Source organism: Jaculus jaculus, chromosome X, assembly GCF_020740685.1.
Source record: "Jaculus jaculus isolate mJacJac1 chromosome X, mJacJac1.mat.Y.cur, whole genome shotgun sequence".
In the NCBI taxonomy this organism is placed as follows: domain Eukaryota; kingdom Metazoa; phylum Chordata; class Mammalia; order Rodentia; family Dipodidae; genus Jaculus; species Jaculus jaculus.
Genome location: NC_059125.1, coordinates 136441814 through 136510460, shown reverse-complemented (window position 1 = coordinate 136510460; position 68647 = coordinate 136441814). Strand labels below are relative to the sequence as shown.

The following is a 68647-nucleotide window of genomic DNA, read 5'->3' as shown; positions in this document are numbered from 1 at the left end:
GAGAGTGTCTTATAAAATAACATATCTCCCAGCCGTCCCTTCTGTTTTTTTTGGCTTGCTTGTCTGCTTTCTTAGTTCATTTTGAATTTTGTAGTGACATTGTATTGAGATCACTATGACCTGAAAATTCGAGTGAACCTCCTGTTTGTGACTAGGACCCTGAAATGTTTGAAATTATTATCAGGGTACAATGGTAGTCTATTTGTGAAATATATTTTTGTTGGGGAGATTTTTGATAACTGCTTGGATCTCCATACTGGTTATAGGTCTATTTAAGTGATTAATCTCAACTTTATTTAGTTTAGGTAGGCCATAGCAATCAAGGAAATCATCTATTTTTTCAGATTTTCATATTTAGTTCAGTATATGTTTTCATAGTGTGTCCCTATGATTTTTTGAATATCTCTGGTATCTGTTGTGATTTTGCCTTTTACATCTCTAATTTTATTAATTTGTGTCTTTTCTCTATTTCTTTTGGTCAGATTTGCTAAGGGTTTATCTATCTTGTTTATCCTTTCAAAGAACCAACTCTTTGTTTCTTTGATTCTTTGGATTGTTTTTTTTTTTTTGTTTGTTTGTTTGTTTTGTTTTGTTTTGTTTTGTTTTTTTGGTTTCTATTTCATTAATTTTGGCTCTTATCTTTATTATTTCTTCCTGTCTACTGATTTTTGGTTTGCCTTGTTCTTCTTTTTCCAAGGCTTTAAGGTGAAGCATTAGGTACTTTACTTGAGACGTTTCAAACTTCTTAATATAGGCACTTAAAGCTACAAATTTACCTCTTAGGACTGCCTTCATCGTGTCCCAGAGATTTTGGTATGTTGTGTTCTCATTATTGCTTGGCTCTATGAATTTTTTTATTTCATTCTTGATTTCTTCATTGACCAATTCATCATTTAGTATTGTATTGTTTAGTTTCCATGATTTTGTGTATGCTCTATAGCTTTTCTTGCTATTGATTTGTAGTTTGATTCCATTGTGGTCAGATAGAAAGCAAGGGACCATTTCAATTTTCCTGTATTTAAGATTTGACTTGTGTCCTAATATATGGTCTATTTTAGAGAATGTTCCATGGGCTGCTGAAAAGAATGTATATTCTGCAGAATTTTGATGAAATGTCCTGTATATATCTCTTAGGTCCATTCCTTCTATGACCTCACTTAGTCCAGATGCTTCTCTGTTTATTTTTTCCTGGGATGACCTGCCCATTGATGAGAGTGGGGTGTTGAAGTCACCCACTACAACTGTGTTTGTTGTTATTGGTGACCTTAGTTCTAATAGTGTTTGTTTGATAAATTTGGGAGGCCCCATGTTAGGTGCATATATGTTTAGGATTATAATGTCCTCCTGTAGGAGTGTACCTTTAATCAATATGAAGTGGCCTCCCTTATCTTTCCTAACTAATGTTGGATTGAAGTCTACCTTATCAAATATTAGGATAGCAACCCCTGCTGTTTTCTATGCCCATTTGCATGAAACACCATTCCACAACCTTTCACCACAAGATACTGTCCATCCTTTGTATAAAGGTGGGTTTCATGGAGGCAATAAATTGAAGGATCCTGATTTTTAACCAAATCTACAAATCTATGTATTCTGGTTGGAGCATTGAAGCCATTGATATTAAGAGATATTATTGAAAGGTGTGTATTTATTTTTGCCATTTTTTGTAGTTCTTGCAGTTTTACCTTTGCTCTATTGTGTTAAGCAGTATTTGAGTACTGTTTGTTTTTTCCAGGTTCCTTATATTTGTGCTTTTCTTTCTCTGGAAGCTTTTCCACTAAAATAAGGAACAAGAAATGGGTGTCCACTGTCACCACTTTTATTTAATATAGTACTGGAAATCTTAGCCATAGCAATAAGGCAAGAGACACACATAAAAGGGATACAAATTAGAAAGGAAGAGGTCAATTTATCATTATTTTAGATGACATGATTCTGTATATAAAGGACCTTAAATACTGTTGGAACTCACAAGCACCTACAGCCATGTAGCAGGATACAAAATAAACATACAGAAATCAGTAGCCTTCTTACATGCTAACAAAAACACACAGAGGATATAATCAGAGAAGCACTCCCATTCACAATTGCATCAAAAACAAAAAAGGCCTTGGAATAAACCTATTTAAGTTAGTAAAGGATCTCTACAAAGAAAACTTTAAAACACTCAAGGAAGAAATTGCAGAAGACACTAGGAAATGGAAAAACATCCCTTGGTCTTGGATCAGAAGGATCAATACCATGAAATGGCAATATTACCGAAAGCAATTTACACTTTTAATGCAATCCCCATCAAAATGCCAATGGTATTCTTCATGGAAACACAAATAACAATCCAAAAATTCATTTGGAATCACAAAATATTCGAATATCTAAAATAATACTTAGCAACAAAAATAAGGCTGGTGGTATCAGCATACCTGATTTTAACCAATACTAGAGAGCCATAGTAACAAGAACAGCATGGTACTGGCACAAAAGCAGGCATGTAGATCAATGGAACAGAACACAGGTAAGTCCAGAAGTAAGTCCAGGTAGCTATAGCCACCTGATATTTGTTGAAATGCCAAAAATACTCATTGGCTCATTGGAGAAAAGGTAGCCTCTTCAGCAAATGGTGCTGGGAAAACTGGATATTTATCTGTAGAAGGATGAAATAGATTCTTCTTTCTCTCCATGCACAAGAATTAAGTCCAAATGGATTGAAGACATAAACATCAGACCTGAAACTCTTAAACTGATACAGGAAAAAGTAGGGGAAACCCTTCAACATATTGGTCTTGGCAAAGACTTTCTGAATATAATCCCAATTGCTCAGGCAATAAAACCACAGATTAACTGCTGAGACCTCATGAAATTACAATGATTCGGTATGGCAAAGGACACTGAATAAAGCAAAGAGGCAACCTACAGAATGGGAAAAAATATTTAGAATGTACGAAGAACACAAAAAAATAAATAATAAGAAATCAAACAAGCCAATTAAAAATGGGCCATTTTACATGTAGTTCAATGGGATAAAGAGATACCACCAGTGAAGATACTCAACAGTGGACACTGAAAGCCTTAAAATTGGCCAGCCAGGCCTAATAAGCCAACATGTGTAATAGTGGCACGGCTGTCATGGTGGAAACCAACTGCCCTCCAACCGGACTGGAGGCCCACTCCATGGGGGGAATACATCCCTGATACTGAAAACTTAATATAGGGGTAGTCATGAGCCCTAGGGATGTAAAATATGCTGATGTCTGGATAAGTATGTATACTGTTCTTATCAAACTGCCCAGTAAGCACTTCTTTTAATATTTATACCCTTATATTAACTCTACTCTCACTTTGGGTAGAGAATCTTCTCTTTTCAGATGGCAGTGACCTTGGGATGACTCAGAAGTATCATAGTGCTGGGAAGAAGTGACTGCAGTACTGAGTAACATCTCGATAACAACTTCCAAGGCTCAGGGTCTAATATGGAAGAGGTGGCAGAAAGAATGTAAGAGCCAAAGGAAGGGTAGGACTCCTTACAACATGCTCCTCCAGACATAAAATGGCCTGCATATCCATGACCTCACAGTTCCTGACACTACCTACACAAGACCATCATAAGAGGAGGGAAAGATCATGACATCAAAATAAAAGAGAGACTGATTGAGAAAGGGAGGGGATATGATGGAGAATGGAATTTCAAAGGGGAAAGTGTGGGGGAGGGAGGCTATTACCATGGGATATTTTTGAAAACCATGGAAAATATTAATAAAAATTGAGAAAAAATGGGCTATAGAACTAAATAGAGGGTTCTCAAAAAAAGAAATAAGGATGGCATATAAGAATCTGAAAAAATGTTCTACATCTCTAGTCATCAGATGAATGTAAATTAAAACTACGATTAGATTCCATTTCACTGCTATCAAATTGGCTACCATCATGAAAACTAATGACCATAAATGCTGTTGAAGATGTGGAAAAAGAGAAATCCTCTACAATGTTGGTATGAATGCAATCTGGTCCAGTTATTGTAGAAATATGTTTGGAGGTTCCCAAGACAACTAAATATTGATCTACCATATGACCCAACTATAGTAATCCTAGGCATACATCCCTTAAGAACTCATCTCATTACCTTAGAATTACTTGCTCAACCCTGTTGATTGCCGTTCACAGTAGTTGGGAAATGGAACCAGCCTAGATGTCCTTCAACTGATGAGTGGATAATGAAGATATTGCACATTTATATAGTTCTACTCAGCGGTAAAGAAAAATGAATTTAAGAAATTTGCAGGAAAATGGATATATCTGGAAAGGATTATATTAAGTGAGGTAACCCAGGCCCAGAAAGCCATGCTTTCTCATATGTGGATCCTAGCTACAGATTATTGGGCTTCTGTGTGAGAAGGAAAAAACTCAGTAGCAGAGGCCAGTGACCTATAAAAGAGATATAAAGGGAAGAGAAAGGAAGGCAAGGGGGTACTTAATAGGATGGTACTTTATATATGTAAGTAGATGAATATATTGATGGGGGTGAATAGGCCCAAGTTGAGGTCAGGGGAAGAGATCAAGTAAAGGATAGGTGGAGGGAGGGCTAATCAAAATCTAAGAGGATATAAATAAACCATATGTAATCCTAATTTTTTGGACAATGGAACACTCAGGAGCCATAGATTGTTAGAAAATTTTCAGTGCCTGCAATGGGATACCTTCCACTGAGTTGTTGGCCAGGGTGGGCACTGATACCCCCAAAACATTACAGGCCATTGCTGAGGCCCTTGGTTTCCCACCAGGAATAGATGGTAAGACCCTATTGCAGAAGACTCCACATACTTGGGTTGCAAGGCCACTGAGAAATCTTGCTGTAACTGAGCTGATAACCTCTTCCATGTAGACCAGCTGAGAGAAAGCTGAAAGAAGCCATTCTGCATGTAGTTCAATGGGATAAAGAGAAATCACAAGTTAAGATACTCAACAGTGGACACTACAAGCCTTATATTTGGCCAACCAGGCAAAGTGAGCCAACAGGTGCAATAGTGGCACATCTATCATGGTAGAAACCAACTGCACCCTAATTGAACTAAAGGCCCGCTCCATGGGGGAAAACACATCCCTGATACTGAAAACTTAAAACAGAGGTAGTCATGAGACCTAGGGGTGTAACATCTGCTGCTGTCTGGCAAAATGTATATACTATGCTTATCAAACCACCCAGTAATGTTGATGTCCATACCCTCATATTAATGCTATTCTCACTTTTGGTAGAGAATCTTACTTTTTCAGATTGCAGTTACCTTGGGATGACTCAGAAGGTATCATGGTGCTGGAAAGAAATGACCACAGTCTTTAATATCTCTATCACAATTTCAAGGCTCAGGGTCTAATGCTGAAGAGGTGGAGGAAAAATGTAAGAACAAAATGAAGGGTAGGTCTCCTTACAATGTGCTCCCTCCAGACATAAAATGTCCTGGATATCCATGACCTCACAGTGCCTGACACTACCTACACAAGACCATCATAAGAGGAGGAAAAGATCATGGCATCAAAATAAAAGAGAGAGTGATTGAGAAGGGGAGGGGATATGATGGAGAATGGATTTTCAAAGGGGAAAGTGGAGGGAGGGTATTTCCATGGGATATTTTTTATAATCATGGAAGTTATTAATAAAAATTTGAAAAAAATATAAAACATGGAAAAAATATTTTGAAATGTATTTTAGTGTATCATGTATTTTGATTTTTTTAAATGGCCAACTTCCTAATTCCTGGAAAAAAACAAATTAGTTCTCTAAACTTCTTACATATATATATATATATGTATATATATATATATATATATATATATATATCCATCACACATTGTAAATTAAAGTCAGTTTAATTTCAAAGGTCCCCACAGTATTGAGCAACTTAAGATAGTGATTTCTGTAAAATCAAAATCTTTAAATACTTTCAACATATAAAGGCACAGAATAAACATTTTCAACTGGTATAAGACATAACAATGATTGACTAAAACAATGCAAACTCAACAATTAAAGAAACATCAAACTTCTGCAGTTCAAGTGCAATACAACCAGGGATTTTCCAGATTTTCCAATTCTGCCCCTCCAGTTGTGTAGAGTAGTCAGGGAACACTTCCATCCCAGGCAAACAGTGAGCTCTATGGTAGCCATTGCATAGTCCTCGTATAACCAAAACATTTTCAGGTCTTCATGCAAATTACATTCCATCTTCCAAAGACTCTTTCAGCCTATCAGGGCATCAGATACTGCCTCATTACACATCTCAGTAGTGTCACCTGGAACTGTGTGCAATTCTGACCACTCCTTTCATTTTTTATGCTTCTGAAACCAATACCAGGTGTGCAGGACACAGCCATATTCTTAATTTAGGGACAAAATAAATCGTAACCTTGAAAAGCAGGTTCTTCCTTCAGTCAACTCTTTCCAAAAGAGTTTTCATTTCTATGATAACCTTACCTCAGGCATCCTCTCCATTGTTTTAATGTAATGCAGTTTTGCCATCTTCCTTAAGACTGTTAATGTGTTGACAATAGCAGCTCCAATAACCTAAAACCAGTCTCCGTGCCTGTATTTTTAACTTTCTTGAAGTTTTCCAACTTCAGATATTAAATCCTTAAGTCAAATTTCTTTAGCCAAAACATCAGTCCATTACAAAATTAACTTTAATCCAACTCTCAGGGCCTGGGCAACTGTATGCAGCCAGCCATAATGCCATTAGGCCAGTAACAACAAAGTCCTCTGCAGTCTTCCCTTCCCCTTAGGAAGCTCATAACCCTTGCTTCTAGGTTCAATACTGCTTGCACTTAGCATTCTCATACTCTCATCAAAATAGTCCATAAAACTTGGCTTACCCCTCCAGAAAGCATTTTCAGTTGTGGTCACCAAGTCCATGCTCATTCCTCCAAATCAAAAGTTCCAAAAGTCCAGCATACACATGATCAGGATAATCTCAGCCCTCTACTTGGTACCAACTTCTGTAGCACACAGCTTTAGGTCGGCTGAGATGAACTTCCAGACCAGGCACAGTTATGGAGGAAAGGATATTTATTGAAGCTTACAGATCCAGGGGAATTTCCAAAATGGTAGAGGACGTTGGCCTGATTTCACAGGACCAAACACACAGAGAGAAACACAAGCCAAAAGCCAAAAGCACATTTCAGGAACTCCAGCTAACATACTTTGCATATCTTTAGATTGAAATCTCAAACCAACCACCACACTTTACAATCTGCCTCCAGACAGGTAGCTGCAGAGGCAGACTACAAACTGATAAAACCCTGAATATGTTGGGGGCCATCTATTCAAGCTACCACAGTCACTGTTTATCACTCAGAGCCCAAAATGTGACTTTAACTGTTACACAGGACCACATCACCTGCAGTCAAATCTCATTTCTAAGAACGAGGCCACTAGATAGTCAAGACATGCAAAGTCAAATTCCACCTGACCCCTTCTCTATGGCAAGAGAGCCTAAGGAAGAATGGAACCTACTGCAGCTTTTAAATTATCAGATGGAAATGTTCTCCTCACTAGAGGTCCTTTCCTTGCCTGCATACCTCTGTAGGACTTTCTGGAAACCATTGATTTGATGGTTCTCTGTTTCCTCTACTTCCCTTAAAGTCTATTCATACACTGATGTTGAGGTACATAGCAAGGGTTCAATGCTCTTGCAGAAACAATAAGACCTTTCAACTTTTCAGCATTTTGCATAGGATCCAGGACCCATAGGATCTCTTACTGTGGATGATCAATAAGTGTTGGAAACATGACAGTATAGGAGGTACATTCCCTAGAGTAGGTAATAGGAAATGAATTTCCTGGCATTCCCATAGAGATCCATGACATAATCAGAAAGTGCAGACATTGCCTGACAGTCACAGTTCCCATGTAGGTAGTCTCTCTCTCTCTCTCTCTCTCTCTCTCTCTCTCTCTCTCTCTCTCTCTCTCACACACACACACACACACACACACACACACACACAAAACACACACTGAGGAGGTATCATAAGCCAAGTCTTGAGGATGCTAAGGTGGTTCCTGTTACTCCCATCATCCAGTAAATATAACTTGCTGGCAAGCATGTAGGGTTTTCATTGGGCACAATTACTTTAAACTCAAGGGCAAGAGCAACATCCAATTGTGGGGAGGCTATCTTGACTATCTGAGGGAATTGCTCCATGATCCTTTCTAATAATGCTTTCCTTCATCAAAGGCTGATTACTTTTGTACTCACAGACCAGGTAATCCACCAGTATCTCTGATTTTCTCTTTAGAATATCATTCTCTGAGTTCTAATTTGATGGTAGAGTCCGAGAGGAAGTGGCCCTTCCTACCATTTATGGCTTTTTCATATATCTTATGTGCATCACATTTACAAGCATTTCATGTACATACAGCTACCTGAGTGAACTGAGGGAAGATTCATTGCAGTGAATACCCTCAAGAACTTGGATCTGATATTTGACATATCTCCCTTCTCATGATTATGTCACTTATGCTTTCCACTTGGCCTGATGAGGAAAATTAGTTATGGGACAATGTAGTTTGGTTAATAGAGCAGGTAATTGGGATACCTGCACAAGCAAAATGAGATAATTTGTACTTCTTCAGTTTGGAATATATTGACTTTAGCAACCATGACAGCTGCACTCATTCTTGTTCTGGTCAGTCTGAATATACTACTAAGGTGCCTCCTGGCTCCCTTGCAACTGTTTGTGCCTCATCATTTCTACTCACATTTGGTACTGTTCCACTATCCTTGAATTTTCAAAGTTTTCTGTGAGTCTATGAAACTTTTAAAATAACTACAAAGCTCGCAAGGCACAAATTGCCATTGAACAAAAGATCACTGATACTGCAGTTAATCTTTTCAAACTGGTAATTAATTTGAAAACATGCTTTATTCATCCTTACCAACTAGGGGCATCATAGTGAAATTTCCTCAAAGTATTTATCCTGCAATGTCATCCTTACCCTCACTCTCCTCTTTGCTCATTCCCATTTGCCCTCAGCATGGCTTTCTCTGACTCTCCTGTTTCAAAAAACATGGATGGGTTTGAGACGTACAGCTTATTTTTATCATGTATTTTAGTTATTTCCCATTTTGTTTTTTTCACACTTTCTTACATACACATTGCATTATGAAACCATGTACCTCACATTACACTTCTGTAAGGGCCATTCCCACTGTACTCCTTATTCTCCTCTCCTTGTTCCAGTGATTGTGTCATAGAAGAGAATTATTTCTTCTCCCCCAGAAACCATTAAGTGAATGTGCTTACCTCTTCAGGAAAGAGAGTTTCCTCACAAGTCTCTTCCTTATCCATAACTGATATTACACTTATGAACTTGAAAATAGTTGTGTCATGATTTCCTCATGAAGGGGGACAATCCTCATTCAATGAACCATTATATTACAGAAGATCTCATGTATGCCACATGGGCCCTAAACTCCAGATATACTTAAGGAAGGTTTAGAATTTCTATCCTCCTACCTCTGCTTCCAATGGGTTGCTATCAGTCCTTTCTCTTTTCTTGGTTTTTGAGGAACTGTCAAGAGTGAAATCATTATCATCTCCAGGAACTGAGATCTCTGTACCCATTATGGCAAACTGACACCCATACTAAGGGCTGTGTAAATGAGACATATGTGTTTTTTTTTTTATTTTTTCTAACATTTTCTTATTTTTACACTAAATTTCAGGATCTTTTTACTTTTATTGGAATTATATATCTTACTGTTCAATTAGAACCTCCTAGAGATGATACATTCTATATCACACGTAAAAATGAAATTAAAAATCCTTTTCATAATGGAACATAAAATATTTTCCACTTAATATATAATTATTGTTACCATCTTCCACAGTGAAGGCCCAAGTGAAAATCAAGATAAAGGGAGGAATTGATTCATATTTAATGAACATGCCCAGTGCACAATGTGAAGACTTCCCAAGAACAGATGTTGAATTAGTGTGTGTATAATGCCTCAACAGTCATTTAGAAATCCAATATATGACCGTTTATTTCTATTTATTCTTTAATAAGGAAATGTAGACACATTTTTTTAAATTGGTTAAGAAATACTACATGATTAAGACCTATACAACTTTCAAATAATGTTATTTAACCACAGTAAAGTATAAGGAACACTTAAATGTACATTTAACAAAGACAAAAGTTGGAATCACTCAAGTTAGCAAGTAACAACGTATCACTTTATATTCTGAACTATAAGAAAGACTTTGTTATACAAATCAGAAAATTTATTTAAAAATATACTTATAAGTGAGAAGAACAAGCCAGAAAGTAGGTTCAATCTCAAAGGAAATGAGTAACTCGGGTGTCCCATCTTCTTAGAGGAGAGAGACTTGCCTTTAGAATGTCCCATGTCTTCCCATGCCACCCTCTGAGACAACATCAATTTTGCCTTTTTCTTCCTCATCCCACCAGGCATCTTCATAAGGGGGTGTATCACTGCGGGTTACATATTCGTTGTACTTGTGCAGAAAGTCCAGGACATTCTCCATGCAGGTTTCAGTATAAGCTTTGGGACCCCATAGGAATTCATAGGTGGGAGGATTACTGTCACCAACTTGGCGGTACTCCAGGTACTTTTCCTGCACTAGATCTTGGGTGAGGACCTTCCTGGCATCCCCAATGATGATGTGTGGAATCCCATCATAGATGCCTATGTTATTCAGGAATAGCCAGATTTTCTCCTCAGGGGCACAGCGGCGATTTAAGTAGATGACACTCAGGACAGAAAACAGAATCCTCCTGGTGGGGAGGCCCAACTGGCTGTGGTCACTCCCATCATCCTTGAAATGTAGTTTGTTGACAAGCTTGAATGTGTTGGCATTTGGCTGCTCTTCTTCCAACTCAAGGCCAAAACCCATATCCAGGTGTTGGCAGGCTGTCTTGAGGATCTCGGGGAAGTGATTCTTGAAGGTTTTGTTGACGACTCTCATCATTTCTCCCCTCACCAAGGGTTGATTCATTTTGTACTTGCTGAGCATGTATTCCATCAGCTTTTCTGTCTTGGTCTTTAGAAGATCATACTTGGGGTCCTCACTAGAAGAGTGCAATTCACTGGATCTGGCCCTGGAGGTGACTTGGCCCTGGTCCACTTTCCCAGGCCCTTTCAGACTGACACCTGTACCAGTATTTGTGGGGCACACAGGTGACTGAGATTTGTGGGGAAAGCCAGTAGTAGATGTGCTAGGAAGACCATCCTCACTAGCAAGTGCAGAGAAGGGGGGTGGCCCTGCATCTTCTGTTGCTCTGCCTTGAGCATCACTGAGCTCCTGAGGCTGAACTTTGTTTTGTTTGTATCTTTCTTGAGCACGCGCCTTACTCTTCTTTCCTCGGGGCATAATGAGTATGGTCAAGGATGGAGGCTGGCAGGAATGTTGGCAGCAGAGAAGGTGACAGTGAAAGCTGCAGCAGGAAAAAGAGACACTGTGAATCCATTCAGCACATTGGCAGTCTTTGCATTTAATCTTTCCTGCCCTCCCCTTTCCTGATTTCCATAAATGCAATGCTCTTGGAACCTATGGCCGCTCTCTCCACCCCTCCCCACACAAAGGCTCTAATCAGCTGGTATGTACTGCTGAGGTAGAGCCATACTTCCTGTCCTCTACAATCTAAACCCTGCAACTTCCAGAGACAAAGTCCTGAGATACTTACTTGATCTAGCGACATTCCCTGGGACCCCAGGAATGATAGTGTTCAGAAGCTTCTGTCCACTTCGTTAACAAGGTTCACAAGTTTCTGAGAATATTTTAAAGCCATTTCAATCTTTATGGTCATTTTTTTGTTACTCTGTCCCTTATCATTCTTACTTTGACAAAGTGTACTGTTTAGCAAACCCTGCTCTGGATACTGTGTACAGACATTAGAATGAGGTTATCTCCCACAGGAATGAAAGGAAGAAATGAGGGGATGCCTAACATGCCAGCTCTTCCCGTGATTTCTGTCTCCATGGCCATGATCACAACAGGGTCAGGCTTCTAAATGCCTTTGTTCTTTCAGGAATTCCTTCCCTTGTGATCACTGAGTGTCCCATATATCAATCTGCTCTGTTATCAGGGAGCTGGGGTTAAGTATAACAATTCTACAAAACAAAGTTTGCCTCCCCTTTTTGAGAACACATTTCAAGGAAATGAGAGAAAATCTACTTTATGCAGCTTGTGCATAAGCTTCTGTGTAATTTCTAGGCTGCTTCAAGGTTCCCATTCACATTCCACTCTTGTAACAATAGGAGTGTGGTGGTTTGATTCAGGTGTCCCCCATAAAGTTAGGTGTTCTGAATGCTAGGTTCCCAGCTGATGTATATTTGGGAATTAATGCCTCCTGGAGGGAGTGTATTGTTGGGGGCGGGCTTATGGGCTTTATAGCCAGTTTCCCCATGCCAGTGTTTGGCACACCCTCCTGTTGCTGTGGTCCATCTTATGTTGGCCAGGGGGTGATGTCCACCCTCTGTTCATGCCATCGTTTTCCCTGCCATCGTAAAGCTTCCCCTCGAGCCTGTAAGCCAAAATAAACCTGTTTTTCCCAGAAGCTAGTCTTGGTTGGGTGATTTCTACCAGCAATGCGGACCGGACTGCAACAGTAAAGTGGTACTGAGGAGTGGGGTTGCTGCTAGACACCTGACTGTGTGCCTTTGGCCTTTTGGAGCTGATTTTCTAGAGGAATGTGTGACGATTTGAAACCTTGGCCTAAGAGATGCCTTACAGTGCTGTAAGTACAGCTTGCTGGTCTATCCTGGTCAGAGCTGAAAGACCTGAAGGCAGTAAGAACTATGGACTGTGAGGTTTGGCTCATGAGGGTGAGAAAGAGCTTTGCCTGGACTGGGCTAGCAGTTTGTGTGAGAAGCTTGCTCTTATGCCCATGTTCTGAGAAGTTGTGCAGGGTTGCTTTGCGTAGAAAGGAACTGGTGTGTGCAGAGGGATATGGCACAGAAAAAAAAAAAAAAATCTTTGGGTGAACTGTTGCCCGTTCAGCTGCAACTGATAAATTACAACCTTTGAGACTGGGCTAGCTGACCTGTGCTGGGGCAATAAGAAGAATGTAGACTCTTTTGAAGGAGCCTGAGTGCTCAAGGAGTGTCCTGTTCTTCAAAGTCTGCTTTATTCCCCCCTGAATTAACAAACTGGCACCCTACCTGGTATCGTGGAGTATAAGAAATGCTGGAAAGAGGGTCATTGAGTTTGCAACACGGTCTTGTGTTTTGGAAATAGCCATGGGCAGTGTGAAGCGGGTTTGCTGGTTGCCTGCATAGAGACCCCATGGGGCCATGAAGATGAACCGTGGCTTGCGGTGGAGATCCAGCAGAGATGCCGGGACCATGAGATGGCTGCCAAGGAGCTGCCGGCCCGATGAAGTTTCCCAGGACTGTGAGTAGCCTTGCTGGAGGGGTGGAATTGGAATGCCAGAGACTTGTTGCTGGTTAGAATTAACGGACTTTAAGATTTGTCACTGGCTAGAGTTGCTGGACTTGAAGCTACAGAGTTTGATATTTGCCCTGGTTGTTTTAAATCTTGTATTGGTTGATTGTTTCTTTGCTATGCCCAATGCCATCTTTTGCAGTGTGAATATTTATTCTGTGCCATTATGGGTTTTTTGAGGTTATTTTTTGGTATTATGGCTCAGTTAAAAGATCTTGGACTATGGGGATGTATGAACATCATTGGAATTGATCAAAACTATGGGGACTTTTAAAATCAGACTGAATGTATTGTATTTTACATCATGCATGGATATCAGTTTATGGGGGCCAGGGGCAGAATGTGGTGGTTTGATTCAGGCGTCCCCCATAAACTTAGGTGTTCTGAATGCTAGGTTCCCAGCTGATGTATATTTGGGAATTAATGCCTCCTGGAAGGAGTGTATTGTTGGGGGCGGGCTTATGGGCTTTATAGCCAGTTTCCCCATGCCAATGTTTGGCACACCCTCCTGTTGCTGTGGTCCATCTTATGTTGGCCAGGGGGTGATGTCCACCCTCTGCTCAGGCCATCGTTTTCCCCTGCCAACGTGAAGCTTCCCTTTGAGCCTGTAAGCCAAAATAAAACTCTTTTTTCCCAGAAGCTACTTTTGGTTGGGTGATTTCTACCAACAATGCGAACCGGACTGCAACAAGGAGGTTGATCAAACTTTTTATACTAATATTTTTCTGATTTCCTTTTCAATGTTCATCTAACAAAAATTCCTATCAGTATGATATTTTGAACATGTATGTATATATTGAATTTTTTAATAATATTCACCCACATTGCCTACATTCATCCCACCCAAATCCCCTGGCTTGTCTGAATCACATAACCTGCTTATTTCTAAATTATATTTGATGTATATTTATTCACATTTTCATGCATTGTTTCTAAAGACAGGTTCTCATGCAATCCAATGTGCTCTCAGAATTGATATGTAGGCAGTGTTCATCGTAAACATCCTGTATTTGGGGCCCCATCTCTCCAGTGTTAGGAAAACTGGGCATGCCTCAGGTGTGCTTTTCCCATGCTACTCTGCACATTGAAGCCAGGGCTTCATCCATGCTCGACAAGCCCAGCACCAAATGAACTACCTCTTATGTATTATTGCATCACTTCTTGGATCACAATAGTCACCAGTTCTCACTGTGACCTCCGTCTGTGGTGCACGCAGTCACAGACCCCGTGGGAAAATTAACCAACAAGCCATGTGTGCTCATTTGCCCCCTCTGAACACAAGTTGTTAGCTTATTTTCACATTTTAGGGAGGTAGGTATAGGGTGCCTCATCTCCCAAACTCCCCTGAGGAGCTGGCGGGGATGATGAAGTCAGGCTGCTCTAATGTTGCCCAGTGTCTTCCCAGGGAGGCCTCGTCAGGGACAACAGTGTGGAGCGGGCGGCTCAGCGTGCACACAACCTTGCTCGCACATGTTCCACTTCTGACCAAAGCTTGTCTAAACGATGGCCTCCGACTCGTCCTCCTGTCTTCTCTGGCTTCTTCTCATGTTCCGGCTGCCCTCCAGGAGACCTGAAGAGCCAGAGTCCATGTCACCCCCTCCCCTGGGAAAGCCAGCCCACTCAGCTAGTCTTAGGACCTAGAAAAGAACCCCGGACTGCGAGAAGAACGCGTTCTGTCCGTAGAAAATGCGTTTTCTTACCTCCTCCACAGACCACTCCTAGGACTCAGCGGCTGCCGCCAACTGATCAACGGCGGCCAACGGAGAGGAAGACGCTCTCGCACTGTCACGCAGGAAGTGATGCACAGGAAGTGACGGAGGAACACTTCTGGTCACGGGCCGGCTCTCACTGACAGCAGGTCCAGCTTGCTAACAAAGCAGTGTTTTGGAGTCAGGATGGAGCTGGGCCTGGACTTCCTCACTGCACTCATACACATGTTCCCCAGGCCCTACCCTTTGTTCAGTCTGCTGCACCCTGCCCAACCTGCCTGACACTGACATGACACAAAATTGGCCACACCCCTTCGTGGACCCTCCCTTTCCTTAACACTCCTCCTCATCCTTCCCCGAATGCCTGGCTCCAGTGGACATGGAGCTCCATAGCTTGGCTTATTATTGGTGGAAGTCCTTGTCTTTTCTTCTGCTGTCTATCATAAGCAGTGCACTTGTGCCTACTTTTGCACCACTCCTCCTCAAGAATACTTTCTCAGTCTTGAATACAGTGCTCCCTGCCTCAGGCACCCATGATGGACAGTATGCCATGCCCCACCACATACCTATCCCTCTGTTTTCCCATCTCCTAATCCAAAACAGCTGGCTCACTGCAGTGAACATTCAGGTTCACGCCTAGTCTCTTATATTGACAATCGTGCAGGAACTCTCTTTACTTAGCTTTCATACCGCTGTAGATGATTCCTCTACCCAGTCCGGACTCAGTCTGTTTTACACATGGTCCACTGCCAGAAACTCTTATGTGTCACAACAGATTGTACCACAGCCTCGGTACCCTCAGTCACACTCATATCTCTTTAACAACTTCTCCACCTTCATCATTCTACTGCTCCCCTGTGGCCTTTTGAATATGAATGTAAGTCTTTGCTATGTCAGGAAAGTTTGATTAAGCATATGCTTCCTACCTAAATACTTAGCACTCTGCTTGGAAACAGGTTTATAAGTGAAGGTGGAACTGTAATCCAGCCCTACTCAGTATAAAGAGCTATTTTTGATAAGGTTTCTCGTGTTTGCTTATGGTTAGGCATTTGTCCCATCAAAAATAGTTTCAACAGGGGTAATTGGTACACTGGAGAGGAGCACTTAATATAATGAATCTGACCTCATGAGTCTTTGTCTTTGGAATGTGTTTGAGTGAGAAATATAAAATCACTTGTTACTTTGGTCTAGAGAAGCCTGACAGTGTTGTAAGAAACACTTCATGGGCTTTTCTGGCATGGGCTTGGAATTATAAGTGTTGAGACAACTGTGGACTAGCTTAATAAATTTTCGTGGGGGAAAGTGAGAACAATGTCGGTAGTGGGCTTTTGCATGGAAGACTAGCTACATTCTCCTGCCCATGCCCAGAAAGGTTCACCAGTATTGGATTTTCAAGTACTTGGCTTCTATAGTTGGCAAAAAACCAGTTCAGAAACATACGATACATGTATGACTTCTCAGAGGAAAACTTTCTTGAAAATATAAAATTACAGGCACAAACACTCGTTTTAGGTTATGTGAGTAAGCTGAAAATATTAGGTTGTTTGCCACAATTATTGAGCAATACACTGTTTTACTTTGAAAGACTGGAAATATGGCCCTGATGGTGAACCATTGAAAGATGGTGTCTTGAAAGAAGACAGGTGCCACATTTATCCTCCACACTGGATTTATAACTTTGACTATCACTCTATCTTGGTGCTTGTTTGGGAGTCATAAAACATGCAGGACAGTGGGTGATGTCAAGTGCCACACAGTTTTGAGTTTGGGAAATAGCCCAAGGTCAAAGTGAAGCCTGGTTGAAATCTCTGTGTGGAGCACCAGAAAGCCAAATGTATAAAGGTGAACATGTTCCTGGTGCTGGTGAGATGTGGAATGTGAAACAAGGATGTAATTCTTCTTCTGTGGAGCTCAGTAAGGCCATTGCATGAAGATGAAGCACTTCCAAAAGCAAGGGCTAAGATACCACATGCCAAACAAGGGTGAATCCCCTGGATGGAGACCAAGTAAGACTGTAATATGGAGCTATGCATGTGGACTGTGGTTTCAGGGTAGATCTGAAGATGTGTTGGATAAACCATGAGTGTGGATCAGCTGCCATGTAGAGCTGCTGGAGCTGGATGGAACTTTTCCCAGGCTCTCACCACCCCATCTTACAGGACGCAATTGGAAATACAGAGAATTTTGATACTGTGTGTGAGTGTTGCACTTGAACTGAAGATGTTTGATGTTTACCTTCTGTTTATTGATTTATCATTGGTTCAGTCACTCCTTGGTATACCTTTTTACAATGGGAATGTTTTCTCTGTTCCATTATGTGTTATACTGTATGTAACTCATGTTATAATTTTAGATGGCCATCAGCTAATAGACAGTCTTAAATTTCATATGAGTCATGGAAATTATGTAAAATTAATCTTTCATGGAAAACTATTATATTTATAAGCTATCTGAACTTTGAGACCAATTTTCTTCCATTTTATTGTTATTTATTTGCAACCAGTAAGAGACACAAATTGAGAGAGAAATTGATACATATATATACACACATTTACATATACGGAGAGAGAGAGAAATTGAGAATGGGCACACCAGGGCTTCCTCTTCTGCAAATGAACTCCAGCAGTCACATGGGCAACCTGGTACATCTAGCTTTAGGTGGATACTGGGAAATCAATCCAGTCTGACAGGCTTTGCAAGAAAGCACCTTAACAACTGACCTATTTTTCCAGCCAAAGACAGGAATTTTGAACAATGCCTAATTTGGTAAAGACTGGTGACCTATGATTCTGTATTTTTTTCAACTTTTTATATAACTCTCTCTCTCTCTCTCTCTCTCTCTCTCTCTCACACACACACACACACACACACACACACACACACACACTTTATACCCTTTGATTACCTCATACCAGATCCTTTACTCTAGGGGAACTCCTAAGCGGTGTTATAGTATTTGCTGTGTGGTCAAGAAGGCCTCAGTCAGTCCTTGTGTACTGTGTTTCAGGATGTTCATACCCACTCTGTGGTTGTTACAATATTGTCACCACCTGTTTCACAGTGTTCCCTGATCTATGGCAGGCCTGTTGGCAATCTGATTTAGTGTTGAGTTCTATTGTTTGGATTTTTTTTTTTTAATGATCACCATATTTGTCACTATCATCCTTGAACTGGAAATCAGGCAAACAATAAAAGAAGTACTATTCATGTTGCAACTTCCACTACAATTTCCCCTAAATACTGGCAGATGAGTAAGGTGGTATGTGTCAAGTGAGCACTCAGCTATCTTCTTGTCTTATCAATATCTTCTCCATTTTTTCTGCCATCTCTAAAATAGCACATTCTCCAAACAAAAGTGATAGCAGCTTAGTTTAAGGGGGTAAGCAAAGTTATATGAGATTTTTGTGATTGTTGTTGTGCAAGCCCATTGTTCTTCTCCAAAGTGCAATAGGGGCTTCTCTCTGAACTGTATTAATATCCTGACCATGTGATTCTGACTTAATTTCCAGTACCAAATTTAAGATCTTTTCCACTATGTGGGCATCATAAAAAAATCAGTGAACCAGACTGGGAAGATGACTTAACAGTCAAGACACTTGCCTGAAAAGCCCAAGTACCTAGGTTCAATTCCCCAGGACCCATGTCACCCAGATGGACAAGGTGGCATATGTGTCTAGAGTTCATTTCCAGCAGCTTGAGGCCCTGGTTTTCCAATTCTCTCTGTCTCTCTGCGTCTCTCTCTCTCTCTCTCTCTCTCAATAAATAAAAAATATTTTTTTTAAAAAATCAGTGAACCATTGGTTACTCACAGAGACTCTATGCTAATGTTGCACATGTGAGCACTTCTTGTCCAGCTGGTTGATTGCATAGTGTACCAGGTCCCCTACTTATTCATGCTATTGGTGGACAATGCTCTCCAGCAGCTTCCATAGGGCTTTTAAGTACTTTGAGGGATAGCCAAGAGAGAGTGTGTTTCTCTTTTGTATCTAGCATGGCATTCTGATGTGCTATAACTGAAGACTGTGGTGTGTTTAGCAATTTGGGCTTACTTTTTGTTTTAGCAAGTAAAAGATGTGTTTTTGAAATGGCTTGCATTGTTTTGGAGACCACCCAATCCCTCTCTCTCTCTCTCTCTCTCTCTCTCTCTCTCTCTCTCTCTCTCTGCCTAACAACTCACTGGGGGGCGGCAACCCACCTCTGGGCCTGGGATTTACCAGCGAGGGACTGAGTGGGATTTTCATTGAGACTTTATTATCATGCTTTCAGGGCAAAGGGAAGAATATGGTGGTTTGAATGAAAATATGTGTCCTCCTCAGCCTCTAGGAGTGTTGATTAAGGTCAACTTTCTTGCTTAAGTCTCCACCAGACTACTGAAGAAGAGTTTTGTCACTGGGGACTGATGATTCTGTGTAAAGACCTTTTGCACATAGAAACTTCCAGCTCTTCTTTGGGGATGCCAGGATATGTAGCACTCAAATTTATTGCAGGAAATGTATCTGATGTACTGGCATGTTTACAATAAATTTTGATCCATAATAATATAAGCTCCTATGGGCCCTAGTTCCCATGTAAAACACTGCCAGGTGAAAGCCATTGTTTTTCTTTCTCCAAGAACCTTGAACCCATGTAATGTCCCTCCTCATTACAATGTGAGATTGCTTTGAAAGAAGACAAGAAAACCCATGATGCATGGACAGCAACTATAGCAAAAGGGATAAGGCCAACAAAAGGTAATAAACCACATCCTGGTGCTCTAACTGCCAACGAGATTTTAGAAATATGTTCCTTCTTGTGACTTCTTGTGACTGTGCTTAAAATATTTGAGCAGTGCACTGATATGATGGTGTAGAACGTGACTTTATGTCTTCTAAAGCTCCTCAGCATTTAAAATCCAGTCATGGAGGTGAACATGAAATATGATGTCCTCTCATTTGCTCTGGTGGTTGTCCTGCTAGAAGAGTCAGGCTTGGCTTAGAGGAGCTTGCCCACTAAAGACCAGTGTGTTACAGTAAATGATGGGTGCAAAAAGAATGGGGCCTTTTCGGCCATAGCCCTGTTTGTTGAACTGGAAATCTGTGAATGTTCCTACAGCATTTGTAGCCCAAGATTACAAAGTGTGGAGCCTTCACTTTTAGTCTCCTGCTTCCCTGTGCATGTGTGTGGGTGTGGCTATGTGTTATAGGTGGGTTGTGGGTACATGTGGTACATGCTCATGCGTGTGTAGGTATATGTGACATATACTCCCACTGTGTACAAGCACAGGTCATAGCTAAAATTAGATCCTATACTGCTCTTTCATCTTAAATCCCTGAGGCTGAATCCTTTGCTGAACCTGGAGTTCATTGTTTTTTGGTTATACTGGCTAAGCAGTGAACTACAACTCATTGATCTGAAAGGCCCAAGAATTCAGAAGCCCAGAAATACTATCACGCTCCAAAGGGAGCTTAAGCGGGCCCCTGCATACCTCAAACTCCAGGCTTTACTCTCTGTTGAAAGCAAGTAAAGAATCCCTCTTCTCATTATATCAGAGCCCACTCCTAATATAAAACTAGGTAAAAAGGGCATGAGATAGCCCTCAAGGATGGGAAATGAGTAATGAAGTAAACCACTTATTTGGTTTCTGTAAATAGCCTGCACCATAAGCCTTAATAGCCCACACTGTAAGCCTTAGTAGCCTGCACCATAAGCTGTAGCAGCCTGCCTCAGACCACCAAGGTCATAGGAGACTGATACCACACTCTGCTACCCCCACCCAAGGACCTGCGCAAATGCTGACCACCAAGATCATAGGAGACTGATACCACACTCTGCTACCCCCACCCAAGGACCTGCGCAAATGCTGACCTCCAAGGTCATAAGAGACTGATTGGTCCACGAGGGGCTTGAACAAATTAAACTAATTGGCTTAGAAACTACAGAGTGACACAAACTGACTGGCTCGCACCCCACGGGCTCCTGATGTTAAAAAAAATGATTGGTCTAATGCACAGGCTTTGTTAGAAACCCTATAAAAACTGTCCCATTCCTGCATTCGGGGCTCTGCAGTCCTCTACCCCTGTGCGGTGTACGACTGTGGGCCCCAGCGCGCTTGGAATAAAATCCTCTTGCAGTTTGCATCAAGACCGCTTCTCATGAGTGATTTGGGGTGTCACCATATCTGGGCAGAGCATGGGGTCCTCGTTTTGGGGGTCTTACAGATCCACCTGTCATGACTCACTCCAGCACTGGGATTATATACTTGTGTGGCCATGCACAGTGTAGTGGTATGAATTTAAAATAACCCCATAGACTGATGTGATTTAATGCTTAAATCCCAGTTGTTGATGCTGTTGGAGTAGCATGTTGAACTATTAGAAGATGGTGCCTCATGGGAAGAAGGTTGTAGCAGGAGTCTAGCCATGAGGTGTTACTTGTCAGCACCCTATGCCTCGCTTACTTTATCCATTCTGTTGTGATGATATTACATTGACTGTCAGCTATTGCTATGCCTTTGTGAAATAAAAATCTTCCTTTTGAGTCTCATAGTTGAAAATGAAACCTTTCCTACCTCAAGCTGCTTCAACCAGATTTGATCCTGGGTACTTTCTACTATAACCAGAATCTTATACTTGCACAGCAAGCACTGTGACATGCTGAGCCATCTCTTGAGCCTGTTCCATTACTTCTGTATTTTATTCTCGAGGGAGAAAGAGAAAGAGAAAGAGAGAGAGAGAGAGAGAGAGAGAGAGAGAGAGAGAGAGAGAGAGATCATGAATATGAAGTTTACAACCAGTGTATAGAAGAGGTGTGGTGGGAAAGATTATATAACACTGAATAAAAGAATAGGAATGAGAGCTGATGAGCCTAAAGCCATACTTTGGCTGAGATTTCACAAGTCAGATGAATGAAGAGTCAGGCCCTTGTTTACAAGAAATGCCATCCTAAATAATAACAGCACCTGGGAAAGAAAGATGCTCAGGGCAATAGCTATGGGAGGAGTGTCACCTTTCTGCCTTCTGTACTTTTGGAAATGACAATTCTGTCCAAAGCTCAAAGCTAAGTCATTGTCTTGAGACTTTCATCTTTCTATCTTTAAACAGTTCGGCAGCTTCTGTGGTAAAGAATAGGGTAGGTTTGAACTGGAATGAGAGTTGATACATTATGTGATGGTCATCAACCTATGGCACCACAAGCAAAGTTTTATTGGTTGATAATGTAATATCACCAATAGAATCATGGTAGGACATGATTCCTACCTGGTGACATTGTTTTATGCAGATGTGCTTTTAGTTTGTTGGGGGAACCTGTTAGAAGTGATGGTTCAAATGTCAAATGCCCCACCATAACTGCAGTTATTTGTAATTAAGATGCATACTCAAGCTGCCTTAGCTCTTGGAGGCTTTGGGAATTGGAAACTTATTGGAAAAGTTATGGTACTTAGGGTGGACATTGAGGCTTATTAATCCAGGCTACTGGATGTTCAAAGCTAGCTTCTTTTAGTGGTTACCATCTTGCTACTTATATATGAAGATGGTAACTGATTGCCATAATTTTTTCATGATAATGAAATTTCCTTTTAATTCTGCAAGCCTGAAATAAAGTCATTCCTGTCATAAGATGATAATCTTGGGCTTTTTTTGTGCCTCAGTGAGAACATAAATTCAGAGAAAATTAGTACCAAACAGTGGGGTCTTTTATGATGGATAGGACTATGTATATTTTGATCCATTGTAACTGTTTCTCAGAAGTAAATGGAAAGTATTGGTATGTTAGATGACAAAAACCTTGTGCAGTAAGGAGAGCAGAACTTGATAGGCCATTCTGGTAAGTTTGTAAGATGCAAATGCAGAAAATGGTATGGACTGTGCAAGCTTGGCTTATGAAATTTCAGAAGCTACAGAAAGTTTTTGTTGTTGTTTTTAGAATTTGGCAATGAAGAAAACAATTGGTCCATAGCTTCAGAATTTGAGCTAAGTTGAACTTAGAAGTGATGTTGTAGTGTAATTGTCAGAGGAATAATAGTAGTCCAGAAACACATGAAGAATATAAAGGTTGGCGCAGAAAGAAATGTAAGCAAGTTGGAAATCTCATTCCTATAAATTTAGGATGATTCAAGTACAATGTTTAAACATATTACCACCATTAAAAATGAAACAGCAGCCCCAGCTGAAACCACAGAAGAATTGAGGAAACAAGCAAGACTGCTGCTTTCTTGGTGAATCTGATATAAGCACAAGGGGAAAGGAAATACACACTGAGGACACTTAATACCTACCAAAGCAGAGATAAAGAGGCCCCTAAGAGCACAGCACTGATGTAGATGTGAAATGAACCCAACATGGCTCAAGAAATTTTGCAGAAGAGGGAGCAGAAAAAATATTAAAGCCACAAGTTGGGACATTATGCACAGAGACATTGCCTTTACCACATAACTGACTGTTACCCCAAAATGCATAACCCACTATCCCTTTGGTGTTGGCTTGCATCCCCAAGTAGGAGGTCCTCTTCAGAAAATAGGCAGGTATGAGGGAAAGGACAGTCTAACGTGTGTTGTTTAAATACAAATATGTCCATACGTAATAAAAATAAATTTTAAAAATTGTGAACAGGCAGTTATATGAAGAGACCAAGGAAAACATGGTCTGAGGGCAAAACCTAACCCAGTGAAGACTCAAGCTATCAAGCACAGAAATTATTTCCCAATGAAAGGGCTTCAAGGAAGAATATTAAAGAAGTCTTCTGTTCCTCAAGGTGTAGATTTTTGAATTAGATGACAAATTCCACCAGACATTGATTTAGGAAATATGAGACAAGCTAGAAATAGGTTCACTAAGTATACTGGATACTTCAGATGGTGGTGTGAAGCAGAATTATAGTCTAGGAATAAAGGTCCTCTGAGGCTGTTGCATGGAGATACATGTAAAGACGTAATGTGGGTTGCAAATGAGATTTCAGCATTTTGGAGACACGAGGACTATGGAATGGTCATGATGGAAACCTGTGAAATATTGATCTTTGATTGTACAGGACTTGAAAGTAAGAAATTTTCCTGAGTTTCAAAAGAGATTGACTTTTGAATTGCATTGAAATTTGTAAAAAGCAGGACATTAAATGTTAGGCTGAATATATTGTACACTATGAGGTGTTCATGTGTCTATGGGTAAACAGGGGAATATGCTGGCTTGAAGGGAAAATAGCCCCTATAGCCTCCAATGTTTGTGATTCAGCATTCTATTCAAGAATGGTTCCAGGTGGAATTGTATTGGTGGAGGTATGTCACTGGGTATGGGATTTGAGGATTACTTGACCAGCCTTGCTGATCCAATCTTCCTATTCATGTATGAAGATGACAGCTATTTTCACACAAGACTTATCAAGTACTTTTCCATTGCCCTTCTAATCTCTCAGCTTGTTGCTGCTGCCTGGAGTCCCTTATTGGTGTGAATACAAAAGATCTTTCATGGTACTCATTGACATAGGCTTTATGGTGGTAGGAGTTACCTTTTTGTGGCTGGGGAGAAGAACCTCTGTTTTCTTGCAGTTATGGGAGGAGGTGGTTCATTTTGGCTTACTGTTTAGAGGGGAAGATTTACCATGGCAGGGAAAGTTTGGCAAAACAAGCATCCAGGGTGTTATAGCTTGCCAGTGCAGCTTGGAAGAGTAGCAAGTCAGAGGTCCCTACCTTATGTGTCTGGACCAAAAGACTCAATATAGGACCCAGTAGCATACTTCTTCCAGTGGTTCTCCACCTCTCAAAGCCTCTACCAACTTTGGATCAAGTATGAGACTTAATCATGAACATATTTGACTTTGGTGGACATTCCACAATCCAACCAGCAATAATTGTACACACCTTGCAGTGTATACAAACTGACCCCTGGCACTACTTGATGATACTCCCTTATTTCAGAATATGTTTTATTTTTTAATAAGCTGAGGAATATTGGTATTGCATGGAATCCGTGTAGTTCAGAGTTATTAGTTGCATGTTATCAGGGTCCTAACAAAATTGGCTCACCTGAGGCCTCCATGTTTGTCATGGTCATCATGGTCTTAGCTGCCTGAATCAGTTCCTTACAAAATTCTTTTCATCTTGATGAAAGTATGAAGGATGCCCACACATAAGTAACAATAGAGAAGGAAAGAGTTTTACTTGAAAGGGGAACTACTGCTTCAGAGTAGTGGTCTAAAGAAAGATTATTGCTCCTCTGGGTTGCCTTATGGGTTTTAAGAGGAGAAAGAGTTGGTTGTTAGTGCATATGTGAATTTTTGTCTTGGTACATAGATGCAAACTTGTCCTTGTGCACAAGTGTGGATTATATAGCCCATTATTAAAACATGTATTTCTAACTGGGCATGGAGGCTAATTTCTTTAATCCCAGAACTAGAGAGGCTGAAGTAGAAATATCACTTGGAATTCAAGGCCAGCTTGGGCTGGAGTGTGATGACCCCACCTCAAAGAGAAACAAAAGGTATGAAAATTTTATGTTAATCATGGAAAAGCATGAAACACAAAGGCTTCTCTTAATATAAAGTCACTCTGAGGACAGTTTCCATACTATACCTATACCTTAAATTGGTTCACTCTGGTATTCAAATTACAGAACATTTTTAAGCATGGGTTTAAGCACAAACTGAGTACTATTACAACAGAATTTAGCATTAATTTTTGACCCTACCATGTGTTATATTGATTATAAATTTGATAGGACTAAAATCATTTTTGAATCATTTTATAGACTAACCTATCATCTGGTCATCTCTGTGAGGAAATATATTGATTAGGTGAATTGAGGTGGATAGATGGGCATACCTTAACTATAGGTAGAACCATTTCACATGGTAGGTGTGGTAGTTTGAATAGATGGCCCCCAACATATTCAGTGTTCTACTACTTTGTAGTTTGCATCTGCAGCCAACTGGCTGGTGGAGGTTTCACTGGGCGGATCTTAAGGTGTGGTGGTAGGTTTGAGATTTCAGCCTAAGGATATGCAAAGTACCTAGCTGGAGTTCGTGAAGTGTGCTGTGTTGTGTGGCTTTTGATTTTAGGCTTGTGGTTCTCTCTCTCTCATTGTGTGTTTGGTCCTGTGAAAACAAGCCAGCTTCTTTTGCCATTATGGAACTTCCCCTGGATTTGTAAGCTTCAATAAATCCCTTCCTCCATAACTGTGCCTGATGTGGAAGCTCATCTCATTCTACCTGAAGTTGTCTATTACAGAAGTTGGTACCAAGAAGTGGGCTGAGATAAACCTGACCATGTGGATGTTGATCTTTTGGAACTTTTTTTTTTTTTTTTTTGAGGAATGGCATGGACTTGGTGCTTGTAACTAAAGATGCCTCCTAGAGTGGCAAGCCAAGTTTTATGGACTATTCTGATGAGAGTTTTAGAATGTTAAGTTCAGACAGTAGTGAACTTCAAGGCTTGGCTTATGAACTTTCTAAGGAGAAGGAAAACTGTAGGGGACTTTGTTGTAACTGGGCTCCTGGAATAAGGGCTGGCTGTGTTCTGCTGTCCAGGTCCAGAGAGGTTGATTAAGGTTAAATTTATAATAGACTGATGTGCTTGGCTAAAGATAATTGGACTGAGAGATTTAAGATTTTTAAGCTGGAAAACCTCAAGCAAGTTAAAATTGCAGGACTTAGGTTACTGAACCTGCTATTTTCAAACACATTAGCAATCTTAAAGAAGATAACAAGACTCATTTACATTAAAACAATAGAAAGGATGTCTGAAGAAAGAGTATCATAGAAATACAAACTTTTTGAAAGAGTTGACTAGAGAACGAACCTGCTTTTCAAGGTTAGGGTTCATTTTGTCCCTGAATTAAGAGTATGGCTGTGTCATGAACACCTGGTATTGGTTTCAGAAGCATGAAAAATGCAAGGAGTCATTGTGAGTTGCACATGGTTCCAGGAGCTGCTGCTGAGATGTGGCATGAGGCAGGGCCTAATGCCCTGATTGGCTAAAAGTGTCTTTAGAAGATGGACCATGGTTTGCTTGAAGACCTGAAGATGTTATGGATATACCAGGACTGTGCAAGGGCTTCCATGTTTCACACTATTAGCCTAGGATGGAAGTGTTCCCTGGATACTCTTCCCAGCTTGAGGGGTGGAAGTAGAAAATCTGGAGACTGGAAGTCTCTGGTTATATTGAACTTGATCTGTAGAAGTTTGATGATTGTTTGATGGTGGTTGCATTTGCATTGTTTTAGTCTCTCCTTGATATGCATTGTATCAGTTGAAATTGTTTACTCTGTTACTTTATATATTGAAAGTATTTAACTTGATTTATTTTACACCACTTAGTATTTTAAATTGGTCAAGACTTTGGGGATCTTTGAAATTGAACTAAATACAATTTACAATGTGTGAGGGTTATGAATCTATTGGGGGCCAGGGGCGGAATGTGGTAGTTTGAATAGATGGCCCCCAATATATTCAGTGTTTTATTATTTGTGGTTTGCATCTGCAGCCTCTTGGCTGGAGGCAGTTTAACTGGGTGGATCTTAAGGAGTGGTGGTGGGTTTGATATTACAATCTGAAAATATGCAAAGTGCCTGGCTTTTGGCTTTTATGCTTGCCTCTCTCTCCCTCTCTCTCTCTCTCTCTCTCTCTCTCTCTCTCTCTCTCTCTCTCTCTCTCTCTGTGTGTGTGTGTGTGTGTGTGTGTGTGTGTGTGTGTGTGGTTTGGTCCTGTAAAAACAGGCCAGCTTCTTCTGCCATTATGGAACTTCTGCTGGATCTGTAAGCTTCAATAAATCAAACCCTTCCTCCATAAGAGTGCCTGGTCTGGAAGTTCATCTCAGTGAACCTGAAGCTGTCTGTTACACTAGGGTTCTGAACTGAGTTAACAGAAATCGAGATGTAATCACCAGTATCATGATACAGCTATGGTTTGCCACTGTTAAAGTTAATGTGAACACCAGCTGTAGCCATGTCTTTCTTGCCATGGTGGACTATAGCCTGAAAAAAAAAATTCCTACCTGAAACTAAATTTGTCATTTATTTTATTCTCATAATGAAGCAGAATAATATGTTAAATTTTTACCAAATTGGGTCAGTGCTGGACTAAAACTGATCATGGAATTCATACTGGTTTGAAATCAGTTTCTGGCAGGAATGTGGAAATTTTTAAAGTATGGACTACAGAATACACATTACTTGTACCATGCCACATGTCTGGTTTTCTAATGCTATTCTGCACACACTGAAGCTCTGGCTGCATTTTTGTTAGACAAGCCCTCTACTAAATGTGCTGTATCTCAGATACTTTTGTCCTTGAGTAATCTATCACTTTTTGGAACAAGTGGGTGGCTAAAACGCACAATTACCTCCATCTATGCTACACTTAGTTACAGACTTACTAGGAATTTCTGCCAAAAAGCCCTGTGTGCTCTTTCTTTTCTCTCAACAAGCTCTTTCTTATAATACTGTTCACATTTTGGTGATGTACGGTGTAGAGAGGTTTATGTCTCAGAATTCCTGGTGATGTAGTCAGTCTGCTAGATTTTCCAGTGTCTTCCAACCTTGGCCTATAGAACAACACTCCACAGTGGACTAAGTGGGGCTACAACCTAGGATACACATGTAATTATTATTACACTGGGATAAAATTTTGTCTTTAACTGTGGCCCCAGACACAAACCTCCCTTGTTTGGCTTATTCTGAGGCTCCCCATCTTCCTCCATATATTTGATTCACTGATCTATTTATTTTGAAATAGAGAGAGACCGAGAGACAGATGGAGATAGAATGGGAGTGCCAGGTATTTCAGACACTATACTTGAAGTCCAGACACATGTTCTACCTTGTGCATCTGGATGATGCATGTCCTGGTAATCAAACTTTGGTCCTTAAGTTCAGAGACAAGCACTATAACTGTTAAGTCATCTCTTTAACTTAAAATATTTTTTTTTTTGCACACCGAGACAGAAAGGGAGAGAGAGATACAGATAAAGAATGGGCAGGTCACTGCCTCAAGCTGCTGCAACTGAATTCCAGATATATGGGGAGGGGGCAAACAAAATGTAATCCAAACTAAGCTTATTCAATATAAACCTTTATCCTTGGAGATAGACTAAAAGATATAACCATCAAAAGGGTAAGGCAAGAGGATATGCTGCTGAAACAGAGCACTGAGAGACCTGTCTGGAATCTGGAAGAAAGCCAGTCCCTAGATAGCCTGTCTAGTGCTGGAATGTGCTACATAAACTACTGGGGGAAAATGGCCAACAAGTTCTGAGCAGAGATCTAAGCTACTCAGAAGCAAACATCCTGATACGATGTACATGCCAGTGCAATAGTGGTGTACAGCCTCCATGGGTAACCAATAGCTTGCTAATTGGCTAAGAGATCTGCTCAATGTAAAGGAACACATATCTAAAATAGGAAACCAGATCATAATCCTATAGAGAAAAATATTATGTTCTCCAGTGTCAAGCTCTCACCAGTCTTTGGCTCAAAGGGGGTTACATACATCAAAGTCCCCTTAAGTTAATTTTTATCCCATTTAATCATTGCTGACTTCACTCTCTGTTTGAGAAACTATTCTTCTTTTTCAGGAGGTAGCTAGAACAAAGGAGATAAACTACCTCCTCACACTTCAGCCAAGCCACAACAGAAACCATAGAGGAATGGGGAGAAAATAAAGAGTGTTGCTTCCATGCTGATCCTGATAAACAGAACCAGGATTTAGGAGACAGACCCTGAGGATACAAAACACCAACCAAAGCAGATATCCAAAGACTCTTAAGAAATCATCACTGAAGTAAACCAAAACCTCACCCACCATGACTCAGGGAATTTTGTGGAATAGGGGGAAGAAAGATTGTAAGAGTCACAGGTTGAGAAATAGTGACCAGAGGCATTCCCTCTTCTCCACAATAACTGAATGCACCTCCCACAACACATAAACCACAACCCCATGAGGAATACCTGCAAACCCACTGAGGAGCATTCCCAATTGAATGAGGGTAGGGATGAGGGAAAGAATGGTACCAGTACATTATACATCCATACAAATATATTGTAGAAAAGGAATTTCTACTCTTTTTAGCCTTCATGGTTTGTCATCATCATTAAGCCTGTGTCTTGCTAAGATACAACAGGAATAAGTGAAAAGGACACTACTAATATTTAAAGAAGTATGAGGGGTCTCACAAGAAATAAAGCTACATTAGGGACACAGTTAGTGGTTTGTGGTGTGTCTATCACAGGGTAGCACATAAGTGTTCTCAACCTAAATGAAAAAATTGCTAATATTCCCACCTGTACTATTGTGCACCAACATCCAAAGAAAGCATTTTAGTTGGTCTCTTAATCTCTGTGCATGTCATGTCAGCCTGGAGGCTCTAATGGGTGGGTAAACAGAAGATTCTATTTGGTACTCAATGACATCACCTTTTATGGTTGTAGCAGTTACTTTCTCACTGCTGGAATAAAACACCCAAATAAAGGCAGTCATTTGGAGGAGAACGTCGATTTTGGCTTACAGTTCAAAGGTCAAGCTTTACCCTTTTGGGAAAACCATGGACAATAGGTAGTCAGGGTGTCATGTATTGTCACAAGAGCATGGTAAGAGCAGCAATAGTCAGTAATCACTAGATAGGGAGGCTTGAAAATTAAAATGCAATACCAGTTCCACTGGCCCATTTCCTGAAGCAAGCTTCCACCTTCCAAAATTTCCACTACCTGTGAATCAAGTAGGAAACTTAATCATAAACACATGAGGGACATTAAATTCAGCCCTCCACCAATGGTTCTGAATATATGTTTTATGTTGAGAGCCCGTGTTACATTGGCATACCAGGATACAATATCTACAGAACAGTGTTATTGGTTGCATGCCATCAGGTAGTCATGCCTCTGCTGACCTGACACCTCCCAGTTTGTCATGACTGTCATGGTTGTTTCTGAACAGAGCAGTTTATTATGAAGATCTTAGCACCTTTTTGAAACAATTGAAGAAACACAGAAATAGCAATAAATAAATGTATTTTGCTTGAAAGTGAAACTATTTCCATACAGCCATAGTACAAAGAAAGATTGTTGAAGACTCCTGGTTTGCTCCTCTTGGTTTATATTTTTTTTTAATTTTTATTTATTTATTTATTAGAGAGAGAGAGTCAGAGAGAAGGAGAGAGAGAATGGGCACGCCAGGGCCTCCAGCTACTGCAAACGAACTCCAGATGCATGCCCCCCCCCCCACCTTGTGCATCTGGATAACGTGGATCCTGGGGAACTGAGCCTCGTACTGGGGTCCTTAGGCTTCAGAGGCCAAGTGCTTAACCGCTAAGCCATCTCTCCAGCCCTTGGTTTATATTTTTGGTATCCAGAGGAAAGCATGAGTTAGTGGTTAATATATATATGCATTTCTGTGGAAGGGTGAATAATATATCCCATGATCAGAATATTTATGTCCATTTTGAATGGAGGCTCATGCCTATAGTTCTGGAACATGGGAGGTTGAAAGAAAAGGATCACTGTGTGTGGAAGTTCAGTTAGTGCTATAGTGAAATCCTACCACATGTCCAAGACAAAGAAAAAGACCTGCTATCAGGAGTTGTATTCACTTCCATCCAAGAAATCAGAGTAGTGAGGTTCTGACATCAGCAGTTTGCAGGAATAGCTTAGAAATCTGTACTTTGCATACATCGATCTATGTACACAAATACATCCCTCGTCCACTGGATATCCAAACCTATATGCTTTGGTCATAATATTCCATATGTCTTTCATGGACATCTCATAATACAAGTTAAGTCATTCCCCTTTAATCTGTTCCCCTTGCTTTTGACAGTTCTAGTACATTCCAAAGTTTGAAGCTTAGACTCTTCTTCACATAAAGGCAGTCTGTTAATTGTGAACCTTAAAAATGAAAGCATATTATATATTGTAAACATATCATAGCAGAAAATGTATATTCTCACACCCAAAAGGAAGAAAAGAGGCTGTGGGTTTGAAAGTAAATATGTGTTCATGTATCCTCACAGATTTTTTTAAAATTTTTTAAATTTTTATTTATTTATTTATTTATTTATTTTATTTTTTATTTATATTTTTATTAGTTTTCTATTCAGCAAATACAGGCAGTTTGGTACCATTATTAGATATTTTAATAAGATTGAAATTGCTACTTAAGTCTTCTGCCAGCGGAGTCCTGATAGTAAAGATATGTGTCACTGGGGGTAAGATCTTTTAGATCTGCCCTACTAGGTATATGAAGAGCTATTTGCATGTCTGGATGCTCACGTTTGCTGGCTTCTTGGTTGTTTCTCTCTTCCATGGATCTATGGAATTTCATCAGGTAGTGCCAGGGGCCAGTTGGAATACACTGAAATGTGTCAAATGTTACTGCTGGCTGGATTGTGGAATGTCTCCCAAAGCCACATGTGTTCATAATTAAGTCTCATACTTGATCCACAGCTGGTGGTGCTTTTGGGAATTGAAGCATCACTGGAAGAAGTGGGCCACTGGGGCCCTGTATTGGGTCTATTAGTCCAGATGCATAGAGTAAGGAGCTCTGACTTGCTGCTCCCTCCAATCTCCTATGACAAAATGTAACAGTCTGGCTGCCTATTTTTCCATGCTTTCCTTGCCATAATAAATATTGCCATCTAACAGGTAAGGCAAAAGCAACCATGAGTGCTGAAGGAGTGTCCTGTTCTTCAAAGTCTGCTTTATCTACCCCCACCCCTGGACTATCAAATTGGCAACCTACATGTTATTCTGGAGTATAACAAATGCAGGAAGGAGAGGGTCATTGAGTTTACAACTTCGTCCTGTGTTCTGGAAAGGGCCATGGGCAGTGTTTATCAGATTTATTGGATGCCTTCATATAGGCCCAATAGAGCCATGAGGACAAACTGTGGATTGCTGTGGAGACCCAGTGGAGAGGCTGGGACCAAAATATGCCTATTGAGGAAAAATTCCAGGCCTAGATGAAGCTTTTTTTCTTGACTATGAGTAGCCTAGCTGGAGGGGTGGAATTGGAACTCCAGAGACTTGTTACTGGTTACAATTATTGGACTTGGAGACTTGTCACTGGCTAGTGTTGTTGGACTTGGAGCTAGAGTTTGGTGTTTCTCTGTTTAAATAATGCATTGCTAGAGTATTTCTTTGGTATGTCCAATGCCAACTTTTGTGGTGTCAATGTTCATTCTGTTTCGTTATGGGTTTTGCGGGGGGGATTTTTTGTATTATGGCTCAGTAAAAGGATCTTCAACTATGGGAATATGTGGATATCATTAGAATTGATAAAAATCATGGGGGCTTTTAAAGTTAGACTGAATGCATTGCATTTTGCATCATGTATGGATATCAGTTTATAGAGGTCAGGGGCAGAATGTGGTGGTTTGATATAGTTGTCCCCCATAAATTTAGATATTCTGAATTCTAGTCTCCTTAGCTGATAGCAAATGGAAATTAAACCTCCTGGAGGCAGTGTATTGTTGGGGGTGGGCTTATGGGTTTGTTAGCCAGTTTCCCCTTGTCAGTGTTTGGCACATGCTACTGTTGCTACTGTACTCCTGATTATGGCCAGGAGGTGGTGTCCATCCTCTTTTCATGCCATCATTTGTCCTACCATGGTGAAGTGTTGCCTTGATTCTGTAAACCAAAAGAAACCTTTTTTTTTTTTTTTTTTTTCCCAACATCTGTTTTTGGTCAGGTGATTTCTGTCAGCAATGCGAACCTGACTTCAACAGCATGTCTTTGGACTCTTCAGCTGTTATTCCTCTTCTTTTCCTCAGCATTATGTAAACTTTACCATTGCACCCCTACTATACACTGGTGGTAAACTTCATATTAATGATGGTTTTCTCTCTCTTTCTCTCTCTCTTCATCAAGAATAAAGTATGGAAGTGATGAAACAGGCTCAAGAGCTGGCTCAGTATGTCAGAGTGCTTGCTGTGCAAGTGTGAGAACTCGGTTCTAATAGAAGGCCCCCAGGCTCAAATCTGGTTGTATCAGTTAACTTCTCTTTGTTGGAAAAAAATAACTTAATTGAAACAGCTTGAGGTAGGAAAATGTTTATTTTCAACTAAGAGGCTCAAGAGGAAATTTGTTTTTTCACAATTGCAATAGCAATAGCAATACCTGACAGTCGGTGTAATATTGTCACATCAGCAGGGAGGAAGTAAAGAGAAGCACAGGAAGCAGGCAAGTAATGCCTCATGGCTGGACCCCTGTTACAAACTTCCTCCCATGAGGCACCCTCTTCTAACAGTTCCACATGCTTCTCCAACAGCACTACCAACTGAAATTTAAGCATTATATCACATCAGTCTATGAGGTCATTTTAATTTCAAACTGCTAGTCTGGGCATGGTCACACACGTGTATAATCCCAGTGCTGGGGTAAGTCATGACATTGTGATCAGTGAATGGCAGATCCCTGCTTAGCCAGTATAATGAAATAAGAATGAGCTCCAGGATCAGTGAAGGATTTAGCCTCAAGGATTTAAGATGAAATACCAGTACAGGATTTGTGTTTAGCTATGACCTCTGCAAGTACATGGTGGGAGCATATATCTACATACACATGAGCATGTAGCAGATATACAGACAACCCACCTATAACACTCCCCACACAAACACAAACACACTTAACATACATGTACAGGGAAGCAGGAGACTAAAAGTGAAGGCTCCTCACTTGGTACTCTGGGCCTACAAATACAATAGGTACAATCACAGATTTCTGGGTATATAAAGAAATTTTTGATCACACATTCTTCTTTGCATCCTTTTTTAACTCACTTTCAACTTCAGACTTATGTTCTTACCATGACATTACTATTTCCTTCAGTATATGTAGGATTTATATATGGTCCTCACTGCATTCATGTACTTTCAGTATATGGATATCATATAGGCAGAAAGGTGATAGATTATAGATGATTCATAAATAGGGAGATAGATAATTATTCATGTTTCTCATTATGGCCTCTGGTTAAATATGTAGCCCAGTATTGCCTTGAAAATGCCATTCAACTCACACATGCTGTAGTTACAATCATTTGCCACAATGTCTGCCCTTTCTATGCTATGATAAACTTGAAACCCAGGTTCACACATGCTAGGGATTTTTGTCTTATAAACTCACATACTGTTTTTGATTATTTGTTTGCTTGCCTAGTTTGTTTCCAATTTTGACAGTGATACAGGTTGTCCTGAAAATTGGAATGTTATACTTGCTTATACCTGTCTATGAACCAGATATGTTTAATATGCTTATCAGGGCACCATGATAGTCTTTTTAATCCACCCAAATATATATTTGAATTTATCATATATATTTCTTTTTATTTTTTACAGTTTGGCCTTCCTAAGTCACAGGAAAACATTAGATCACTAATTTTTTCTCTTTATATTCTAATATATTGATGTATATCTAGAGCCTCCTAGAGAAAAGTACTTGAATTGACTCTGATTGAATAGTCATTTACTTAGAGGATCATTGTTTATCTATCAGGGCCCAAAGTATAACTTTAATTGTGACCTAAGAGCCAACCATCTGCAGAATCCAGTCTCCTTTCTAAGAGGAAAGCTACTTGCTACAGGGAGGCAGGCTAAATCAAATTCTAACAAAGGCCAGAAATTTTAGAAAAAAAGAGTGTTCTTGGGATAAAATAAACCAGCTAATAATTAATATTTATTGTTTCTCTGCCTTTCTTTCCCAAAGAGTTTATAGTAATCATAGTTTTCAAGGATTTTCCCATTCTAATATCATACTATTCTGTTGTGGTCAACAAAAGCCAACCCCAAAATTCAAATGTGCATTTCATAGCAAACATTGAGTAAATATGCAGTTTAGTAAACAGCAGTGGATTCACATCTTATGGCCTGTATTATTCTTAATTCATACCCTGAAAAACAATTATTTTATAGATATCAGGAAAAATATCAGTAAGTTTCCACAGCATAGCCTAAGAAGAACAGGAATGAATAGATCTTTCCAGTCATATGAAGGAACATGTATGAGATATATTTTTCAGGTAGAACTCCAGTACATGGTATGTTATATTCCCTTGGCCTTATCCCTTTTGCCTGTAGTTGTTGTACATGTATTGTGGGATTTCTATTCTTTCAAAGCATATTCACATTGTGATGAAGAAGGTCATTGCATAGGTTCAAGGCTCTTGAGTTAATAAGGGAAGAGTTTTCACCTGGCAACATGATGTATGAGAATTAGAAGCGATAGGCGGTTACATTGTTGCGGATCAAAACTTATCAGAAATCTGCCAGAACATCATTCAAACCACCACCTTTTGCCATTTGCCCCAAAAGAGGGATGATCAACTCTCAATATAAATCTCACTCAGTCCCTTGCTTGTATATCCCAGGCATAGAATTGGGTTGACCCCACAGGGAGATATTAGCCAGAAAGACAGAGATGCAGGAGGTCTTCAATAAAATGTAGGCCTTTAGCAAAACAGTTGTTTACCTGCCAGAGCAAAAATTAAGACCATATTGCTGAATATATCATAGTCTTCATTCATAGCACATTAGAATATCATGCTCCCTCTTGGGAAGCCCTCCAAGTACTTGAAAGCCTTATGGGAGCTGCTGGGGAGCAATGGCCACCAACAGCATGAAGAAGCAGGGGACCCTGTAGACTATTAAATCAACCAGCTGTTAACCTAAAAGGAACCCAACATGGCTCAGGTAAATTTGTGGAATAGGGGTAGAAAGAATATTAGAGCCACATGTTGGATCATTCTGCACAGAAAAGTTGCCTCTTACCCATAACTGATGGCTAACCCCACAGCACCACCCATCTTCCCCAATGAAGAAGGTCCCAGCAGAAGGGGAGGAGGCTAACAATGGTAACACCAAACTGTATACACTGCATATGTAACACAGTGGGATTAAACTGCAAATCAGCAACATGATAAGCTACAGAACATACAGAAAATAATGGACACCAAAGAGTACACTATTGGATGATCAATGGTACATTGAAGAAATCAAAAAGGAAATCAATAAATTCATATAATCAAATGATGATGATGATAACACAATAAACTAAAGCTTTTGGGAAACAATGAAGTAAATTCTAAGAGGGAAATTTATAACTCTTGGTGCTTATATTAAGAAATTAGAGAGTTCACAAATAAACTATTTAATGCTTCACCTTAACACCTTGGTAAAAGAAGAACAAGGCAAACCAAAAATCAGTAGATGGGAAGAAATAATAAAGATTAAGGCAGAAATTAATGAAACAGAAGCAAAAAAAAAAAAAAAATCAATCCAAAGAATCAATGAAACAAAGAGTTGGATCTTTGAAAAGATAAACAAGATTGATAACCCCTTAGCAAATTTGGCAAGAATAAAGAGAGAAGAGACAAAAATTAATAAACTTAGAGGTGAACAATGCCCCATTACAACAGATACCAAAGAAAATGAGAAAATAATAAGGACATACTTTAATAATATATATGTTTCTAAGTTTAAAAATCTGAGAAAAGTGGATGATTTCCTTTATTCATATGCCCTACCAAAATTAAATCAAGATGAGATAAACCATTTAAATAGACCTATAACAAGTACAGAGATCCAAGCCATTATAAAAAGTCTCCCAACTAAAAAAGAGTCCAGGCCCAGATGGATTTCTTGGTGAATTTTACCAGACCTTCATGGAAGAACTAACACTACCGCTTCTCAAATTTTTCCATAAAATAGAAAAGTAGGAATTCTCCCAAACTCCTTCTGTGAAGCCAACATCACCATCGTACTAAAACCAGATGAAGACAGAACAAAAAAAAAGAAAATCAAAGACCAATCTCCTTCAAGAATATAGTTGCAAAAATTTAGAACAAAACATTGGCAAACAGAATTCAAGAAATATCAAAAAACATTATTCACCATGGCCAAGTTGGTTTTATCTCAGGGACACAGGGATGGTTCAACATATGCAAATCTATAAATGTAATGCATCATATAAATAGTCAGAAGGACAAAAATCACATTATCATCTCAATAGATTCAGAAAATGCATTTGACAAAATCCAACATCCTTTCATGGTAAAAGTATTTCAGAATCTGGTAATAGAAGAAACATACCTCAACATAATAAAAGCTATTTATGACAAACGTACAGCCAACATAATATTAACTGGGGAAAAACATGAAGCTTTTCCACTAAATTCAGGGGAAAAAGGATGTCCGCTGTCTCCACTTTTATTTAATGGAGTACTAGGAGTCATAGATATAGCAATAAGGCAAGAGACTCTCATAAATAGAATAAAATTGGAAGAGATCAAATAATCATAATTTGCAGACTATAGGATTCTATACATAAAAGACTAAAAACTCTACCAGCAAACTGTTAGAGCCTATAGACTTTTAGCAACATAGCAGGATACAAAATAAATACACAGAAATCAGTAGTTTTCCTATATATCAACAAGAAACATGCTGAAGATGAAATCAGGAAATCTCTCCAATTCTCAATTGCCTCAAAAACATAAATAAACAACCTTGGTATAAAGTTAACCAAGGAAGTGAAGGATCTCTACAATGAGAACTTTAATACTCACAAGAGAGAAATTGCATAAGACACGAGGAAATGGAAAGACATCTGTTTCAGTCAAGTTCACATTTCTGGTAGAAATCACCCAACCAAGAGCAGCTTGTGAGGGAAAAAGGGGTTTATTTTGGCTAACAGATCCTACGGGGAAGCTCTATGATGGCAGATAAATGATAGCATGAGCAGCGGGAAGGCATCACTCCCTTGGCCAACATAATATTTACTATACAATACCCACAAGCCTGGACCCGACATTATACTGCCTCCAAGACGTGTTAATTCCCAAATTTCCATCAGCTGGGAACCTAGCATTCTGAACATCTAAGTTTATGGGGGACAATTGAATCAAACCACCACAATACACCCATGTTCTTGGACAGGAATAATCAATATAGTGTAAATGTCAATATTACTAAATACAATCTACATATTTAATGCAATCCCCATTCAAATACAATGGAATTCTTCAAGTAAATAGAAAAAATATTCCTAAAACACATTTGGTAGCACAACAAAAACCTCGAATAGCCAAAATGATTTTGAACAACAAAGTAAGGCTGGTGGTATAACCATACCTGATTTTAAGATATATAACAAAGTCATAGTAACAAAAACAGTATGTTTGTGGCACAAAGACAGACATGTAGGTCAGTGGAACAGAATAGAGGACCCAGATGTTAATCCAGGCAGCTATAGCCATTTGATTTTTGACAAAAGTGTCAAAATATTCATTGGAGAAAAGACAGCCTTTTCAACAAATGGTGCTGGGAAAACTGGATATCTATATGTAGAGAGATGAAAATAGATTATTTTCTTTCTCCATGCACAAAAACCAAATCTAAATGTATCAGAGACCTTAATATCAGACCTGAAACTCTGAAATTGCTAGAGGAAAAGCTAGGGGAAACTCTACAATATATTGGCATAGGTAATGACTTTCCGAATATAACCCCAATTGCTCAGAAAATAAAATGACTAATCGACCACTGGGATCTCAAGAAATTACAAAACTTTTGTACAGTAAAGGACACTGTGAATAGAGCAGAGACAACCTTCAGAAAGGGAGAAAATCTTTGCTAGCTATACATCTGATAGAGGATTAATATGCAGAATATACAAAGAACTGAAAAAAAAAAAAAAAACAGAATAAGAAATCAAACAACCCAACCAAAAAGTGGATTATGGAACTAAATAGAGTTCTCTTCAGAAGAAATACAGACAGAGGAGCAGACTACGAGGTTAGAAGAACACGTGGAACAGCGAGAGAACTAGAACAGCTGTGGCACCCTCCCCCCCCCGTCACCCGTGCCCAGCTTCCACTAACAGAGCAGCAGACCCAGGACTGGCCACGCCAACTTGAGCCGACCGTGGGACCCAAGCAGGAGCAGAGTCCAGCAGCAACATCAGCGGCTCTGGCACCGGTAACAGCGGCCCCAGCTGCAGCAGATCCAGTAGCGGCAGCAGCGGCAGACCAAGCAGCAGCATCTTCAGTGGCAGCAGTGAAGGTGGACCCAGCAGCAGCAGCTTCAACAGCAGTGGTGGCTCCAGCAGTGGCACCTACAGCAGCAGCAGAGGCAGCAGCAGTGGTGGACACAGCAGCAGCAGCTTCAGCAGCAGCAGTGACAGACCCAGCAGAGGCAGCTTTAGCAGCAGTAGTTCCAGCAGCGGATGTGCTGATCTGCAGGGCCACAGTTGCCAGGCTCGGTTTGCCCTGCAGGAAAAGCCAGTGCCCAGCTCCAGAAAACAGAACAGCAGCCTGACGACCAAGGCAGCAACTTGATTGAGACAAAAATCATCCAAGGTGACTGGGATTGTACCAGGGAAGGTCTCACTTGGTCACAAGCTGAGTTGGATCCCTCAACAGACCAGAAATCTTAACCTGTTTGTTGATAGAAGATCTGGTTGTTATAGTAACTACTATTGCATACGTACTTGGGGCTGTTTTCATTGAATGTGTACAGTGTTTAGTAAACTTTTAGAATCTACCTGTATTTTATTCCACTCAGCCTACTTGAATACTCCCATAGCAGGGAAACTCAACCCCTAGGAGCACCTTTGTAGATACTCTGAGAGTCTTAAGAGCCACACCTAACACCTTAAGCTACTACCCTGAAAATATATAACATCAAATCAATTGATAAAGCTAGGAATACCCAGCTAGCTAGAAAATCCAAGCACTAACTTAATCCAAGATGCAAAACTATATAAATTATAACAAAAGAAACACTGAAAAGCAAGACGAGTAAATCCACCTAAAAGTATTAATGCATCAGAAATGACCTCCAGTGAGAATGAGTTAGAGGAAATGCCTGACAAAGATTTCAAAAGAATGATTGTAAATATGTTCAAAGAGGTCAGAGAAGAAATCAAAGGAGTAAAAGAGGATCTCAAAGAGGAAATCAAAGGAATCAAAGAAGACACAAGACACCAATTTCATGAAATAAAGAAGGCAATACAAGACATAAATAAGGAAATAGAAATAATAAAGAAAGACCAGTCAGAATTTCTAGCAATGAAGAACACAGTTAATGAAATAAAAAACTCTGTAGAAAATCTCACCAGTAGAATGAATGAAGGAGAGAACAGAATATCTAAGATAGAAGACCAGGTGGCAGATCTAATACAATCCAACAAAGAGAAAGACAAATTTATAGAAAAGTATGAGTGGGAATTTCAAGAAATCCGGGACACTATGAAAAGATCAAATATAAGAATTCAGGGCATAGTAGAAGGAGAAGAATTCCACTCAAAAGGCATAGTAGGCGTCTTCAACAAAATCATAGAAGAAAATTTCCCCCAAATTGGGAAAGAGGTGCCAATGCAGATACAGGAAGCCTTTAGAACCCCAGCCAGACAAAACCTGGAAAGAACCTCTCCTCGCCATATTATAATCAAACTTCCAAACACACAAAACAAAGAAAAAATATTGAAAGCAGTTAGAGAGAAAAATCAAGTTACCTACAAAGGCAAACCTATCAGGATTACAGCAGATTATTCAACACAAACTTTTAAAGCCAGAAGGGCTTGGAGTGATATATTCCAAGTTCGAAAGATAACAACTGTCAACCAAGGTTACTTTATCCTGCAAAGCTATCCATTCAACTACACAGAGAAATAAGGACATTGCATGACAAAAGCAGGTTAAAAGAGTATTTGAAGACACAACCAGCTCCACAGAAAATACTTGATAGAATCCTCCATGCTGAAGAAAAGGAAAAGCACACATATAAGGAACCTAGAAAAAACAAGCAATACTCAAATACTAGGTAACACAAGAGAGTACAGGTAGAACCAGAACCACACAAAAAATGGCAAACATAAATACACACCTTTCAATAATATCTCTTAATATCAACGGCCTCAATGCCCCAACTAAAAGACATAGATTCGCACACTGGACTAAAAATGAGGATCCTACAATTTGTTGTCTCCAAGAATCTCACCTTTCTACAAAGGATAGACATTATCTTAGGGTGAAAGGTTGGAAGACGGTGTTTCAAGCAAATGGGCCTAGAAAACAACAGGGGTTGCTATCCTAATATCTGACAAGGTAGACTTTAGTCCAACATTAGTCAAGAAAGATAAGGAAGGTCACTTTATATTGATTAAGGGCACACTCCAACAGGAGGACATTACAATCCTAAACATATATGCACCTAACATAGGGGCTCCCAAATTCATCAAAAAAACACTATTAGAACTAAGGTCACAGATAATACCAAACACAGCAGTGGTGGGTGACTTTAACACCTCACTCTCATCAATTGACAGGTCATCTCGGGAAAAAATGAAGAGAGGCATCTGGACTAAATGAGGTCATAGAAGGAATGGACCTAACAGATATATACAGGACATTTCATCCAAAGGCTGCAGAATATACATTCTTTTCAGCAGCACATGGAACATTCTCTAAAATAGACCATATATTAGGGCACAAAGCAAATCTTAACAAATTCAGGAAAATTGAAATCATTCCTTGCATTTTCTTTGACCACAATGGAATTAAACTACAAATCAGTAGCAAGAAAGGCTATAGAGCATACACAAAATCATGGAAACTAAACAATAAACTACTAAATGATGAATGGGTCAATGACGAAATCGAGAAAGGAATCAAAAAATTTATAGAGCCAAACGATAATGAGAAGACAACATATCAACATCTCTGGGACACAATGAAGGCAGTTCTAAGAGGTAAATTTATAGCCTTAAGTGCCTATATTAAGAAATTAGAAAGATCGGAAGTAAACAACCTAATGCTTAACCTTAAAGCCTTGGAAATAGAAGAACAAGGCAAACCAAAAATCAGTAGACAGGAAGAAATAATAAAGATTAGGGCAGAAATTAATGAAATAGAAACAAAAAAAATCCAAAGAATTAATAAAACAAAGAGTTGGTTCTTTGAAAGGATAAACAAGATTGATAAACCCTTAGCAAATCTGACCAAAAGAAAGGGAGAAGAGACACAAATTAATAAAATCAGATATGAAAAATTAACATCACAACAGATTCCAGAGAAATTCAAAAAATCATAGGGACATACTATAAAAGCATATACTCCACAAGGTATGAAAATCTGAAAGAAATGGATGATTCCCTTGATTTATATGACCTACCTAAATGAAATCAAAATGAGATTAATCACTTAAATAGACCTATAACAAGCATGGAGATCCGAACAGTTATCAATAATCTCCCAACTAAAAAAAGTCTAGGCCCACATGGATTCACTGCTGAATTTTACCAGACCTTCAGGGAAGAGCTAACACCATTGCTTCTTAAGCTTTTCCATGAAACAGAAAAAGAAGGAATTCTACCAAACTCTTTCTATGAGGCCAGAATCAACCTGATACCAAAACCAGGCAAAGACAGAACAAAAAAAAGAAATTTACAGACCAATCTCCCTCATTAACATAGATGCAAAAATTCTCAACAAAATATTGGCAAACAGAATACAAGAGTATATCAATATGGTCATTCACCCTGACCAAGTAGGCTTTATCCCAGAGATGCAGGGTTGGTTCAATATATGCAAATCTATAAATGTAATACATTATGTAAATGGGTTGAAGGACAAAAATCACATGATCATTTCATTGGACGCAGGGAAAGCATTTTATAAAATCCAACATCCCTTCATGATAAAAGTCCTACAGAGACTGGGAATAGATGGAACATACCTTAATATAACAAAAGCTATTTATGACAAGTCTACAGACAACATATTACTAAATGGGGAAAAACTGGAAGCTTTTCCACTAAAATCAGGAACAAGACAAAGGTGTCCACTGTCCTCACTTTTATTTAATATAGTTTTGTAAGTCTTAGCCATAGCAATAAGGCAAGAGACACACATAAAAGAGATACAAATTGGAAAGGAAGAGATCAAGGTATCATTATTTGCAGATGACATGATTCGGTATATAAAGGACCCTAAAGACTCTACTAGCAAACTGTTGGAGCTGATAAAAACCTACAGCCATGTAGCAGGATACAAAGTAAACACACAGAAATCAGTAGCCTTCATATATGCTAACAACAAACACACAGAGGATGAAATCAGAGAATCAATCCCATTCACAATTGCATCAAAAAAAAAAATAATAAAGTACCTTGGAATAAACCTAACTAAGGAAGAAAAGAATCTCTACAATGAGTACTTTAAAACACTCAAGCGAGAAATTGCAGAATACACTAGAAAGTGTAGAAGAAATACAGATGGAAGATAAACATCTAAAAAGTGTTCTAAGCCCAGCGTGGTAGTGCATAGCTTTAATCCCAGCACTCGGGAGGCAGAGGTAGGAGGATTACCATAAACTTGAGGCCACCTTGAGACCCATAGTGAATTCCAGGTCAGCCTGGGCTACAGTGAGACCCTACCTCGAAAAATCAAAAAAACAAAAAATAAAATAAAAAATAAATAAATAAATAAAATAAAATGTGTTCTACATCGTTAGCCACCAGGGAAATGCAAATTCAAACTAGTTTGAGATTCAATCTCCTGTCATAATTTGTACCATCTAGAAAACAAATGATAAATGTTGGTAAGGATGCATTAAAAGGGGAACTCTTCTCCACTGTTGAGGGGGATGTAATTTGGTACAGCTATTGTTGAAAGCAGTGTGGAGTTTCTTGAGACATCTCAAAATAGATTTACTATGTGATCAAGCTATAGCACTTCTAGGCATATATCCTAATGACTGTTCTCCCTATGTTAGAGATACTTGCACAGCCATGTTTATTGCTGCTCTATTTATAATAGCTATGAAATGGAAACCAGCCTAGATGTTCATTGACAGATGAATGGATGGATAACAAAGATGTGGTACCATTATACAATGGAGTTCTAGTCAGAGGTAAAGAAAAATGAAATTATAAAATATGTAGTGAAATGGATGGATCTGTAAAGGATTTTACTACGTGAGGTATCCCAGGCCCAGAAGACAAACATCACATGTTCTCTCTCATATGTGGATCCTAAGTACAACTATATAGACTTATGTGTGAGCTGGAACAAAAATCAGTAGCAGAGGCCCATAAGCTAGAAAAAGGTATAAAGAAGGGAGGAGAGGGAAGGTCTTAAGGGGAATGTATTTTATACATGTAAGTAGAACAACAGATTACAGGGAGGGGAAAGGCCTAAACAATGTAAGGGGAAGAAATTGTATTATAAAGGTGGGGAAGAGGGTTAATAAAAATTAAAGATATACTTAATAAGACATATGAAAATCTACTTTCCTGAATAATGACAAATCCAGAAACCATACATTGTTACTCAAAAATTTTCAGTGCCAAGAATGGGATACCTTCTTGTGACTTGTTGGACAGGGAGTTCCCTGTTGCCTCCAAAACATTATAGGCTATTGCCAAGGCCCTTGGTTTCCCATGAGAAAGATATGGTAAGACCCTATCGCCTTCCTCCTCTGCACATGCTTCTGTAGATGCTCTTCTCAGCTCATCTGCTGCTCTCTTCCTCCACATAAGTCAGTTACTTACGCTAGTATAGGTATTACCTTCAGGAGGTCTTGGAAAGTGTAACAGGTCAAAGTCACTTCCAGCACCAGATCCAATGGATCTGACCACAAGGCCCCCAAGTATGATCTTGTAAAGAACAAGACAAAAAAGCTGATGGATTACATGTTCAGCAAGTACAAAATGAATCAGTCCTTCAAGACTGTAGATATATTGAGAGTTGTCAACAAAAGTGTCAAGAAACTTTTCCCCAAGATCCTCAAGAGAGCCTGCCAACATCTGGATATGGGTTTTGGCCTTGAATTGAAAGAAGTGCACCCCAATACCATCATGTTCAATCCAGTCAGCAAGCACCATTTTAAGAATGAGGCAAGTGTCCACATCCAGCTTGTCGTCCCCACCAAGCGGATTCTCTTTTCTGTCCAGAGTGTCATCTACTTAAATCCATGTTGGGCCCCTGAGGAGAAAATCTGGCTACTCCTTAATCAAGTAGTTATCTATGATGGGATTCTACAAGTCATCGTTGGGGATGCCAGGAAGGTCCTCGCCCAAGATCTAGTGCAGGCAATGTACCTGGAGTACCGCCAGGATCCTGACAGTGATCCTCCCAAGCATGAATTCCTTGGGGTCTCCAAGCTTATCCTGAAAAGTGCATGGAGAATGTCCTGGAAATTTCTTCTCAAGTAACATAAATATGTGACCCATAGCAATTATACTCCCATTTATGAAGATGCCTGGAAGGAAGAGGAAGACAATAGCATAGGTGAAGTTTCAGCAGAGGTTGGGATGGAAGGCCAAGGGACATTTTAAGGGCAAGTCCCTCTGCTCTAAGAAGAAGTGACTTGTAAGTAAGTTACTGTTCCCTTTGGGATTGAATCTGCTTTCTGGTTTGTTCTTCTCACTTATGAATACATTTTAAAAAAATAATGTTTCTCGTTTGCATTAGGCAAGTCTTTCTTAAAGTTCAGAATATAAACAGATACATTGATATTTGCTAACTTGAGTTATTCAAACTTTTCCTTTGTGTAATGTACATTTCAAATCTGTGGGTAAATAACACTATTGGAAAGTTGTATAGGTCTTTAATCATGTAATTTTTCTCAACCAATTTTAAAAATGTGCCTACATTTTCTTCTTTTATTAAGGAATAAACATAATATAAATGATCATATGCTGGATTTCTTGGTGACTGTTGGGGCATTATGCCCACACTAATTGAACATCGTTCTTGGGAAGTCTTCAGATTTTGCACTGGAGATGTTCATTAAAAATAAACCAGTTCCTCCATTTATCTCGGTTTTCACAGGGGCCTTTACTGTGGAAAATGGTAAAATTCTGGTCTCTTTCTCAAGGATGAACAAAGGTAATTATAGGTTAAGTGGAATATATTTTATGTTCCATTATGAATAGCCTTTTTGGTTAATATTTCATTTTTATGTGTGATATAGAATGTACAATCTCTAGTATTATCTAAATAATCAGTAAAGAATATAATCCCTATAAAAGTTTAAAAGAACCTGAAATGTAGTGTATAAATTATGAAAATGTTAGATAACATAAAAGCACTAATGTATCATTAAAACAGACCTTAATATGGGTGTCAGCCTTCCCTATTGGGTATAAAGATCTCAGTACCTGGAGATGACAATGATTTCAGTTGTGACACAATATCTCAAAAATGAAAGAAAAGTAAAAGGACTTATCCCAACTCACTGAAAGGAGAGGTAAGAGATAGGAGTTCTAGACCATCCTTAAGTAGATCTGGAGTTTATCACCTACCTGGAATACATGAGATCTTCTGTAATATGAGTTACAGAATGAGGATGGTCAGCTTCATAAGGAAATTGTGACACACAACTCTTTGAGTTCACATGTGCAATGGCTATTATGGATAGGGGAGGGGCTTTTGGAGACACTCTCTTCCTGAGGAGCTAAGGACATTCACTTAATGGTTGCTGTGGGAGAGGGAATCATTCTTTTCCATGACACAAGCATTGGTAAATGATAAGAATGAGTATTGCGAGATACATGGGATCATCATGCAATGCGTATGTATGAGAATGTGAAAAACAAAATAGGAAATAAGTAAAGCACATGAAAAAAGTAAGCTGTACATGTCAAACTTATCTGGGTTGATTGAAAAAGGAGAGTCAAGGGAAGCCAAGCTGAGGGCAAAAGAGAAGGAGCAAAAATGAGAGTGAGGGTAAGAATCACAATGTTGGAGAAATACTTGGGGAAAATTTCACTATGACACCCCTAGTTGATTACAATGAATGGAACAGTACAATATGTGAGAATAAATGATGGGGCCCAAACAGATGCAAGGAAGCTGGGAGGCCCCATAATAGCACATTCAGACTGATCAGAATAGGAATGTGTGGGTGCTCTGAGTGTAGCCCTCATGGAAGTCAGACAAACAGGGAGGAAAATCATGGCCAAAGCCAAGGTACCCCAAACTGAAGAAGAAGTAAAAATATTTCATTCACTGGTACAGGTATTCCAGTGACCTGCTCTTATAACCAAACTCCATTGTCCCATAACTAATTTTACACATCAAGCCCAGGGAAAAGTGTATGTCACATATTCATGAGAAGGGATTTATGTCAAATATCAGATTCAAGGTCTTGATTTTTTTCACTGCACTGAACCTTCCCAGAGTATACACAGGGAGCTGTATATAGAAGAAATGCTTCTAAAAGTGTTTCACATAAAATATGTGAAAAAGGTGTCAAGGGGTCAGAGGTAGGAAGGGCCACTTCTGCCAAGAATCCACCCTCGATTGAGACCTCAGAGAATGATATTCTAAAGAGCTAATCGGAGATGCTGGGGCATTAGCTGGTCAGTGAGTACACAATGAAATAGAATTTGATGAGTGAGAGTGTCATTAAAAAGGATCATGGAGCAATTTCCTCTGATAGTCAAGGTAACCTAGCCTCCCCACACTTGGATATAGCTCTTGGTGATTTGGAAGTAATCCTGTCCAATGTAAATCCTACATGCTTGTCAGGAAGTTATATTTAGAGGATGGTGGGAGCAATGTGAGCTACCTTAGCCTTCTCAACACTTGCATTTGATCCCTCTCCAGTGTGTGTGTGTGTGTGTGTGTGTGTGTGTGTGTGTGTGTGTGTGTCTACCAACATGGGAATTGTGACTGTCAGGCAAAGTCTGGCACTTTCTGACTATGTCACAGATGTAGAATGAGAATGCCAGGAAATTCACTACCTATTACCGACTGCAGGAAACATACCTCCTATATGGTCAGGTTAACAACACTCAGTGATCATCCACCATACTGTGATCATCTCTGGCTCCTGGATCCTATACAAAATTCTGAAAGTTGAAAGTTCTCTTGTTTCTGCAAGAGCCTTGAACCCTTGAAATGTGCCTCAACATCAGTATATGAATAGATTTTGAAGGGAAGTAGAGAAAACAGATTATTATCAAATCAATGGCTGTCAGCAAGTCCTAGCAGAGGTATGCAGGCAAGTAAAGGAGTCTAACCATTAGTGAGGAGAACATTTCCATCTGATAAGGAAAAAGCTATCGTAGGTTCCATTTTTCCTTAGGCTCCTTTGCCATAGAGAAAGGGTCAGGTGGAATTTGACTTTGCATGCCTACAAGTAGCTAGTGACCTTGGTCTTAGAAATGAGACCTGACTCTGTAGATGATGTGGCCCTAGGTCACCGTTAAAGTCACACTTCAGGCCCTACCTGATAAACAGTGACCCTCTTACTAAAGGTTTATCCACCTAGAATGAGTTCCAGTACTACACTCTAAGTAAAAAGAAAATAGATAACTAATTTGTTTCCAGGGATTTATGGAGTTGGGCCAAATTTTTATAAATCAAAATAAATATATGATACAAGAGAATGCATTTTTAAAAATATGTTTGAAAAAAGGAATACCATGGTGCCCTGATAAGGACATCAAAAATATAAGGGTCATAGTATCAATAAGTGTAACACTCAAAATTTATAATCATCCTGATCTCAATACAATGTCACTAAAATATTTAAAACAAACTAAGCAAGTAGACAAACAAGAAAACAAACAGAAGGTATGGCTTGGAGATAAGTTATTTTATGATATACTTGCCTATCATGCATGAAAATGAGGATTACAAGCTCAGCATAACAAAAGTACACATTGTGGCACAGGACTGTCACCATGACCCTGTGAGGTGGACACAGATGAATTACACTATCAAGGTCACCTGGGCCACATATTATTTTAGAGCCCATAATGTGATACATGACCTTCTATCTGCCTACATACTTACCTACCAAAATTACATTATTTACCTATATAGAAAAGTACATGAATGCAGTAAGAACTATATATAAGTCCTATGTATACTCCTAGGAATATGGGGGTAAAGGAAAGGAAATGAACCTGAAGATGAAAATGAGATAAAAATTAAAGCAATGAGGATAAGCCAGATCAAAGAACAGTCTATCCACTTATAAAATTTCACAATAGTACCCAGACAGTGATTATGCATTAATAGAAAAGGATAATGTCAGCTTAAAATGTCTGATCAGGGCTCTGAAATTACCATGAAAAATGTCAATTTATATGGTAAAAATAGCCTGAGAAGTTTCAAAAGTCTCATGGAGTTGTTGAGAAAATGAGATAACCTCTCTTTTCCTCTGGTGGTTGGACATAGAGTGGACAGACTGTTGGCTTAATAGAATAGATCCACTAAACTGTAGTGATGTTAGAAGAAGAACAAATGGGGCCTTTTTAAGACATGGCACTCTCCTGAACTTGGATATTTGGAAATATTTAGACATATTTATGAATTCTAAGGCATATTCAACACTAGAAGATAAAGAGCCTTATCTTTTGTCCAGGAGGGGGGCACATTAACATGTGTAGGCAGATGCCTGTTCCCTGTGCACTCATGGAGAGGCTAAAGAAAAGACATGTCTTCTTTTGCTCTGTCATCTTCAATTCTCTGAGACTGAGTCTCTTCCTGAGTGTAGATCTATTGATTTTGGTTAGACTGGCTGAGCAGGGAATCAAAACATTTGTCCTGTCTCAACCCAAATCAGCATTGCCATGACAGACCTGTCTAACCATGTTCAGTGTGGTGGTTTGATTCACATGTCCCCCATAAACATAGGTGTTCTGAATGCTAGATTCCCAGCTGATGGATATTTGGGAATTAATGCCTCATGGAGGAAGTGTATTATTGGGGTTAGCTTATGGGTGTTATAGCCAGTTTCCTCTTGCCAGTGCTTGGCACACACTCCTGTTGCTATGGTCCACCTTATGTTTGCCAAGTGGTGATGTCCATCCTTTGCTTATGTTGTTGTTTTCCCCTGCCATCGTGGAGCTTCACCCTTGAGTCTGTAAGCCAAAATAAACCTCCCCCCCCCCACAAGCTGCTCCTGGTTAGGTGATTTTCTACCAGCAATGCGAACCTGATTACAACACTCAGTGTAGTAGTTTGGATTTTAGATGTCACCCATGCAGTAATGTGGTTCAGTCTTTAATCCCCAGTTGGTGCTGTTGGAGAAGGTTGTGGAACTTTTATGAGGTAACAGTCTGGCCTTACTGTAGAAGGTATGTCACTGGGGTCCAGCATTGAAGTTCTGAGTCTCAGCCTCCTGTGACTCATTTCAGTTTCTCCATGTTGCTGTCATGAAGTGACCCTGAAGTTCAGCTACTGCCAGATTTTCCCTGTCATGACATACTTTCTCTTTACCCTGTTAGCTGAAAATAAACCTTTCCTGCTTTAAGCTGCTTCTGTGAGGTTATATTGTTCCAGCAAAGAGAAGTTGACTGATAAAACCAGATTCAAAGCTGCGTCTATCTAGGGAAACAAGGATCTCACCATTGCAAAGCAAATACTCTGACATGCTGAGTCATTTCTCCAGATTGCTCATCACTTCCTTATTTGTGTCTAAAGGGAGATATCTTTAAATTGAAGTATAAGATCATCTATGGATGGACAGAACATTTGATGGTTAAGATGCTTGCCTGCCAAGCCAAGGGACCTAGGTTCTATTCCCCAAGACCCACATAAGCCAGGTGCACAAGTAGGCATTTACATGTGGAGTTCCTTTGCAGTGGCTGAAGAGCCTGGCATGCCCACTTTCTTTATCCCTCTGCCAACAGGTAGAAGTGGTGTCATGGGAAGATTTACATAAAGTTGACCAAATTAATATGAATGACAACTGAAGGTTATATAGTCCCCAAGACTGAAAAGACTTGGCTGAATTCTATGCACTCTATTTCCTGGAATAGGGAAGTGGGCTGAAGCTACTGAAAGGCTTTTTCCTCAGTAGTATGTGGAAATATTCATATGGAAAGCATAGCCACATGGTGGCTCTGCATGAAGGGGATAGGGCTGAAATATGAGAAGACAGGGAGCCTGACTAGACCTTAACAGGACATTGGGGCTGATCCGAACAGGTGTGTGGTGCTTGTTAGAACACTCATTTCATGGGTATCAATGAAAAGGAGTGGAATGTTGATTAAAGTCAGTGTTCTCCCAATGTGTTGACTTTGATCAAAGTATCTTACTTTCTTTGTAGAGTTTTTTTTTTTCCATTACATGTTCTGTACCACATTCTCCTACGTGTTCTCTCTGAGCTTCCCCACCACATGCAGGTACGTTGACGTTAAGGCCCTTTTGGCAAGAAGTTCCTTCCTTTACTGGATCAGCCCCCAGAAATCAGGCAAGCACAGGACTGTGGCTACAGGGGAAAGAATGTGAACCTTCTGCATTTTCATGACTTTGAAATTACTGCCAAAAGCTCACGTGTGTCTGTGCCTGATCCATGTGCGGGCATACTTTCATCCCACCAGAGGGGTTAAATACTCCTGGTACTGATTTTGGAAGCATGAGGATATTATGAAATAGGGTCAAGAAGTACTCTTGAGCCTGAAATAGGTGATGTGAAGCATGCTGTCAATGTGAGGCTGATATCTCGAGTTTTAAAGATGAAAGATGGATTATAGTGGAGACTCTGAGGTCTTGGAGATGCCAGGAGTATCTTATGGTCATTATGGAAAGTTGCTGACTCTTGCTTCAGTGGATCTTTCTGAAAGCCATAAGTAGAGTAGAGTGGTGGACTGGAGCCCAGAGGACTTCACTTCCTTTATTCCGGACATGGAGCTTCAGGATTTCATGTTTGCTCTGCCTGTTTCCTGTCTTGCTTTTGTTCAGTCTTTTCTTACAATCTCATTTCTTTGTAATGAGAGCATTTACTCTGTGTTACTGTGTGTAACTTGGGTCATGATTATGCAAGACTTGAAATAAAGAGACTTTCCCGATGTTCAGAAAAGACAGAGTTTTGAATAGCAATGGCATTGGTAGAGACTACAGAGACTATTAATGTTAGGCTGTATACCCTTTGAAGAATGAGTCTCTGGAGGCAGGGGGTGTATTGTGGTGGGTTGAATATAAAATGTCCCCAATAGCTAGCTTTGAGAATAAGCACATGAGGAGAGGTGGGGGTATATTTTGGCTTACATTTTAGTGTGGAAAATTCACCATGGCATGGAAACCATGGGAAAACTGGCAGTTAGGGTATCACATCTTTTATCAGTAGAATGGAGGGAGTGGCATTAGTGAGATAACTATACTCAGTGCAGCCGGACTAATAGAGTCCAAGTGACACACTTTATCCACCAAAGTTTCATGTTCCAAAAGGTCTACCAGGTGTTAACCAGGGAAGAGGCTTAGTCATCAATACATGAGGCTGTTGGGGACATTACACATTCAAACCACCACCAATATTCCTGTGCTATTCTGGGTCTGCTAGAGGGACAGGACTGACAAAATGAATTGTATTAAAATTGGGTTTTAGGAGAGGTTAATGTCAGTATATAATAGCAGAATGAATTGTATTATAAAGGGATTTTAGGACAAACTTGTGACAGTATATCATAGTAGACTGCAGGCTTGAGATCAAGGATCCCAGTTGTTGCTCAGTCTATGTGGGAAGATGCCTCAGTAGTCTCAATCTAGCACTGAAGGCCTGCATGCTTCCTGGAGAGCTACTGTTGTCCAGTCCATGTTTGAAGGCTGTGGAAACTTTCAATCAATACCCACAAAGGTTATTTGAACAAGAAAAGTACACATGCTTCTGAAGACACTATCCAGTAAGCAAAACTAACAGACAGGTTGGAGGAAGGGGCACTTTCCTCTCAGGGCTACTTTACAGAAAACCACCACCTTGAGGACTGCACACTGTGGCAGAAGTTCTTGCACTTGAGGAAGAAATTCCTCCTACAGTAAATCCTTCCTGAAAAGAAACTCAGATTACAACGAAGAGGAATGCTTGTGAATTCCTAATCAAATCAATTTGACAACATAACTTTACCATCACAAGTGTACAGAGTTTTATTTATTTATTTATTTACTTATATATTTATTCATTTATTTGATATTGAAAGGTAGGGTCTCCTCACTGTAGACCAGGCTGACCTGAAATTCACTATGTAGTTTCAGGCTGGCTTTGAAATCACAGCTAATACTCTTACCTCTCCCTGCAAAGTGATGGGATTATAGGTGTGAACCCCCATGCACGGTTTAAGTCCACAGATTTCAGTGACCTCATAATGACCCCTTGTACTACCCTGATGATACGACCAGACTTCACACTACATTTTCATGTGTAGAACCTCTGATAGACTGGTGTTCTTGCATGGAATCAGTGTAGTACAGTGTTATGGGCATGCATCCTATCAGGATCCTGGCAAACAAGGTAGTCCTGCCTCAGCTGACATGAGGCCTAACAGTTTTCAATGGTTATCATGGTAGTATATGCCTCTGGTACTTCCTTGCAAAAATCTCGCTATCTTGTTGACAGAATTCAAGAAGCACACTCACAAATACCAGTAGAGGAAAAAAAAATATTTCAAGCTGGAACTACTGCTGTAGAGAATTTTTATAAAGAGATTGCTAAAGATTCCTGCATTGGTTCTCTAGGTTACAGAGGCGAAAGACTTGATGTTAAGAACATGGGTGGATTTTGTTTGATTTTCAGGTGTAACCTTAGGCCTGTGAACATATATGTATCATATATCCCATAATGTAAATATGTGTGTCTAGCTGGGCATTTAAGTTCTTGCCTTTAATCCCAGAACATGGAAGGCTGAAATAGGATGCTCACCATGAGTTCAAAGTCAGTTTTTGCTAGAATGTGAACCTGCCCCACATCCAAGATAAACAAAAGGTCATGAAACATTTATTTCCAATCTTAAGTTGACATAATTGATACACAGGGTTATTTTCATTAAAATGCCACTCTGAGGACACAGTTTTCCATCATATACATATGTGTGTATATATACCTTAAATTGCTTCAAACTTCTTTGGATTACTTCTTCCACTTCCAGGACATTTAACCATAAACTAATCACAAAGTGAATTATCATGGCAGAGTTTTGAATTTCTTTGGATTCTTCCATGTTTTATATTAATTATAAAGTTGACAGGACCAATGATCATATTTGGTTTATGATGTACAGGAGATGAACCTCTGGGCATCTCTGTGAGGGATTATCTTCATTAGGTCAATTATAGGGTAAAAGAAACACATTAACTGTGATCATCCTCTTTCCATATACCAGAGTTCTGGACTGTGTCAAATAAAGAGGTATGTGACTATTAACTTGTTTTCTGGTTTTGCTTTGACAATGTTGAGGTGAACATAATTGACTACTATGGTAAAGTCTTCCTTGCTATGTTTTACTGTAAAATGGAATTATAAGCTGAAAGAATCCAATCTTTCCCCACTTAAACTACTTTTCTCATACATTTTGTCTTAGTAATGAAATTAATTAATACAGTAAATATGTACCCACAGCTGACTCCTTGCTTCAATATAACTGACATTGTGATTCTCATGTGTTTCTATTTAGTTAGTGGCAGGAAAATGGAAGGGTTTGGAAGCTTGAACTAGAAAGGACTCCCCTCTTACATCAGTATTTTAAGGTTAATGATCCATTATGGTTGTAAATACTAGGAGGCCTAGAGACATTTGGATGGTGGTGATTTACTCATGACATTACACATGGGGGAAAAGACCTAGTTGATAACTGGGCCACAGCTGATTCATAAGATATTTTTCTTGAAAACTGGAGTGAAAATGATTTCAATTATTCAATTATTATTCAATTATGTGGCAGAAAAATTTCAAGGCAGAAATATGTGAAGTTTGTATAATAGATTCCTTTTGGTGTTCTGAATATAATTTACAATAAAACTGAACATGATACCCTTCAGAAAGTAATGAAACAAATATAAAGTTTAACAAGGAAGGAAATGTGACCAATTTTAAGTTCTCTGCATAGTAATAGAAGCCCTTTGGGCTGTAATTGTGAAAAAGTTTATAATCAGTAAAGAAACTCTTCTCTTTCATCCTGAGATCATTGCAAGGTTGCTGAAAGCCTGAGACCTAACTCACTGAATTTGCTGGTTAGGGATAATGTGAATTACTTTTAAAGTACCCTGGGCTTCATAGATGGCTTAGAAGTTAAGGTGCATGCCTACCTAACCTAAGTATCCAGGTTCAATTATCCAGGTCCCATGTAATCCAGATGCACATCATAACACATGCTTATAGAATTTGTTTGTAGTGGCTGGAGGCCATGGCATGCCCATTCTCTCTCTTTCTCCCTAAATAAACAAAAAATATAAATCTTTAAAAAACAAAAAGTCCTGAAATAAGAATGCTAAATGAGTTTCCTGCTCTTCAAGGTCAGAATTATATACTTTGGTACATCTAGATTCCATGGAAACTAGGCTTCATATTTATAATTTAGCAAAAATTTCCTACATTACACACAAGGTACTGGTGTTGGAAGAATGAAAGATATGAGGGTGAGTTTTATATGTAACATTGTGCTCTGGTTCTAGTTGCTGCTGAGTCTCAGCCATATGAGACATGTTGAATGTCCCTGCAAAGAAACTGTGATGCCACTGACTGAAGCTGAGAAAGAAAAGCTTGTGGTGTAATGGAGAGCACAGGATGTTAGTAAAACAGAGGGCCATGGGACACCTGCAAAGAGAAGCTGTAGCTTTGTGGCCAACATGGTACCCTAGGGAAGCTTCGGGCAGCAAAATCATTTTGAAGCCAAGATTATCCCATTATGACTCCCAGATGACAGAAACAGAACTACAGGATTGGGTTTTTCCCTGCCACATTTAGATATTTAGGGCTGAATTCACTCGAATGATGAGATGGCTATGAAGCTTTAGCAATGCATGGTGGAAGATTCTGACTAAATGTGTCATATATATATATATATATATATATATATATATATATATATATATATATATGTAGGTATCAAGTACACAAAAATGGACATGTATGAGGATAGCTCAATGGAGGCAATATTCCAGTTTATGAAACTATGCCTACAAATTGCTTAGGAGATAACCATCCTGCTCTGTGAAGACCTGGGAGAAGAACCTTATCCCAAAATCGTCATTAGTTTCAGTTGTGAAAGCAGATTTGGGGTCGTATATGATTTTTTTCTTCCTGGGGATGTCTCCTTACTCAAACTTAGTATCACTACATGAGCAAGTGTGATGTCTGTCTTCTGCCTCTGCTCAATGTAGTCTCCCTTATGAGTATAAGTATTCCTATTCCTGAGTCCACTTGTCATTTGCCAAATTTCACAGGAATGATGTGTTCGTCTACTGGGAAGACAGGGGTAAAATTTTAATTCTATCCTTGTTCTCTGTTTGCCTTTTGGGAAATTTCAAACCCTGCCAACTCTTTAAACATTCTACTTATGCAAACTTACTGAAAAAAGGCTTCATATATTTCATTTTTCTTGGAGCTGTGTGACATGGAGAAACCATAGGATAGGACAGCCTCATCAGTATACTTCAAACAAATTAAATGGAACCAAGAAATAAAGAAGTATAGTCAGAGCTGGAGGGATGGTTTAGCAGTTAAAGTGTTTACCTGCAAAGCCATAGGGCCCAGGTTTGATTCCCCAGGACCCACGTTAGCCAGATGCACAAACAGGAAGTTCATTTTCAGAACATGCCCTGCAAGGTGACTGTGTATAACCCTGCCCTCTCATCCATCATCACAACATGACCAGGCTTCTAAATGCCTCCATCCCCTCAGTACTCCATTCCCTCATTCTTGAGTTTCCCATATTTCAATCTGCTCATGAATTAGCTGCATATAAGTGTACTAATTCTACTTGGCCAAGTCTTCCCACTTTGTGACCACCTCCCAAGGAAGGGATAGGGCATCTCATTTACTTAGTACCACCTTGAAAAATGTTGAATTTCTAGGATGCCCCAACACTTGCAATCATGTTCCATCATTTTAACAATAGTATCAAGATGAATTTTTATATTAAATTTAGTATTTTCTTTTCAATGATCCTTACACTGAATTTGTATAATATGATTCTTATACATGTATGAATATTCCTTTGATAATTATCACTCCCACTGCCTACATTTTTCTCTACCAGGATCCCCAGACTTGCTTGAACCATGCATCCCACCAATATCTAACATTTGATAAATTGGTTCAGTTCTTCATGCTTTTTATATCAATCTCTTTCTTTTTTTTTAAGATACATGTTCTCATGAAGTCCAATGTGCCTGCAAACTGGTACGTAGCCAAGCACCTACTTGAACATGTCATCCTCTGGTCCCCATCCCCATCTCTCCAGTGTTGGGAAATAATTCCTGCTTCATGTCTGATTTTTAAATGCCATGCTAAGAATTGAAGGCAGGCTTCATGCATGTTCTTCAAACCCAGTTTCAAATGAACTACATTTCAGACACCCTTTTATTTTGTACATATCACTTCTGGAATCAAGATGGTCAACAATTCTGGCAATAACATCTATATGGGGCACTCATTCAATGTTGTACATGGAATATTTAACAAAAAAATGTTTTCTCTATTTTTTAAATCAACATTCTCTTTGACTACTTATCACACTTTTTGTGGGTGAAGGGAGATTTATCTCCCAAACTTCCAGGGTGATGATATTAGGCTCCTATAATTTTTCCAGTATATTCCAACAAAGTGCCATAGTACAATAGCCTGGAGTGTGGCTTAGTGTGGAAACAAATTTGTTGACCCATGTTCTAATTTTTATCACATTGGGTTCAATGCTTATCTTTAACTATGGCCTAAGACTCTTCTGCCTGCCTTGTTGTGCTTCTTCTGAGGTTCCCTGTGCCCTCCCAACAACTTGAAAAGCCAAATTCTGTGTTACCTCCTGTCCAGGCAAACCTAACCAAGTGAGCTAGAGGTGGACCCTCGAGCATCCTTCTTGACTGTCATAGGAACACCTTCTCTCAGTATGAAGTGAGCTTTCCTTACTTATGTCCTCTACAGAACACTCAATCCATACCAAGCGAAGTGATGTGCTGCTACTGTGACACAGAGCTACTATGATCCAGTCCTACCCCTTCATGTAAGAAGTGACCTTTAACTACTTATGGTCACAGGAGGCCCTGATTGGCAACAGGGCCAGTTTGCTAAGAAGCCTGTGTTGGGCTGGAGAGATGGCTTAGGGGTTAAGACACCTGCCTGTGAAGCATAAGGAGCCATGCTCAGTTCTCCAGATCCAACACAAGCCATAAAAACAAAGGTGAGGCAAGTGCAATGACTCACATGCCCACTAGGTGGAGTGAATTTCAGGAGTTGGATAGCAGGGACTATATGCCCTGGCTCAACAATTCTCTTCCCTTCCCCTCTTTCATCTCTCTTTCACTTTCACTACAATAAAATACAAATAAAAATAAAATTTTACATTTAAAAAGAAGTCTTTGTTATGTGGTTGAGTATGGAGGAAGGACTGGAATTCCTAACCATGCTTCACGCATGTTATACTTACCCTGAAACCTGTTCCTTGGCATACTGCACATACACCTTCCAACATGAGCCTCTCATGATGGAAAATATGAAAAACCCCTCCATGGACATTCCCTTACTTACACTCCTCCTCCTCCTTCCCCAACTTTCTTGTTCCAGTGAACACAGGGCAAGTTCTATGCCTAGAGATTCCCTCTGTCCTCTAATATAATCTCTCTAACATGCATACTTTCTTTTCTACCTCTCCTCCTCCCAAACCGTTTTTCATTCATGCACATCAATCTCGCTGCCTCAGCTTCTCCTGGTTGATGCTATGCCATGCCCCTTCAAGCTCCCTCCTCTCTCTCTTTACCTTTTCCTACTCATGCAATTGTTTGTTCACTGCAGTAGACATACACCAAAATACCTAGTCTCTAATGATGGGTACTAGTGCTTGTACATTCTTGAATTATCTATCAGAATCTCACACCTACTATTATATAACCCTTCCCACACCATTGGCCTTAGACTGTTGCACAAGGGGTCTCTTCCAGAACCTCTCATGTGTCACAACAGCCCATACCTCATGCTTTCCCTGTAGCCCTCCAACACCTTTGACACCTTCCTCAGTCCACTGCCTGTTGAGCTTTTGGTGCTGTGTATGTGCTTGTTTGTCACCTGCAACCTCAGGGATGTTTTATTGTTTCATTTTTTCTTCTTATATCTCCAGCAGCCTGCTGGGGGAGAGGTGTGTCACTGGGGGCACTCCTTTCATCTGGCCCTACTAAGTAAGTGTAAAGAACTCTTTGAACTCTCCTGTTCCTGTTGATTGATTTGTGCTGGTGTCTTTCTCCTACAGATGTTTGGAAGTGAACGAGCATCTGCTGCCATTTTGATGATGCTTCCCACAGACTTTATAAGACTGCACTTAAGCCATTCTTCCCAGAAGTTGTTTCTTATAAACTGTTTTTACAGGCATTGAGAATGTCAAGGTAATAGGAAAAATGATGGTGAGAAGTGAAGCTGTTGCTGTGATGCATTTTCCCAAGTGGGTTTTTATATTGTGTAATGTGTTTACAGGAGTTATATGGAAGGATTTGGTGCTTTGCATTGGATAAATATTGCATTGTTATAAACAGAACATGATAAGGTATTTAGTGAATGTTTCTGATGTTAACATCACAGAGAATTATGGGAATTGAAAGCTTTGTTTATGCATTTTAAATGGTAAAGTGAGAATCAAATTGGAAATAGGCTTTTAGCAAAATGATTAGTTGTATTCTGCCCATTCTCAAAGAGTATCATCAAGGTTGAATTTGAAAATTGTGCCCTGGGGTGCTTACCAAAAAAAAAGAAAAAAAAATTGATCTGAATATATCAGAGATGTAGCCTTCATCACAGAAAGAATTGAATAAAATTTATAACTATAGAGGTACAGACTGGTTTTAGGTAACCTAAACTTTATTGTTGACATTGATTATGACCATTAAAATGGGCCAACTCTTTTGCATTGAGCCAATGGAAATGATGCCCTGAGTGTGAACCATTGAAAGGAGGTGGCTTGAAAGAATCTGGAGGAGGATTATGGTTCACTTCAATTAAATTTATTTAACCCTCAAGTTAAAAATTTGGCTATGCCTTACACCTGGTACTGCTTTTGCAATCACAACAAATGCAGAGAAGCATATCATGAAGCACAATATGGTTTTGATGCTTAAAAATGTACCTTTTTAGTTAATGGAAAATGGAAATTGAAAACTACTGACATCCCTGTTTGGAAGCCATGGCAATATGGTGAATTGGGTCTAGAAGCTGATGGTGATGTGAGGTATGAAACATGGTGTAGAAATGCATGTACATAGTTCAAGTAAGGCCATTCTATGAAGCTGTGAAGATGGACTGTGGTCTGTAGTGTAGACCCAAACATGTTTGAATATACATGTACTAGGGAACTGCTGGTTTGAGAAGTAATTTTTCCCCCAGCCTCTGACAATCCCAAGTGGAGTGGTGAAATTGGGAATCCAAAGCCTTTCATCACTGCTTACATATTTTGCACTTCCATTGCAGTGAATGTTTGTTTATAGGATAGTTATGGATTTTGCATTGATCCTGTGTCTCCTTTTTATGCCATTTTGCAATGGGAATGTGTACTCTGTTTCATTATGCCTTTATATGTATGTAACATCTGTTTTAGTTTTTCATGGCTGTTTTGAAAATCAGACACAACATGGGATTTTGGAACAATGTAATAGTTGGTAAAGACTATGGTAGCATATGAAGTAGAACTGAATGAAACTTGAATTGTGAGATGATCTTGCAGGTTGTAGTGTATTCTCTTGATTGACCTCTCTACTCCCAGCAGTACTATATTATTAGGAAGGGTGCTAGAAGGGAGTGAGAACAAAAATAAATTAAGTGTACATAAATATTGCTCTGCCTGAGCTGAAAATGAAACTCTTGTATCTTGTTGTTGGGAATATTAAACACCACTTGTTTCCACAATAACATATAGACACTTCAGCAGAACATGAATATGTCTAGTATACAACACAAAAATGCTTCTTATGGTTGAACAATCGTGATAAAACTGAGCATGACAAAAGTTGCTCTTTGTTCTAGGTTCATCAATGAAATATTCATCATAAAATGACATAGAACCAAATATATTTTGATAATGACTTCATGCATGAGTGTAGGCCCCTGATTTGTGTTGTCCTCCCTACTCCCAATGGTAATGTAATACTAGGAAGGGTGTTAGAAGAGAGTCAGTGAAAAAACAAATTAAGTGCACATAAATGTTGCTCTGCCTGTGCTGAGAAAGAAACTCTTGTATCCTGTTGTTGGGATTATGAAATGCCACTTGTTTCCACAATAACATATAGACAGTTCAACAAAGCATGAATAAATCCAGTATACAACACAAAAATACTTCTTATGGTTTAACAATCTTGATAAAACTGAGCATACCAAAAGTTGCTCTGTGCTCTGGGTTCATCCATGGAATATTTGTCATAAAAAGACATAGAACCAAAAATATTTTGATAATGGATTCATGCATGAGTATATCACTATACATAAATGCAGAAAGGAATGAGGTATATAGTAGATAGCTTCAGGTGACTGGGATGTATTTCCAAATGAGTCACTGTTATGGAAGTCAGGAAACTTATTTGAAGCTTACTGATTCAGAGGAAGTTACATAGTGGCAAAAAATAAAAACAAAAATAAAAACATTTGGGACTCTTTTCACAGATCAAAGCACATAGAAACAGTCAGAAAAGCAAAAAGAATCCAGAACCATACCAGAAAGCACATTACAGGGACACAAGGCATAACATCATCAATGTTTCCTTACCTTATATATTGTTATACTAAAATTCCAAATACAATCTCACATATTAGACAAGGACCCTAGGACCCACCGATAGTGCCCTTTCTTCCTTCCAGGAGGATGAAGATCCAAATAACAAGCATTAATAAACTCCTGAAGGTACTAGGGAACAACCATTCATGCTAGTAAATTCTGCTCCTGGCCCCGAATAGATTTATATACATCTCAAGTTGAAATTTGTATTCAGTCCAGCATCAAAGGTCCCCATAGCCTTTAACAACATAAGATTGTTCTGAAGTTGTAAGTCTAATATGAGATTTAAGATTGTCACTTAAATAGGGGTGCTGTAAAATTAAACAATTCATATAATTTCAACATGTAAAGGCACAGATTAAAATCCTTCAAATTCTATAAGGCCTATCAAGGGGAGAGTGGAAGAATGCAAACTTAATAATCATCAAACAAATATCAAACATCTGCAGTTCAAATCTGATATCATAGCCAATAACTGACCATCTCCATATTTTCCAATTCTGCCACTCCCGCTGTGCTGAATAGCCAGGGAAAACTTTTATCCTGAGCCAAAAGCAAACCATATTAGCCTGTGTACAGTCCTAGTATATCCAAAACCTCTGCAGTTCTTCATGCAAGCCACAATCCGTGTTTCGATAGTTTCACCAGTTTCTTCCTTTGAGGGTCATCATGTCCTGCCTATATGCTGCATCTCAGCAGAGGCTCCTGGAACCATGTGCATTTTATGATCATTCCATGAATATTTCATAATTCCAAAATCAATATCAGTTGTTCAGGACACAACCACATACTTTTTTAAATTTTTGTTTTACATCTTTATTAGAGAGAGGGTGGGAGAGAGAGAGAGAGTGAGACAATGGGTACACCGTTGCTTACAGTCACTGGAAATGAACTCCGGAAGAATGTACCACCTTATTTATCTGGCATACACATATACTGGGGAATCAAACCTGGGTCCTTATGTCTAGAAGGCAAGCATGCCTTAAGTGTAGCCCAGTTATGACAAATCTTTCTGTAGTAGCTCTTTCCTCTTAGAAAGTTCATAAGCCAAGCTTTCAAATGCAAGTCTGTCATTATTTAGCATTTTCAAACTCTCACAAGAATAGTACAGAAGGCATCTTCAGTTGTGTCTCCTTTCTTTGCTTCAGACCTGAGGGAGACAACCTCACTCTGAGGTGACCACACAGTCTCCAGCAGAGTGATGTATACCGGCACATGGTGTCAAAGTAAGAAGGCTACATGATAACATAGGACACCAATGACAGCAATATAGTAGGAATGAAAGGAAATCCATGTTTCAAACTATAATCACTGTGGTTCCTCACCATGTTGTATACGTGATAATAAAAGGGTAAGGAGGCCATTGTTCTTAGATAAAAGAAATCTGATTCTAAAATTATCCATGAATTGGCATGTGACATATCATTGGTATGTGAATATTTTTGTTCTCATTTCTGGATGGTACATGATCTTTTTTGTCTCCCCTCAGGTCCACTGATTTGCCTCCTGGCCTACATACAGGGTTAGACTTTTGATGAAGCACACTTACAAAGAGTAGGCCTCACAGCAGCTTGGCTAAGTCTCCTCTTCTTCACTCCAGTTAGTTTAGATTCCAGACACTTAACACCCTTGAATTGCTACTGTAAACATCTCCCATGAGGAAAGGAGTCATAGCTTATTGTTACAGGTTTTATGGGCACTCAAGTATAACAATAGTAGGTTGGGCTTCTTGAAGTTGGTTGTCTTAGAGTAAAGCAAACCAAGAAATACTCAATACTTGTTTTCCCTGTACCTCCTTTTCCCAAAGGATTCATGACAATGATTCCAGTTTTCAAGGATTTTCCAATTTGAATACTGTTGTATTCTCTTAGGGTCAAGAAAAGCCAATTCCAAATGGAAATATGCATTCCACAGGAAATATTGAGTAATTGCTCATTTTGGGAAACAACAATGAATGCATATTCCCTATGCCTTATGTCATTCTTTATTCTCATCATAAAAAATAAATACTTAATAGATGACAGCAAAATTATTATCCAGATACCAGAGCATAAGAAAAGCAAAAATCAATAGATTTTACAGTCACTAGAAAGAACTTCTTCCTGTGATCTCATTTTCAGACAGTTCACCAGGACTTGCTCCATCATCTTCCCTTGGCCTTATCATTTTGTTTAGATGGGAAACACTTTCATCATGGGCTATTTGTTATTCTATCATCAAAGTACGTTCACACTTTGATGAAGAGGGACAATACATGGCAGTGAACTCAACTTCACATTGTCTGCAGAAAATATTTGAACAACAGCAGCTTGTGAATAGAAACTGTTCATTGTTGCTTACAGACTCATAGGGGACACTCCACGATAGTAGGGGGAAAATAATGACATGAGCAATGGGTGGTCATTACTTCTTGGCCAACATGAGCTGGACAACTGCCTCAGACGACTGTGTCATGCACTGGCAAGGGAAATCTGGCTATACCACATATAAGCTCATCCCCAACAATACACCACTTCCAGGAGGATAAGATTCCCAAATGGCCACCTACTGAGGCCTAGCATTCAGAAGACCTAAGTTTATGGGGGGTTACCTGAATTAAACTACCACATTCCATCCCTGTCACCCACAAACTGATAACTATCCATGATTAAAATGCAATGCATTAAGTGCAACTGTACATGTCCCCATAGATTTATCAGTCTCAATGATGTTGAAATAGCCCCAAAGTCAATGATTTTTAAAACTAAGGCATAATACCAAGAATAAAATGTAAATTCAATGGCATAGAATAAATATTCACACTTCAAAAAATCACATTAGTCATATGTTTGGATATCTGAGGCCTTCTGACATTCCATATAAATTTTGATATCAATTTTTCAGTCTCAGTGAAGAATGATGCTATTATTTTTATTGGTATTACATTAAATATGTATATCGTTTTTGGTAGAATTGCCATTTTCACAATATAAATTATAACTATCCAGGAACATGGGAGGTCCTTCCATCTTCTTAAGTATTCCTCTGTTTCTTTCTCAAGTGTTTTTATGTATTCAGTATATAGTCTCACTCCTTTCTTTCTCTGTATATTTTCACTTTGCATATAGAAATGCTACTTATTTTTGTGCATTGATTTTGTATCTTGCCACTTTGCTGAAGGAAATTTTAACTTTAGAAGTTTTGGGATGATCTAATAAATGGTCAGTTTTGGAGAAGATTCTGTGGGCTCCTGAGAAGAATGTGTGTTCTCTACAGTTGTGGTGGAAAGTTCTATAGGTATCTGTTAGATCTAGTTGATCTATGATGTTGTTGAGCTTTATTATTTCCCTGTTGATTTTCTGCTTGGATAATCTGTCTATTTATGATAGTGGAGTATTGAAGTTTCCAATGATGATGGCGTTTGTGTTTATTTCTGTTTTATTTTGAGTAGATTTTGTTTTATAAACTGTGGTGCCCATACGTTTGAAGCATATATATTTATGATTGTGATGTGTTCATGATGGATCATTCCCCTGATGAGGAAGAAGTGACCTTCTTTGTCTTTTTTGATTACTTTTGGTTTGAAGTCTATTTTATCAGATTTTTATATAGAAATACCTGCTTGTTTTATTATTTGCATTTGGTTGGAATATCATTTTCCAAACTTTCACCTTGAGGCTGTGTCTATCTTTCCTGGTGATGTGGGTTTCTTGTTGGCTCCTGAGATTGGTTGACTATTCTGTGTGAAGTATTCCCTCAAGTATTCTCTGTAGGTTTGGCATTGTGTTTGTATAATTATAGAGTTGACTTTTATATTGAAAGTTTTTCTTTCACCATCTATTATGAGGCATGCTTTTGCTGGGTGAAGTATCTTCAGTTGGAAGCCATGGTATTTAGACTGTGAAAAAGCTCTTCTAGCTTTCATGGTTTTCATTGAGAAATCTGATGTTATTCTAATGAGATTGCCTTTGTATGTTGTGAATTGCATCTCTCTTATTGCTTTTAAAACTTTCTCTTTGTTTTCATTGTTAATTGTTTTAACTATGATGTGTCATGGAGAGTTTCTTCTTTGGCCCTACTTGGTTGGTATTCTGTGGAATTCTTGTATGTCAATGGGCCTCTCTTTTGAAAGATTCAGAAAATGTTCTCCAATAACTGTATTATGTTTTCTATGCCTCTGGTCTGGATTTCCTCTCTTAATAGCAAGATTTTTGGCAATTTTAGAGTGTCCCAGAGTTCCCTTGTACTCTGTTCACTTGATTTTCTGAATTTAGCAAAGTTTTTGTCCTCCTGATCAATTACTTCTGTCTTATATTCCAGGTCAGTGGTTCTGTCTTCCACATGAGTAACTCTGTTGATGAGTGGTTCTACAGAGGTTTTCATAAATTCTATTTGATTTTTGTTTTCTGTTGTGTTGTATTATATCATGTCCATCTCATTTTTTGAGGAATGATTTCAATGTCAATTGTGATTTTCTTGATGCTTCCTGTAGTTCATTCGTGCATTTGATCAGGTCTTCAGTAAGCTTAATTAACCAGTTGTTGAGGTCTTCCAGTTTTTCTTTTTATGTATATAGGGTGTATACAGCCATGATAGTACAATCATTATGCTTCTCCCAGTAGTCCCTCCTGCAGATTGTGGGTGTTGCATTGTGAGGTGGCCTCCATTTATGGGGGAGATGCAATGTCTCTGTGCATAATGACCCACCTTATCTCTCTAACAAACTTACCACTATCAGCATGGTAATTGAACATCTCAGGCAGAGATCATACACTCTGAATACCTTAGGCTCAATTTCAGATCCTCCTCCAAAAACATCATAGGATTGGAAATTAGGATCGAACCACAGTGACAGCTCCTGCCAGGCAGCTGAAAAAAGTCATAGGCTTTAACGAATTCCAGAATGTATTGTGGGACATCCATTCAAACTACAACACTCCCTTTGCCTAGATTTATATATCTGTCAGTGTGGAAGAAGGGAAAATATGGTTTGTTTCCAAAAGATGCGACACATGTCATTATAGGTTAAGTGCTAAATATTTTATTCTCCATTATGGAAAAGCTTTCCAATGAACATTTCATTTTTTTGGCATTTATTTATTTTCACAATTTTTATTAACATTTTCCATAATTATACGAAATATCCCATGGTAATACCTGCGAACATTTCATTTTTATTCATGATATACAATGTAAAAATCTGTAGAATATTTTCACATGATAATTAAGAAATATAATCTAAATAAAAGTGAAAAATCTTAAAAGTACTTTATAAATAAATAATTTCTTAGAAAATAAAAAGCACAAATTTCTTGTTAGCAGAGCCCTAAAAACCACTGACAGTGGGTACTACTGGCTGGCAATATCTCAATATTTGGAACTGATCATGAGTCCAGTCACAATAGATTATTTGGAAATATAAGAAAACGCAAAGCACAGATCCCAACATTTTGGAAGTATATGTAGCAGGATAGTTGTTGACCATCCTTAACTAGATTGGGAGTTTGGAGCCTAAATAACATACATGAGATCTCAGGTACTAAAATGAGTTATAGAATGAGTATTCTCATGTTCATGTGAAAATCTTAAAAAAGGTTCCACAGCTTTTGTGAGTTCACATGTGTAATAGCTATAATGTATAGGAGAGGATGTTATGGGGCCACTCCTCTTCCTGAGGTGGTAAGAACATTCATTTAGTGGTTGCTAGGTTGGGGGTGCTGGGAGGGAAGTATAAAGTGTTCAGTTTAACTGGGGGTTAAATAAGTATAATGTAATCTACATAGGATCACATGACTACATTACAACGCAGTGAAACATACATGTAAGGAACAGTAAAAAAAACCTAATGGAAAATAACAA

The 68647-nt window shown here is 39.2% G+C and overlaps 1 protein-coding gene across 1 annotated transcript; it reads right to left on the bottom strand.

Annotated features, from left to right (window-relative positions):
• Nucleotides 1–10383: 10383 nt before the first annotated feature.
• LOC101612841 (melanoma-associated antigen B4-like) lies at nt 10384–11382 on the bottom strand. Its single transcript, XM_004653819.1, has one exon. It carries the CDS (start codon nt 11380–11382, stop codon nt 10384–10386), a length of 999 nt encoding a protein of 332 aa, XP_004653876.1.
• Nucleotides 11383–68647: the final 57265 nt, after the last annotated feature.

Bases quoted from the DNA above. Each gene is read 5' to 3' on its own strand.
- LOC101612841 (XM_004653819.1), bottom strand. From the start codon at position 11,382: ATGCCCCGAGGAAAGAAGAGTAAGGCGCGTGCTCAAGAAAGATACAAA.